Below are 72,089 nucleotides of genomic sequence, written 5' to 3'. Positions count from 1 at the left end.
CACTGCTGTATATACCTAAAAGTTAATCAACTTGATAATAAACTTATAGGTTGCTCAAGATGGCCATACGTGGCTATTACAATAATATTGAGCGGAGCAGAATTTATCAAAGTTTTGATAAAACCCAGACCAAGTAACACTGATTACTTACCAGACCAGTGATAAAAAAAAAAAAAAAGTGTTGCTCCTCAAACACTGAGAATCTCATCAGTAAAACTGATCACACACTGTATTTATTTCTCTAGAACCTATTCTAAAATGCAAAACATGTTGGCCTCTTACTGAATCCCATGAAGCCCTCTGACTACATTGACATTAATCCTCAAAATGTCCCATTAGAGTTTAGGTCTGTTTATTTAACCTTTCTATGTATCTAGGAGATAACCATTAAATCAAAGACTATGTCAGATAAAAGCAGTTCTACCTACTGATTTTGAAATGGTGGTGTGTTCCTGGCTATTTTGGGAAGGGGGGGATGGGGCACGTGGATTTCTGTATTTCTTTTTAAAGAAGAAATAATTAATTCTTTTCTCCTTCCACCTCACCTTTGTAGAACATCAACAAGCCACCATCATCAAAATAACTCCCACACAAAAGGAGACCAAGTGAACAGCTGCAGATTCTTCGTAATCGCTAGTAAATCTGCTCAACAAAGCAGTAGTGCTGCATCCTATAATCCCCACTCTAATGAAATCAAACCACCTGGAACTGGTAGGGCATAGGAGCTTGTCACTCAGGTACCATGCTGCAGTAGTATCTGCAATGCACTTAACAGAAATAGAATTAATTGTCATCCTCTCAAAAGTTGATCCATTAACACTACCATGTTAGGCTGTGATAAAAAGGAGACATGATTGGTAATGCTGAGGCTTAGCTTCTCTCATGGGAATATTTCCGAATGTTCTTAAATTAGGAAAGCTTTTATACCCTTCTGAAACAGTACATAGATTACCATTTTTGTTTCACAAGCTTTTGTGTTCCACATTTGTTCAATTCTTTATAAATATTGCTCTAAAGGAAAGGTCAATGGCAAAAGTCTACAGATACATTCAATATCAAGCAGACTTTCCAAATAGCCAAGTTGAGCCAAAGTCTAAGAAATTGAGTAAGCCTAGAGCAAACTAAAGGCCAGGTGCACGTGATTAAAAACACAAAACAAAACACACAAAAATACACCACCAAAAAAACCACCAAGGTGTTAACTCCCAATATAAATCCCAGCTAACAAAAAAAAATTAAGAATAGAAAAAACACCACCCACCCACAACACCACACAACCAAACTCTCCCAAACCTACAAGTATTTTTAATGTATTAGATCTGCTATTGTTTCCTCCTTTCTACGAAAGGAAATGGAGTATGTAGTATTTCAGCTACGGACTGTTTTCCCCACCTTTCACGTCTTCCTAACTTTTTTTAGGTAGCTACAACAAAGCTTTAAGTATCAAGTGCAATTTTTTTATTGATCCAGGTAACATTTCCAGTTTAAAAAAAGTGTTTCACTTACCCTAAAAAACTAATGTTAGGTTAATATCCTGACCAATCCTTGCCTGTAAGTAGTATTACCAATCTTCTACAAGCAGGTATATAACACTAGATTTCAAATCTTTCTATTGAAGAACTCCTCTGCAATGAACAAATCAGTAGAAATGATGATACAGAATAAAATAAGAGAAAGTTACAAAAATAAAATATTAGCAATAGGAAGGTAAATAGTTGACAGGTTTTGTAGAAGTCACACGTCACAAACATTTTAGAGTTACCAGAAGCATTGGTATAGCATACATTAACTTGGGGGGGAAAAAGTTTTACGAGGTCCTTCACCCATTGCTTGGGGGGGGGGGGGCAGGGAGGAATCACACTGTAAATTCATAAAGGGCAAATGTCTTGCATTAATAGATGCCCAGGAACAAGGATGAGTATAGTGAGGTGGTAACACTTGCTAATGACAAAAGACTCAAACCTAAAACCGAAGGCAAAGCTATAGGCTTTCAATACCCCCACCAACGAAGTGATAAAACATCAAATAAAATTCCATGCTGATAAGTGCAAACTGTGCACATTTAGCAAAACACATAGCCACTTTTATAACATTGGACTTAAAATTAGCTATCATTACTCAGCAAATAAGTTCTGGCAGCACTATGGAGAATTCAGAGAATTGAGCTCAGTTCTCAGGGTTAGTCAGGAAAAAAAAAGGAATAGTAAATTGTAATGCTTAGTGAAGATACTGAAGGAGGAGGTACCATTTTGTCCTTAACAGTCATTAGTAGCTGCTGACAAACAAAATGTAAGGCTAGAATAGCACTAGTCTTTCTTATAAATCAGAGGCAATCGACTTATTTAGGGAAAAAGAAACTCATTAAATCTCAGAGTGAGAGATGGGTATAAAAAACCCAGCGTTTTTCTCCTTGGCACAGCCAGAAGCCTGTGGAAGCATGGCCACCCTTCACTGCTATCTAGCTGACCTCCTCCTTCCCAGCCCTTCCCACCACTGTCCTAAAAACACCTTCTGGGCTCAGTGTGACCACGACCTTGTCCCCACCGGGCTCACTCCCAAACTGGTAACAAGGGGGCACACAGAAGTCACCCCTCATCCCTACCACAGCCAACTCACGGCACCTGGGTTACAGTTAGGCCCTCAAGAGGAGGAAAACATTCCCTCCCTGAAGCGCTTCTCAGTAGCCATGGCACGTCCTCCTAAGCCAACCCCGCTCAGAAGGGCAGAAAGGACGTGTGCAGAACAAAACAACCCTTGATGCTTTGCTTCCCAAAGGGGCAGAGAGTACAGCATACATCAGGCTGCTCTCAAATTTGAGACCCACTGTAGTAGCAAGCACTAAGGGTGGGGGGAAAAGAAAGAAAAAGGAAAAAAAAAAAAAAAAAAAAAGACAAACCAACACACTATTTAGGATCACATAGGATGCAATTTCAAGAGCAGCACCCCGATGTATGCATACACACGCTCAGCTCCTCTCCTCCCTTCTGCGAAATACAGCCTTCACTAATGAGCATATGGTGGGGCAAGCACAGACTAGCCAGACAATCTTCTTCGATGGTACAGGGAGCTCTACCTACAAATTCCTTGGGCTGGCTGACATAAATCACTTTGCAGCTGCAAGATGACTCTAGCTGTACGTACACTCCTCTGGCTTCCCTTCTTCTCTTATCATACTGCTCATAAAAGCCTAAACCGAGGTTAGACAGCAGCACCTGGCTTCAAAAACCTACTTCAGGCCAAAAATAAAAGCAAGTTCTGCCCTCGGTGTATTATTTCAGTAGAGTATTTTTTCTTAGGATTAGTTAACGTTAGCATAAGTTGTTCATTTGGCTGGTAACCTAAAACTATTATCTGAAGAGATTGCTGCTGCCATCTACCGACAACTTCCATTACAAACAAAACATAAAGCGACTTTTAACAGGTTATTTCTAAAACGAGACCAACCGATTGAATAAAAAAGCCCAGCATGCGCAAACCGGCAGCCAGGCGACATTATCTATCCAACAGGATAATGAAGCATGAATAATACATCATATGAGGCACAGACCCCTCTCAGCGAAGGAAGAGTTTAGCAGCAGTATCCTGACAAAATTATTTACTGCCTCGTACAGGACAATAATGCAACCCATTGTTTTCTGGAGTAAGGGGTTTTTGTTTGGTTTTTTAAATAAAAGGAGGGGGGTTCTTTCAACTACTACTCACATAACGCTAAAGAAATGTAGGTGTACTACTTCAAAGATCAACCTTTTAACTTTCTTTCACATTGTCTTTTAGGAGTAATATCTCAGCTCAAATTAACATAATCAATAGTGTCAGCTCCGTGCTTGATTTTAAACAGTTTTTCTCTTCCTAAGGGGTTCTTCACTGGAACGTGCTGTGAAGTGAAACAGTCTCATAGGCCCAGCAGTTCTTCCAGCTATAGTTGATATCGACTTCAAAACATAAACCAAAACATTTCCATGATTCCCTTCAGCGCAGATTCACAGAATGCAGCAGGAGTTGTCTCATTGTAGCATATTAATCCACTAGTTATTAGTCTTCCCCTCTCCCTAGGTTTCTTTCACACACTAAGAGCTGATACCCAGTGAGACAACTGCCAAGTAATTGCAGTCTGCTCAGCCAGAGACCGCTGCTACATGTTGTCCACTTAGCACCTGTACGCAGAGTTGCAAAGCCTTTCTCGTTTCCAATGTAACTATCAGGTCTTCTCCAAAACCAGACAACTGTACAATTCATCAATAAAAACCGTGGCTTGTATCACAAAATTTGTTACCCAAGTCTCCCAAAATAGCTATGGAAGCTAACAGAGTCCTGATCTTGCAAAACTTACCTCAAATAGTGAATGTCTGCTCAGCCCCAGGACTCTCTGCAGCCATGCGTGAAGCTGCTCAACAGAAACATCTGCCAGACCCCACACTCTTTGAGAGCCACCACAGGGCTCACTGCAGCACCAAACAGAACAAGAGCCAGTGAACCCAGACAGAACCACATTTTGTTCAACGCTGTTATCTATACAATTACCTATTCTGAACAAGACTGGTGCTTGATTACTGCCAATTATGTAATTTTAACATATACAATTCCATATATTATGCAATTATAACACACCAATTGCTGCAGGAATAGTGGAGAACACAGCTATAAAAAAAACCCCACACCACCTAGCTAATTACATTAGATAACACAAATTCAGTGGCTCTCTCAGATTAAGTGTTTATATACATCACTAGAGCATTTATAAATGCAGACCAAGCACCACAGGACCCTACAATATTATCCTCCGTATAGATACAGAACATAGACATTCAACCACAAGAAAGCTGGAGACTTTATACATCACAGACATGCTAGCCCATGTCAGCCTACACAAGCCAATGACCATCAAAAATATAGGATTATCATTGCGAACTTCTTGTAAACATCATAGCAAAGAAGATTTGTAAAGGCAGAACTTTTATTATTTGCAAAGGTGATTAGTTTACACTTTTTACCATCTTCCTTGTTGGTTTCACAGACCTGTGAAAGCAGGCACTGCGTGCTAGACACAGCTCAAGAGTCAGAAGAATTTTAAATCAAGAACAGGTAGGGTATTGGAGCCTGGGGAAAATCTTCACGCTGAAAACAAAGAGCTTACCAAAGGAAGGACATAACAGTCAGATGCAAGGGACAGAGTAACACTATTAAAAAAAAAAAAACAAACAAAAACAAACAAAAAAACCACAAAAAACAAATGACAAAACCCTAGGAAAGTTATTTTTGCAAGAGCTCTCATGGATATAATCAAATTTCATCTTTCTCAAGATCAGGAGAAGGGTATTTCAGTAAATGAAAATGCAAAATAAGATTATCCCAGTCCAGAGTTTTAGGTGATAGAGAGATAGAAACAGTGGTCTATCTTAAAACGGATCTGCAAAACAGACACAGCCAGAACATTAATACTTTGAAACACATTCCTGTTGAAAGCAATCCTAAAAATGGTATGAGTAGCAGGAAGAGAAGTGATGTTTGCTTCAGCCATCAAAAGCTATGGGAGGAAGAACTTGACAGGAAAGATTAAGCAGCTGTTTGATTCCTGCTGAAATTGAATTTATGGCTAAATGCACAGGAAGAGGTCTCTGAAAGGCAAGATGAAAGTGTAGTTTGGACAAACAGGTATTGAGGCAGATCTATATGCAATTCTGTACTGAAGAATACACAGGTTTAAGTTACAATTTTCTTACATATGCTTCAACTCTAGGTACAGCACATTACGAAACCCCAAAAAGAATAAAGTTGAAGGAAGCAGTTAAGAATGACCAGGAAAAAATGGAGACACAGTCAGAGGGTGAGCTAGCATTGGAAGTGGCAGACAGTTGCATGAACAAGAGAGATCCTTCTTAGCTCTTGTTTGGAAGAGGTTATTCAAAAGACATTAGTAAAAGCCTGTTCCGTAGAGCACAAGGGATAACAACAGGACCAGGGAGGATACTGGGATGGAAATGCAATGGGTGACACTGTAAACAGAGTAGTAATAGACTTCAGGTATCAAAGACAGTCATGGGCACAAGTGGGAAGCAGCAGGTCAAGGACAGGCACACACAAAAAAAGGAAGGATTAAAGTATGCTTATGCCATGAAAAATCTACAGGAAAGGCAGACATCATGGAACAAGTTAAGCAAGAGATGAAAGCAGACACAGAAGAAAACCGGGAGACAGAATGGAATTACCAAAGCAAGCACAGGTTATAAAAAAAGTCTGCCTCTGACAGCAATAGAAGGGAAGGGAGGACTTCATTATCTCCAGAGCAAGTCAGTAACATCTGGAGGCAGGAAGGAGAAGCAGCAAGATAAGCAAGGGAATCAAAGATGGCAAAAAGGCAGTAGGGCTTGCCAGGATCCTGTCAAGCTGGAAAGAGCGAGCTACAAAGTCTTTCAGTTCATAGTAAAAATACGAGCAAATAATTATTCTCATTACTTGATGGTCATAAATTGCATTTTCAGGTACTGTTGGAAAGTAGACTGCAACAATGGTCAGCACATATACCTCAGTGGTACTGCACAGACTCTCGGTAACAGAAGCGCAGCGTGCCCCTGCTACCCCATGGCATTCTGGTGTCGCTGGGCTTGCAGTGGTCTGCAGGACTTCTCAAATATACATGGCTGGGTCAACACTACAACAGCTTTGGAGGAACAGCTACTAAGGAAACCAAGGGTTATGTTTGCCTTCTTACTGTTCTGCCCCAGCTATTCCAGACAACTTTGCACTCCCCACATTATCTCTTCATGAGCAGCACGAAGACACCAGCTTCCTTCCTCCTGCCACCACACTGGCATGATGTATGTACCTCATGCTTAGTAGGGGTCTACAGCTAGAGTTTACAGCATTCAGCTAGCATAGATTTCTCTGCATAGCATTCTTCCAAACCAAAATGGCTAAAAACATCAAGAAATCTTGAAAAAATCTACTATTTAAATTAAGGCATGCAAAAAAATAAACATTATAAAATGCCTTTACAGTATAACAGATGGGGCAACACAACTGGTTATTAAATACAGGCCCAGCATAAGTAAGTGACCTTAAACATACACAAGATCTCTCACAGACTCAAATGCACGACTACACAAATAGGCCGTAATATCTTACTAAGGGAGGTTAAAAAGCCCACGTGGCAACATCCTTTCTCTTAATCCAACCAAATTCATTTGAGTTCTGAACACTGCCTGATACTTCATTTATGTGTGTATTGTTACATACATATAAAAAACCTTGTTCCAGCAGTAAGACAACAACCCACATCTCAGTTGAGTGCAGGCAGAAGTACACACAAGGCTGGGGTTGAGAATGATCAGAAACACACTAAGACTTTTGAGCCATGTAAGAGGCAATAGGGCTTCCAGATCTGCCTATGCCACTGTTTTGCCAGTTTCCACTTCCTTCTCTATTTAGCACCTTCCTACTTTAAATTAAAATCTTAATAACACAGCAACAACGTATTTCACTGAAACTTACTGAAGGGATATTGTATTACAGACATAGATGCACTTAACTGGTTCCTCAGCTTACAGTCATTGCAAAACACAGCCACAACCAGTATCATACATGTAGTATTTAGCCAAAAAAACCCACATCAGCAGTGACATTCAATCCCAAAGCAATGCTACACAGTGCAGCAAAACTTCCTCTGGCTGCTCAGACCTTAACACTTAAACTGATACAGAGCATGCTCTAGAAAATTGAAATCACTGCTGAAAAATGGTTTATAAGTAGTACATCCTTAGCCAGAAGAGGCACTTACTTCAAGATGCCCTGGAGAGATCACTGACTTACAGAATGCTAAACCACACACACAGTCCAACAGACCAGAAAATGCTCCACAGCTTCAATATAAAGTAATCTCACTCTGTGAGAATATTTAAGATATCAAATTGGAAGGAAAAATACAAAAGCTCTACAGCTATGCTGAAACGCTGAAAGTACATTGTGTATGCCTGCCTAACTGCAGAAAAGATTCATTGATATACTCTCACATTTTTATGGCAGAACTTACATACAACTATGCCGTGAAAACCTTAATAACATTTTCACAGCTGCATTACAATGTAATTCACATCAGAACCTCAGAAGTATGTAATTATTCTATTATTTCTACCTTGCATGTCATTCTCTGGTTATTGATTTATGAGTCAATCTGAAATCTTACTTTGAGGCTTTTTTGCCAACTGTTAATAATACATTACACTTGTGATAAATGCTGTAACAACATAATTTACATTAAGCTTTTACAAACACTGCAAGAAAGCTTGTGATTATTGACAGCACAGCCATTTAGATCTGCTCATTAATCTTGTCTACAAAATCCTAAGCCCAACAACGCATTTGGTTTAAGGAAAGGTAATTTATTACAAAAGAAGTTTCAAAATATTCACCACCTTTTACTTTATTCTCTGGGGCATTAGGTATACTGTAGCCCTCCCATTTACACCTGTGTAGTTAAGTCTGTCATTTCTTCAATACAAATCCCTTGTTTTCAGAGGACTGGGAAACAAGTGTATAGATTAACTACAGTAAAAACGTGCCGTGTAAGTTTGCAATCACACTATTGTTCAGATTAGAGAAAAATAAAAGACAGGTTTATATTTTGTGTGTGAAGTATGACTGCTAATTTAAGATACTTTCAACCCTAGTAACAACCTTTATTTTAAATACAGTCATCCGTATAACTAAACTTCTTCTACATGATAATTTTAAAAAAATCAATACATCATAAAAATCATAAAAGGCAACATTTCACACACAGAAGTAGCATGAGTCTATTGAGCCAGTCCATAGGCAAACTAATTGGAATGGTTACCTCCACAGGATCATTAAACCACAAACCAATAAAGATTTACACAACAGATGCTAATGACTCTCCTACAGAATCCACTACAGACTATTGATCAAAAATCCATTTTAAAATAAATTCCTAAATACATATTCAAAAATAAGTAGGGATGTCAAAATGTTTACTCAATAAAACATAAAGGGCCCTCTGGAGCTATTACTGAGATGCAAAAATATAATTGTACTTTTTAGTGTATCTTTTTATGTGTAGATTGCAAAGTAGTTTACAAAACGGGCTAAGTATCAGCATTACCATTTGGGAATACTGGTATATGGGAAAATGAACCATAGATGGGTTAGGTACGTTCTTTCTTTACTTCAGTAGCAATCACTCCAAATTCACACATATAGAGCAAACAACAGTTTAGGATTTTCAACCACAGGTGTGAAGTGGCAGAGGGAGGAGGAGAAATCCAGCCCCAAATTGGCATGAAGATTGAAAGAGATTGAGAAAGATTAATCTGTTTACTTCTTTCTTTGGGGATGGGGTGGGGACAGACACCAGAAAATTATTCTGAAGGACCTATGAAGAGAAAATAGCAAGGAAATGACACAGCATGACATTTGATACAAAAATACGCACTGGTCTTTAAAAAAAACTACTTCTAATCAAAAGCTCCCTCCTATGCCCATGAAAAAAGGCACGTAAGTTTACAATATTTATTAGACAAATTAGCAACTGTTGCCCAGCAATCTTCTTCCCCATGTCCCACTCTCATGAGTTCTGGAAAAAAAGTACCTCCTAGCTGGAACTGGGTAGAATCTAAGTAAATAACCCGTATACCACATACTTTAGGTGAGGCACATAATGCTTTCTAGTTCCAGATCTTAACTGTTTTGAAAACACTATATATTAATACTGTTTTTACAGATTTTGGACTAGGAACCATAAGAATTGCACCAAGATTAGCATGATGCCAAACTTTTCTTTGGAGGCCCTGTCACACACGAGGCTCCCCAGCCTAGTCACACTGCTAACCACAGCTTTAGGGAACAGTTTCAGAACTACTGCCTTAAAAGCATTGTATACCGACTGCATTTCATTGGATGGAAAGGCACACATGCCACTTCCTGAGAAGTGGACAGAAAGCCTACCCACATGAACAACATACAGTTCCCACAGGAGATCATACCTGGTTGGTTGACTTTGGCAGGCTGCCAGCCACCTACCCAGCTGCTCTCTTATTCTCCCTTCTTAACAGGACTGGTGGAGAAAAAATTCAAAAGCTTGCGGGTCAAGATGTAGACCAAGAGATCACTTATCAATTAGCATCACTGGCAAAACAGACTCAACACAGGAAAAATCAATTTATTGCCCATTAAAACTGACCTGGATAGGGAGAAACAGAGACAAGAACTACAGCAGCTTCCTCCCAACCTCTTTTTCCCCAGGCTCAACTTCAGTCATTCGTTCTCAACTCCTCTACCTCCTCCTCCCCACCCTCCAAGTAGCACAGAGGCCACGGGATTATAGTCAGTCCATAACAGTTCCTCTCTGCCACTCTTTCCTCCTCACTCTTGTCCTCTGCTCCAACATAGGGTCCCTCCTATGGGCTGCAGGCACTGAAGACCTGCTGCAGCACGAGTTCTCTGCATGGGCTACAGCTCCTTCCAGTAGAACCCACTCCAGCATGGGCTGCGGATGATTCAGGGCATATCCACATGCTCCAGTATGGTCCCCTCCACAGGCTGCAGGGGAATATCTGCTCCTGCAGCTGGAGCAGATCCTTCCTTTCCTTCTCTGAGCTTGCTGTTTGCAGGGCTATTTTTCACAGTTCCTCACTGCTGTACAGCATTTTGCCCTTTCTTAAATACATTTTCCCAGCGGCACCACTTGCTTGGTCACAGCTGTGTCCCGTGGTAGGTCTGTTGCAGAGCCCGTGACCTTTTCTCACAGAGATCACTCCTGCAGACCCCTTGCCACCATAACTCTGCCACTTGCAACCAATATAATAAGGTAGGAAATCCATCTGGGGGAAGCAAATGCCCACCACTGACAAAAAAAAAAACCAAAAAACAAAAAAAAAAAAATCAAAGCCACCCACCTACCCAATCAAAACCACCCACCTACCCACGCCACACTGAAGTCTACCAAGTAAAATTTTCACTAACGCCAGCAGATGCTGGATCATGCCTCAGGCCTACAAGTAGGTCTACTTCTTAGGCCACTTAAAGTCCAAAATAATCAACTCCACTGCTAGACCAGGGAAAATAAATGTCCTTAAGATGCCCACTAGGTTATTCTGCTGCATCCAAAACATGACAAAGCAGAAGAATAAACCACATTTTTTTCCCTACAATGAAAATGTACTACTACACTACTTAAGATTTACAGCACAGATAAGTGGGGAGGCATCCTTTGCAATTTGATAGAGAAGATTCTTCTTACACAAGTAGCATAATTTATGTACATTTGAACGAGAATGAGAGTCTGTCATTAAACTATAAGAATTTGTATAGGCAGACATGCACATGCCTCTGACAGCAGTTAATGAATAGCAGCAAATCAGTCTTCAATTCATGACAGTGACTTCTGGAGTTAACTGTTCAGCATTCAGATGAGTTTCTAAAACAGGAGACTTACTTTCCTTCTGTGTCAAGCCATAAGCCATGCCAGGTTCCAGCAACAAAAATAGGAACATGGCTTCATCAGCACTGTTCTGGGCACATCTTTCATATACTACATGACTTGAATTAGCAAAGGTTTCAGTAAGATATTAAAAAGCAGAAAATTGGCAACTATGCTTATTAAGATGCTTAACAACTTTTACGATAAGACGATTTTCGGTTATACTGGCAAACTACACTCCCAAAATTCAAACTATGATTTCCTGTGTCAAGAATCTGCTTCAGATGGGATGCCTGTTCATTTCTAGAATGAGAAAAGGAAAAAAAGAAATACAGGGTACACTCCCTTCTGTCCTCACAGCACACAAATTGCTTTGGTTTTACTTAGTATGCCTATAAATTGCATCCTTTGAAACGGGGATTTGAGATTCAAGAGATCTGTCTTTGTCAAAGAAGCTATCCTTTACAGTACCCAACAGATGAAGCCTCTGAAAATGACTGTTTTACAAATTCCTAGGATATAAGCTGACTAGCAAGCGCTACATCATTTAGTTTGATCTATTGTAAGACGCTGCCCTTTAATCACTCAGTGGTCTTGGTACTCAGCCTAGTAAGTTGTGACATTTTAAAACTCAGCACCCGCTCTATCTCACCACACTAGGGTTTCAGTGGCCAATCATCCTGCGCTCATTTGCATTTGTCTAACTTCAATTTCAAAGTTTTTCTCTTATTGTGTGACCTCCCTAATTAAAGGAAGTACCTAATAAAATCACCTTTTGAAAATACTCTAGCCATTAACCAAGTCATCAGTCTTTTTAATAAGCTAAATTTGTCAAATCTCCTGGTTCCTTCCATAACTTCTGCAAATTTTGAAAACTTCTTTAAACAAGGAAATCAGAATGAGATGCAGTTTTCAAGCACTCGCCTAGAAATAGAAATAAAAATCCCCCAACTATTTAATTGATTCAGGCAAACCAGAGCATTTCAAGAGGAATTCCCATTTATTTATTGCAAGCCTAAATCATTTCAGTAACAAGCCATTAATTTGCACCTCATCCTCCAAGTTCATCAAAACACACAGCTTTGCATTAGAACAGCCTGATTGGACCTAGTGGGTTCATTGATTTGCTGTTCCAACTGAGATTGCCTCATTCCATCCATTTGCACCACAGTTACACATTTGAAAAAAACAAAAAAAAAGTGGCCCATCACACACCATATGAACCTAAGTACCAATCCACACTAGACCATCGCCCCTATAGTAACATTAATTCTGTAAATTTTCAGAGCCAAACTGATAGCTACATTTGATTTTAGCAAAACTCTCCTACTCCCCTCTTCACAGCTGCAAAGTTGATCAAAATATTTCCTGAGCCTGTTTTACAAAATGCTAGAAGCTCCCATGAAAATAGGACACTTGGAAGAACATGGAGTAGAAGAAAGTAATTTGAAACTTAAAGCCCTTTACTAAAAATACTTTCTGCAAGTCATACAGCAGAACGATAATGTATGAGGGTGCAACAAAGGGGTGGCCATGAGCTTGTCTTCACCTACATAAAACTTTTTGGTCCTTTTACCACACAGGGGAATGCGGCCTTATGAAACTTGAGCCAGAAAAGCCTTTACATCATACCGTCTCATTTTGTTTGCATACATACAGAAATCTATCACATACGCTCGAACGGTGCTTTAAAAGCAAATACTGCTTTAAAAGTATACCATATGTGTTCATTCCTCACTATATTAAAATAAACCACTATAAAACACTGAAAAAATCTTTCAAATGGAATATAGAATCTGTCAAGCAGTACTATAGTTTCTGTCCAAATGCTGGTCTATACAGTATAAAAATATCCTAGAAGCCAATTATAAAATACTTACTGTTAACAGGTAAGCGTCTCAAGTTTCATACTACTCCTTAATTCTTTACAATCCAGTGCTATTTTCAGGCAAGTACAGAAGCAGTGCTCATAGTACCAGACAGAAAGGGTAAGAAAAAGAGCAATTCCACACTTAGTGCTTGCTCTTCCCAGAGGATGAGTGGCCTCAACTCCTAATAAAGCCAACAGCAAATGAGGGCACTCAGCAGCTCCTGCAAGACTTCCATTGCATGTCAGGGTCAGACATGCATATTAATATATCCTTCATTTTAGGTATATAATTGCTTTTTACAGCAAAGGAAGGGAAGATACCACCAGTCTTCATAACTAGTTTGGTTTAAAAACAAACAAACAAACAAACCCCCCCCAAAAAAAACAAACGTACCACTCTAAAAATTCATAGTAGGGGTTTGAAATTGCATCTTGAACATTACCCACAATCCCTCATTTAGGTGTGAGATTTTGCTTTCGTTATTCCAATGGATTTGGTGGAGTAATTCTGGATTTAGACCTGTGTATGTTATGAGCAGAATGTGGCCATAGACTATTTACGATTCAGCTAAAGAATATTGATATCATGAAGAATACCTAGTGTTATAGAAGGCAAACAATGGATATTTTTTCCATCTCCACTATTCTAATAATAGTGATATATTTTTTTGTACCTAAAAGCACAATGCCAATAGCTATCAAGAAAAAGGATTACTCAAGTTCTCAGAGATCAGACTAACACATCAAGAAAAGCACTAGGAAAATGAATTACCTTATTTTTCATTAGAAAAAGCAGATTTCCTTTCAGTCGGCACCATCTCTCTCTCGGTTCTGTATGCAAAGAAGTAAGAGATTAATAAAAACAACCTTTTGTCTTCACACATTAAATGCTTCTTAAAGAAGATGCATTAGTTATAAAGGTCAGAAAAGAAAATCATTAACAACCAAAAAAAAGCCAGCTTCACTCAGCAGCTGCCTATGTACAACATGCTGTTAAATGCCACATAACTTCCCAGAAGGTTTCTTCTACTCTGCAGCTGAGAGAATTGGTGACTGCGGCATACACTCAACAGTGTTGTCTCTGCTTTTCTCCCTTTTCCTCATATAGGAGCAGAAACAGCCATTTTAGCATGGAACAGCTTTTGCTTCCATTATTTCAAGAGATGAAATATAACCCTTGCTAAGACACAAAAACATTTATTATTCCCCTTAGATTAGAACACACTAATCTAAATTTACAATTTTCAGGAAAAAAAAAAAAAAAAAAGGCAAATCAGTCCTAAATATTTACAGTAACTTTTCTATTACTATTTTACTACACATTTAAAAAGTGCTTAACCAATGAGAATAACAACATTTATGTTTATACACACATGTAATCAAACTTCTAAGAACAGGGAACATTTCAGAACTTGAGGGTCAGTGAGTGAGTCAGAAAGCTTTAAAGTTATCCTTCCCAAACTAGCCATTTTTAAAATTGCATCTTTTTTCTTTTATGAAGAACACTTGTGTATATATATCTGTAGGTACAGATACATATACCTATTATGGGCATTACACATCCAGATCTTACAGTCAAACATGAACTCTTCAGACAAACCCTACAACACTTCAGATAGAAGGAACGTTTTTTACGCAAGACTTCCTCTTTTTTTTTTATTTTTGATAGGGCATATGAAACCCCATGTCACCAGACAGCAGCCAGCCTCAAATTGCTAAGAAACTGGAAGAACAGCTGTATCCTGAGGTCATGTTCCACAGCTGCCTCTGTGCAGCTCTTACTTCTCTCAAAGCTGGCTGTGACTAGAGACATAATATAGACCAGAGGGATGTCTTGTTACAGTAAATAAATAAAATTATCTTTTCTTCTTGATAATTTTAATTAAGATGTTTCAATAGGCCATGTTTGAAAATCAGAATAGCTTTCTCCCCCCCAGAAGAAAGTGGAAGGTTTAGACCCACAGGCACTGAGACTTACAATAACTACAACCTGGGATTATTTTTTTTTTTAGAAAATGAATTGAAGTTCCTGGATCTTTCCAGACCTACTGAAGTGCAAGAACAATACAGAAAAGAAGGTAATATAATTTTATGCATATCTACCAACTAAGAACGTAAACATAGTTATCAGATCCGAGCACGTTATTTCACAGTACAAGTACAGGACTCTGCTAAAACTAAATTCCATCCTCCAGAACCCTGCAGGCATCAGAAGTAAGGAATCCTGTTGCATTCGCACTGCATCTTTTGCTAATAAAAGATATTTTTATGTAGGATTGGGAAAGTCACTACCTTATACGTGAGAAAAATAAGCAGGTCCAAAGATCAGTCAGACTAATGATGGAAAATCTATCAGTGGATAGCATATACAGTGACCAAAATCCCTCAAAGAGAAACGACCCTGAAGCCTCAAGGAGTCATAATCTGACTACTGGGAGCTAGAAGGATTTACTGAGCAACACAAACATCCTATAATTGCATAGTTTCTTAAATGCTTCCCTAGAATCTACCACCACTGACCATAGCACAGACGGCCCACGATACTGGGTTAAATGAACGTTTGGCCTGTCTGTGGTCAACCTAAGCCTTCTAGCAGCACTATTAGCACTCAGCATATTTGTAAGCCAAGAAAGATCTAAAACATCCTCATAAACAACAGATATTTACTGGACAGGGCTTGGTAGGCTGCCTATGACGAGAACAGGGAGAGAATCCTGTTGAGAAACCCCAAAGCAGCCAGAAGTGGACGCTTGCTGGTACTCTGTCCAGGAATTTTGCTGCATCCTCCACAGGAAACACTGGCTATTTCCTATAAGAAAGTGTATAAAATATTCTGAAAGCGTGGCACTGAATTTTCTCAGCCCCTTATCATAACTGAGTCTGTGATGGTTTTGTGGTTTGTATTTTTTTCTAACAGAACAAAAGTAAATATCATCAAAATGAAAATCAACTGGTACAAGTGAAAATGAAACAGTCGCTGTTACTGAAATTATTTTATTAGGACTGATTTTACAGCCAAACAGGAGCCAATTCCTAGCAGCTACTGAGGGAAGAGACATTTATGCAAGCTTACTGGAAATTGAAAGACATTTAAAATATGATCATAAAAGCCTGAAGAAACCTGCAAAGGAAGTGGCAAGTGAGCCATGGAAAAACTACGATAAAAACACAGTTTTGGGGTTTGGGAGGGGCAAGTCCTGAGGAACTAGATATATAAACTTTAAACCATGGCAACTAATGACTGGTGACTAGCAACCCCTAGTAGTAAAAAAAAATAAAAAATCTTTCTTTACAGGAAAAAACAATAATAATAACGCTATGTACTGGGTCTGGCTGAGCCCCATAGCAGCCCTCATAGTGCTGTGCTTTGTATTGGTAGTAGAAAGGTGTCGGTAACACACCAGTGTGTTAGCTACTGCTGAGTAGTGCTCACACAGCTTCAGAACTGTCTCTCCAACATTTCCACCACCACCACCAGTAGGCTGGGGGCAGGCAAGATCTTGGGAGGGGACACAGCAAGGACAGCTGATCCAAACTAACCAACAGGGCGTTCCATACTGTATGAAGTGTGCTTAGATAAAAAGAACTAAGAGAAAGGAGGTAGCGGGGGCATTCCTTATTTCCAATGTCTTCCTGAGCAACTGCTACACATATTGAAGCCCTGCTTCCTGGGAAGTGGCCAAACATCACCTGCTGATGGGAAGTAGAAAATAACATCATTTGTTGTCCTTTGCTTTCACACACACCTTTTGCTACTGCTTTCATTAAATTGTCTTTATCTTGAGCCTCAATGGTTTTTTCATCCTATTTTCTCCCCCTGCCCCCCCATTCTGCTGAGGAGGGGAGTGACAGAGCGGCTTGGTGGGCACCTGGCATCCAGCCAATGTCAACCCACCACATAACACTAAGGACTGAATACTGTTTCTCAGGTACACGACAAAGGAAATTTGAAAACCTGAGCACACTGAAGAGCTGGCTTTATAATTTTTTCTTTAGAAAGGTATTTAGCACCACTCAAGCATCAGTAATGAGGGAAAACAAAAAGTCTGAAGTGTGTGTGACTAGTGAAACTGTAAGCTGACAGCTGCAGAGAACAAGCGTATCAACTACTGGCAGTTTTCAGTGCAAGTCATTTTTACCTATTAATTTTTCATCCCCGACCACTCTGGAAATCTTCAGTTTTCCTTCTTTGTCAAAACAACCTGATGGTCGCCTGGCCAGCAAAGCCAGATCTTTAGCATTGAATCTCATGGGGTTGCCAGGGAAGAGGATGAAGATGAGTAAGAGATGGAGGGCAATGATGATACTAGTGAGTTTGTTGAAGCTGAGCAAAATCTAGGCAGCAACTGAAATATTAAAAACAAAAAGAAAACAAAAGATGCTGCTGTTTATTGCGATTTCCACTGTATTGCGATACTCCGAACACTGCACTTTCTTTCCATATTATGGGAGCAGTATAAGGAATAGGGAAAAAACCCAAAGTTACACAGGTGACATCTTTTCCACACACACTTTTTAGGAAAGAAAAGTTTAGTTTTACTTTCCAGTATCTCTATAACCCCATGTAGAAGCTGTAATTTTATGAAGTATTTCCACAGTTCATCAGTACTGCTAAAAATGTATTTTGGCTACAGGCATATAAACCACCAGAAAGCATGGGGCAGAGGGAGAGGGGGGGAAAGATTGCCTTGTACCTCCACCTCCTTCACAGGAACAATAATAAAATACAAAGTGTTAGCTGTAAAAGTTCACCACACACTCAAGTATTCCTGTTTTGCTACACTGACGCTGATTAGGACACTAAGTGCTCCCGCTCTGTTCATGGTATATTCTCCAAAAGTTTTCAGTTCTTCTGGAAGATTTTCTTCTGTGTTTTCAGGAAATAAGTTGTGTGGTCTTAATATTCACCCTTCTGTAAAGGCCTCTCTCTCAAAAAAGAATTCTTGGTATCACCCTTATACAATCAAGTAACAGAAGTTTGTCAGATGGCTTTTAATACTCCTATACATTTTAAAAATAAAGCAATTTAAAATAAAGCATTTAAAAAAAAAAAAAAGCCCAGTCTTCAGCACATGGGCTTCAGAAGCCAGCTTCTGTCTCTAAATTACAGACCTTTGTTCCTCAGAGGACAGCACTGACACCTTGACCTGGTGGAGAGCTACAACTCTTAGCAATTCCTGAACAAGTTCCTCTCAGCTGTTGAGCTGAAGGACAAGTTACACCTTCTGCACTGAATCTTTCTGCGGGCCCTTTCATTCCTACTTTTCCCTTTATAGTCACTTTCTTTGCTCAACTTTACCCCTCAGTCAATGACTGCTGCTGTGTCCTTTAATTTCCAGTCACCAGACCACAGCTAATTCCAATAGTACTACAACAGTGATGGCAGACCAAGCTTAACTGTTTACTTTGTACATATGAAACATGACCAAGCCATGAATATGTGCCATGAAATAAATTTATAAGACAAATCTCCAAGTATTTGTTTCCTCCTAGGAAGGTTCTACAACTCTGTGGAGAACTGAAATAAAGCTGAAAGGCCTTTTAAGTTTCCCTTTTGTTATCAAATACCCTTGCAAGCAAGAAAGAGAGTAGTCCCAACCCATATGAAGCAGAAGGTTGCAGTTTCAATTTGTCCATTCATTCCCACATATACACACCTTCTTGGTTTTTTTCCCTTTAGCATCAGCAGCTATACTTCAATTTTTTAAGACCATCTTCATGCCTTTTGACTCCATAATCTTGTTGAAATTATAATCTTATGGTCATCACAGAACCTGACCTGCAATAAGGATGCTGCTGTGACCAAAATGAGCTACTGACTCTGATGGAATCTCCATGCAGGTGCAGCTGGCCACCAATGTTTTGTAAATTGATAGACTACAGCTGTGGAAAGACAAGTCATACAGCACTAACAAAACAGACACTTATACACTGTAATTAATACTACCAGCATATTCAGCACTGAAGACCAAATCTGTCAGGGCCAGGGAAGGGGAAGATACTGGCCTGTCCACAAAACATGAAACCCAGCCACGATAACCCTTACAAAAGTCTTACTGGGGCATACAGGGACTTTGGGACTGTCAACATGTATATTCCTACTATATGCTCTGTATGCTGAGTGGGATAATTGTTAGGTTTGTTTTACAGCCACAGACTGCATTTTTAACAACACAGTGTGTGCGCATTGCATTGTGCAATGCGTGCAATAAGCCTATTTGCTAAAGAAAAATAAACTTGGCAAGGAAAATAATTTTTGTTATCTCCGACTGTGCACTGTTTTGTTATCAGCTGGTCCTCTCAGGCAGATATCTTGCATACTGTTCACAAAGCTTGTTGGTAGCCTTCTTGTTTTAGAGAACAACATTCTAGAAATTCAACTACAACCTACTTGGTTATTAGTTTGTGAACAAATGAGTTCCAGTCCATTTTATAAACACCTTCTAAATCTACTCTAAACAGCATCCTCAGCTACGTACAGTGACTTTAGATTGCTTTGATGCTTTTAAGTAGGATGGAGGAAGTCAGACCCTATGAGTCTGTTCCAGACAGAAGAGTCATTGAAAACCACCAATAACTGAATAATACCTATGCTATCAAAGCAACCAAGGTTACTGGCTAAACTCTAGTTATGCTTAAATGCAGCAATTACTGTAATGCATGGACACCTGTACTCCACAAAGAAATGCAAAACACAGAAGTTGTCAACTGCTATTTAAGAAAGATTTTCCTTTCCAGCAAAGGGGAAAAACAGGGCCAGGTAAATGGAATGTTTTGGATTTCTGGAAAGGCTATTAAAAGGAATAACAAAACTGCAGGAGGAGGTGTGCATATTGATTTCGTTATTTTTCTCCCCCAGGGAGATGGTGTATCTCTTGCACTCATCTACCAGTAAAGTGATAATGGTCTAGAAATACCTTTTATCACATCTGTGCATCACTTGCTCTGCATATAAGCCACAGCATGGAAATCATGTGGGACAGTACAAGTGGCACACTGCAGTTAAAACCCTTGAGACAGCATGCTTCTGTATCAGCCTTGAAATGCAAGGCAGCTGGACCAGCAGAGTTCCACAGTGATGATAATCAAGGTGCCTGTTCTCTGGAAGTTTGCCAGAGAAGCTCAACTCATCTGACAGTGTCTGAATATTATTCAGACCTAAAAGGCATATGAGATTGCAGGATTCATACTTGGGTTTAACTTTAGAAATTTGACGACCATCCAAAAGCACTCCCAGTTAGTGTTGACACAACAACAAAATTAAAGGTAAAAAAAACCACGACAGAATTTATCTATCTTCAGCTGCAGCACTGGGTCTCCTTGAAGGAGCAGAAAGACTTTTTAGCTCAATAATCCACTTCTGTCTCCATTTCAGAATAAAGCTGTCAGTCCAGGAAACGACTTAGTCATACAGTGCCTTTAAATGTTTCTCCTAGCTAATCTCTTTCCTAGCATAAACTCAGATAGGAAAGATATTATCTTCAGTTATTTAATACTGGTGGTTCAAGAGACAGGCATTATTTAATACTTGTGGTGAGAGAGAGAGAGACTTGCTGAATCTAAAATCCCTCTCAACATTTTTCCCTACACGATCAGCACAACCATAATTCATAAGGAAACCAGACCGGTCAATTACTTCTGCGAGTGGCCAAGAGAGAAAAAGGTGGAGGAGTCTGCATCCTTGGAAGCAGTAATTTTAGAACAGGTGACAGTTTTGACAGTTCATGGACCACAAAATTTTTTAAGTCTCTGTTGGATGTCCCCTGTCCCCACAGCATTTGCAATTACAGTTTTCATGAACACAGAAACTACAGATGTAACAATTAGAACTACTTGATTTACAGACAGAAAAAGAGCTGAGATGTGTTGTAACTGTTAAGTAGCAGCCATAGAGTTGCACATTTTATTATCACAATAAGAGAAACGTACACTTTTGATCCCTTGCAGAGATGCAAACTCACCTTTTAGCCTATACGTAAACGTTAGGAGTCAATCAAAATTAGTTGCATGTCTGAGTAATCTTAAATTACAAGGAAGTTTTATTATGCAAAACCTACACAAAATTGACTTCAGCACATAACACTAGCATGAAAAAAGCTACACATTGAAACAATTTGCAATCGACCTCCAACTCTTGCACCCTGCAGGACAGCTAGTAAGATGTATTCTACTAGTTTCAGATAACCACCAAGCTGTAGCTGTTCAAAGCAGTAAGTGCAGGAGGTCGCTCGTGCCAACACGAAAGAGTAACCATCTTCCTGGCTGCGTACACTACCCTGAAACAACACTTTCAGCACTATCTTCCAGGTTTCAGTTTTTCTTATGTATCTTAAGTGCAGGCTCAACATTAAAGAAATTAGCGCATAACACCTTGCAGCTTTCAGTAGCACTGTATTTAATTCTAGATATTTTGGTAAAGTGCTAAAACACAGGCTTTCTAATGACACAGTCTCCTAAATCTCTAAAACAAAGTCAATAAAATTGACTGCCTAAATTCACTAGTTTAGCAATTTTCAAAAGAAAAACACCAGAACTCATGTCTGCATGTCCTCAGAGACTCTGCCAAATACATTCTAAATTTCCCTTCTCTTCCTTTGAAAAAGTACAGTATTTTTAGGGCACATCATTTTGTATTAAGAACTTCTTTAATCTTTGGAACACACACAGTGCGGGAAACAGCCTTCAAAAGGAAAGGTGCAAAATTAGTCCACAATTTTGTCTTCAAGAATTGTATTCTTCTTAAGCAACGAGTTATTGCTAAATCCACATACTGACTCTATTTCACCCACAAAGTAATTATTAGGCCATGAAATATAAATAAGACACATTATGCCCCCTGATTCTATTACTGATCTCAGCACGGACACTCTTTATTGAGCTCTCCTAGTTCACACAAAACAGCAACCTAGAAAAACAATTTTGAATTATTCGTGTGTGTGTGTATATAGAGGGAAGGTAACAAACATTAAACTGTTGTCTTTTTTTCCCCCAATAGTATCAGTGGTCAGTACAGTTTTATTTTATGCTGAAACACACACATACTATATTGCAGTAACTCTTACGCCTTTACCCTTCCAGATTTCTTGGATCTATCAACCTTACCCTACAGTGTCCTAAAAAAAAAAAAAACCAAAAAAACCAAAACCGGGAGCTCCAGGCAGCAAGACTGTCCCTAACCAGAGCCAGCCTTCTTCCAAGGGAGGCAATGACCTTGCAGATCTTGCAGTGGCATAATACAGCATCACATAAAGCAACCAGCACCCTTGTCTCGGTATCACTACTGTCTGCAAATCCCTTTTAAAGTCTTAAAACTAACAAGACTTTAAAAGCAAAGTATCCATTGAAAAAAAGCTGCAAGAGGTGAGCTATTCTATTTGGAGGCAGATAATGAAAAATAAAATGCTGGCTTGGCTTGAAGGTATTCCCTTCAGCTGAATAAGAAAAAAAAAAAAAAAAAAAAAAGAAAGCAAGGCCACAGTACAGCTTTGTCTTCCCTGCAGCTGACAAGACTCCCCAGTCAAGCAAATTCCTAAATGATTCATGCAGTTACCCGGAGTTCAGATGTGAACTTTCAGGAAAAAAAAATAATTAAGAAAAAAATTAAAAAAATATATTCTTGCCTTTTGCTTCCCCTAAAAAGGATAATACAAGTAAACTGTTACTGCAAACAGGTATAAACTGGCACACCCACTAAACAATGTCCATCTAGCTACGTGAAAACCATCTCTGTGAAAAAGAAGGCATTTATCAGTTGTGGGAGTTGCTCCATGTGGTTCGTGGCCTACCAAACTGTACTACGCAAGGCAGGGGACTGAACAAGAATGAGACTGCTGCTTACTCTGACTCGTTGCACCTTCTCACAGGCTGTGCTTGAGCAGCCACTGACAACACAGGTGCAGGCTCCTGGCGAAAGGGACCCCTTTTCCACGGCAGCACTAGTGCTGATGTAGCCACACAGCCAGCTTAAGGTACAGATCTTGATGAAAACCAACCTAATCAAGCTGTTCCCGGGGCAGACTGGCTACCTGACTGCAGAAGTGCCAGTGCCGGCCCAACACAGAGGACAAAAGCGTGTACTCGCGGGCAATCTTTCTGCAGGTGATGACAGGTGTGTCAGCCTCATATGATGGTACAACTGCAGCCTTAGGAAAAAGTTAATGTATAAGGGACTTCAAACATAGTCCTTACTCAATAAGATTTCTGGCAAATCCAAATTAATGCATGAGCTTTTCTCAAATCTCCAACTACACTTTTGAGCAACACCGCCTTAAATTCCTTTCTGCCACGTCGGCTCAGGTGACGCCTGCCCAGCCACACTGCCTGCCTTCCACTGCTGAAGAGCACAAACGCACTAGCTAGAGCTTTCTCTGGAGCCATCAAGAAAGCTGGAATATGGAAGTTATCCACTTTAAAACCAACACTTGAAAACAAATACCAGCAGATTATGTCAGTCTTCCAAAACCCTATTCAAAGGTGACTACACCAATTAACATTTCAAAGGCATCAGCTGCACACAAATGACTCTGTTAATATGAGTTCAGCCACTGTTATGACACTGCGGTTTCAGAGCAGGTGGTCTCCAGCTAAATATTAGCATTTCATTCACTACTGAGTGACAAATATATTTGCACAGCAGATTCCCTTCTCTAGTCTCCAGGAGTGTAAATACACAACCCTTTTGTAACCTGCCATTTCAAACAAAACCCCGAAGCAATTTACTTGGGTATAGTATAGCTCAACTCACTAGGAGCTCCCATACGCATAACGGTGGCAAACCAGTCTGGAGGAGGTAGTGTGCTGGGACCACTGATCCCATAAATAAAGGACAAGGGGAGGACACAGTAACCACTTCCAAAAAAACATTGCAGTATGTTAAAAATGGCAGCATGCTCCATTCTGCAAAATACAGTATTTTAGTGGCAATAACTGGAACCTTTGCCTCTAGAAGATTTATTTCCTCTCCCTTCCAATATCTATAAAGATGCAAAAGGTAGAGGCAAACTTTAAACCCAACATCGCTATGACATCAATTCTATCAGTCATTTTTAGTGTAACAGACAAATTACTGTACTAAGACTGCAGCTTGTACTTTTTAAGACACAGTATTTATTAATATTCTTTTTAATCTTAAAAAATTGCAGTCCCCAACCAACTACGAATTTCTTAACATGTTTTGCTTTGCATAGTATCTCAGAACCAAACAACTTCAACAGTCTCAGCATCTATACTGACGGGGGAAAAAAAATACCACATTGCTGAGAAAACAGCGATGAGAGTTTCTTTCTACTCCCCATCCCCCAGATTTGTGACATCTGGGGTTTATCTAAGCTATAAATACTAAAAAGATTCTAGCAGCAGATTTGAAAGATTTGAGGTTCATTTGAGCTCCAAAAAGATTTTAGCTAGAAGACAATGGAGTCAAGTCACCCACATAGTAAAACAAAACATAACGTATTTTAAGATTAGAGATATAAAGTACTTGGAACAAAATCCCTTCATGAAGTTTCAGACAGCTCTGGAATTCAACACCATTTTTCTTTTGGTATTAACAGGAAGGAACACCTCCTCCTTTTCTTAACACTGTCAATTCTGCTTTGGCTGTGTTTTCCTCACACAGCCTTGCAAGAAAACAAGTGGTTTTCCTTACAGAAACCCTTTTAGCACACCTGTCCCACAGTTAGGGAGAGACCATGAGCTCTCCTTGCTCCTACACCTTCCAAGGGAAAAAGCTTACTGCGTTTCCCTCAGTTACCTCTAAACTGACAGAAGGAAAGCATGAAAGTAGTAAGGGTGTTAGTATTTGATGATGATTTTTCACTTGAATAATTAAAGGTCAACCAAGGTACCAGAAAAAATAAAAATCTTTTTATATAAAGTACATTCCCTACTATACAGCTCCTGAAAGTTCACAAATATCTGGTTAACTTTTCTAATTAAAAAGGTAGTACCACTGTTAAGAATGTAATTGCTGAAAAAATAAATCTAGGACATGGTGACTTAGTGCTGTTACATTAAGGAAGAGCAATAAATCATTTTAACTGTGTCTCAATAATAATGACTTAATTTCTATATGCAGTGAAAGTCTCAGCTGAGCAGAAACTATTATGTCATCTGGGGAAAAGCTATTCAGGGATAGATGCAAAATTTACAGGGGGAAGAAATGCAACAAAACTCACAAAACGTGAAAATCACTAAGGACATTCCTGCTTTAAACTGATCTGGCAGCTACAGCTATAACAGGTCATTTATTGACCTTTTGCCTTAAGATCAATGACATATCCTCAATTAGCAGATAGGAAAAAAGTTTATGTATTTTAATGAACAAATAAGACATCTCAAGAAGACTTACAGGATTCATGATTTTTTTTTAAAGCAAGCTGCTGCTGAAATCTCCCTGAATTTCAGTCTCTTCTCACTTTGGAAAAAGTAAGAGGTGATACTTTAGAACCACAACTTGAATTCAAGGCCAAAGGGCGATACAGAAGATGATCAAGCTCTCCCCACATACCTATATCAGTTATAGGTATTACCAGAATAGCGCTGCTCAACCTGCGCGTTTCAAAGTATAAAACGTCTCGTCCTTGGCTTACTCCACAATGACCTGTGTGACTGCTGGTTTTGTGGCTGCAGAATTCGTCGCTATTACAAACTGTAAGAAACACAAAGACCACGTGTGGAAAGTCAAAATCTACTAACACCTTCCCTCACAGACAGGCAATTCAGGAAACATAACTTCACTCAAGTATACTTAAATTTCCTTTTCTTGAATATCCATCATTACGCTATCTCTTTTTGCTACTATGCAACTTTTCACTAGCTGGAAACATTGAGGAAGTAAGATTTATTTCCCAGAATTATTTTTTTTTTTGTGATTTTATACGTTATTCATCGGGCAATAGAGCCACATATTTAACTGGACTTCTGCATACAGTTACCTACTCTGTAACATACGACACGCTACTCTTTTCAGCTGTAAGGGGTCATAAGAAAATGCTTTGCAACTATTTTTTCAAGCAACCTTACTCTAACAAGTTGGAACTTGCAAACAGCTCAGCTACATAAAACCTACCAAAAATACATGTTTTTCAGATTAAAAACCTCAAGCAAAGATAAAAAGTTCACAGTGATAACTTAAAGAAAAATAAGGCTGTCACAGTTAAACACAAAATACAAATTTCGAGAGGTGGTTTCATAAAATATTCATGCTTCCTAAGTACAGGATTACTGGGGTAAAGCACCCATGACTTCCATGGTACAATACAATTATTACAAAACAGGTATGCATAAATTAATCGAATGGCTTTGTATTAAACATGAAAAATAACTATGGTTTTCACTAGAGGTGGGCCAGGGCTGAATGTTTCTGTGCTAAAAACCGAAGGTGCACAGCAGTACACACCAAGCCCCTTGACACAGAAACAGAGCTTGCCTCTGGATACGAATGGTTGGTAACAACCTCTTTTCCACCCCTTGTAAAATCTCAACTGATTGCCAAGCCTGGAAAAGCTGCTCAACACTGAACTGAAGGATTATCACCTGTATTTTAATCAGACCTACATACTTTGAAGGACTGTCAGCTTCTGAAAGACTCTCTGGGCAAGAATAAATGGGGAAAACAGCCTGAAGCAGAGAAACAGACCTTAGAAGGGGACCAGCAAACCCAAAGCACCAAAATAATCTGATTCTAAAAAGGCCAAGAAGAAAAAGAAAAAAAAAAATCAAAAAAAGGACTGTCCCTCAGAGCTTCAGCCTGCAAAGCTCTGCAGTGGTGGTTACAAACAGGCTGTACCTGCGTTCTTTCCTTTCCTGTCACCCTGACACACAGGCAAAGCAGAACACCTACAGCCTGGCCAGAGCTCTGAGTAAGCTCCTCTCACCAATCCCGGTAATAGTAAGCTGTTGAGATGTGTTTGCAGCAAGCGGTGATGCAGCGGTTAGGTCTCACAGCCTATGGGGAGGGCCTTCACACCATAAGCACAGCCTGAGGAAGATGCCGTTCAAGTAAAAATAGTGGCTGGACTAAACTCAATCCCTGTCAGTGCTGGAGCAGTTAATGCTCTACTTACTCACAATTAATGCTTACTAGTGACATACAACCAGATAGTGAAGAAGAATATACCTATATAGATAGAGTGACTATATAACAGTACAATTAATTCAGCATAAAAATAAATTTGAATAATACCATACTGAACTACCTTCCTCCTCCTCACTGTATCATTCCAATACAATTTCATTGCATCACTGAAGACTTGCAGTTATTTTGATCTTAATTACATTTGCATACATTAACAGATGTGAACCTCTTCAGATTCAGATTTTTCAGAATTAATGCTTTCTTTTGTATTAAATAATCAGGAATATTAGGTAACTTAAGAAACAAAAATGTTTCTCAGGAAAGCAAGGCAAAAGCATTTTCTAAGAAACATAGTTCAAGAACATACTCCTCAGAGTCTGCTTGTCTGCAGACTTTGTGGAAAGTGCCACCTGACAGTACAAATGGACTATGACACCACTAAGAGAAGGACTGTTTGGAGAAAGAAAAAAAGGACCAAATATGCCAACACACTTCAAAGGTGACAAGCAGGAGAAGTGTCAGGGTCGACGTTTAGAGCTGAAATAGTGACTGGGTCTGGTCTGGGAAGAGTAATTAGATTTGGTAGGAACAGGAAGGAAAGAACACAGGCAAGAGAGCTGCGGGCACACCTAAAAGGGTAACAGAGAAGAAAGAAAGCAACACACTCAAGCCTCAGGGTCAAGGCCAGAAGAGAGTCAATTTTATGGTCTATCCACAGCTCCTTCCAACTCTAAACAAACCCAGGTAAGGCAGGTGCTCCGTGGACTGACAGCTATGCTGCAGCTGGTGGAGGGGAGTACTTTCTGCAACTGATGCATAACAGCCTTAAAACTGTTATTTCAAGTAGAACATCAATGGCTTCAGGATTTTTTTCCCCCCTGTTCTTGAATTCTCAGACATTAGTCTGAAGTCTTTCATCCACCTTGCTCCAAAGGCAGAAAAGCAACTTGTGTGGGAGTTCAGATAAAGAAGTTTAAGAAACTTAAATTCTGCTCGTAAATAGCTATTGCCTTTGCCTGAGAACAACTTCAGATTTGTAGATTGCAAGTGCACGCACAGGAACAGTATTTTACAGAAGTGTTCCACTCAATTTACCCAGCGTGGGTTGTTGCGGTTCCCCCCTGCCACACACATACACCACTTCACTATGGTGCATCAGTTCCTTACAAGGGAAACAAAAGCTGATTTCTTCCTTAATTTCCTCAAGGCAGCCAGGCAATTAGGAGTATGTTAGTTGGAGGATATGTGGTATGCGAAGTTTCTCTGGTTGTTTCTTAGACTTAACTGTCTGCTTCCCTTCCCAGCATATAGATTTTTTAAATAAATAAATAAAAAGGAAGACTGAAATTTTGTATTTTGTTTGGAATGCCACTAAGTCAGCACTTTGTACATTGTAGGTAAATATGACCAAAGCTTCAACTTCTGCCCAACATTTATCTTCAGTTTTAAAATACTATTTGTCCCCTGCCCAAGCAGTCCACACAGACCCACAAGACTTAAGCCATTTACTGTTTATTGGCTTCCCCAAAAAGCACTTCAACAAATGATATTAGTCTATGGATACATCAACCAATTTCTCTTGCTCTACCAAAACACAAAGATTCAACCTACATTTGCTCTAGCAAAACAGTATAACAAAATAACTATATAGGGAGATGCTTGGGCATCTCCCTTGCTAGTAGCCCAAGCATCAAAACCACCAGACTCTTTCTGCAGGTGGACACAAAAGGTGTGAAGTCTAGAGGGGAAGTAGCTGAAGGAGGGATATTATTGTTATTATTGGGGGGTTTTGTGTGTTTTTTGGCTTGGGGGGTGGGGTGGTGTTTGTTTGGGGGTTGGGGTTTTGTTCGGAGGGTGGGGGGGGCACTGCTGCTTTTGAAATGTGTGAGAATGACTGTTCCTATGATTGCCTTTCAAGCCAAAAAAATTACCAAGGGTCAGAAACATGTCAGTTATAATATCATCTGTTTTAAAGACCTGAAGTCCTATAAAACATTTCTCTTGACTCAGAAATGAAAGGTCTAAAGCAACTCTTCTCCTAAATTTTGCAGTGCCATTTCAACTTCATTGGATTTAATCCTCAAAAGAAACTGTAACAAAAAGGTACTCCTTGTAAAGCTTGTAGAGATAATCCGAAGAGACAAACTAACCCACTAGAACCAGTTACTGTTTCTAACAGACAGGAGTCAATGGAATCCAGAGAGCATACACTGGGCACACAGGATTAGTCCAACCACATTAAAAACCAAACAGAAAGAGATCTCTGAGCTACCGAGCCTACTACTAAATCTTTTTCACAACATAAATTATTGAGCTCAAACCTAAATGCAGCTAGATAGCTTTGTCTCCATATCCCCAAAGGAATGTTTTTCCAGCACCTGCCTGGTCTAATGGCAAGAATCTTCCGTAATTTCCAGACTACATGTCTTCATGTCCAAATTATCCACATTATTATGCCATCACTGACCTTTACCTTACATTTATGTTCTCGTCTTTCCCTTACTGGAAGTGTCAACTTAAAAGCAAGCCAAGTTTTCATTGTTGTTGCGTCGGGATTTTTAAATACTTCCCCCGTAGGGAACGCTTTCCAGTCCTCGTAATGCTTCCCTTGAATCCATCTCTCAGGAATACATACAGGACCAGAAATATAGAAATACTCAAGATACACAAAGTCCGAATTAAAAGTGCAGTACTCAAAACCAACTTCACCTGTTCCTGGCCCCATGATTTATTTTCAAATTTGATAATTGTTAGACCTCTCAACCATGACATCTTGGCCCCACCTACCATGATCAGAAACACTGGTCCTCCAGTTACCATGCATGAAGGTAGCCTCTCACAATGTGTCCAGTAATTTAAATCTTTATACCATTGCAATTACTTGTTTCCAGATCCAGCCCTGCATCTACTTCAGAAATCTACCAACACCCCTGTAGAGTCTCTCACCACCTTTCTCTAAGATGACACCAATCTAAGTGGCTTCTGTTTCACTTATATTGTCTCTAAACTATTAGAGCAACACCTACTGCATATATCCCTATTCAATGACTCCTATTTCTAGCTTTCCCAAAAGTTCCTTCATATTCATGTTCTGTCATGACCGCTTATGCTACTATCATATGGCTGTGATACCCAGTTTAATATTCTGCAACCTCAAATAACTCTGTTTTTATACCCAGGTTCCTGGTATTTGCACAGAAGTGTTTCAACCTTGTTGCACTTCAGGTATACCACCTTAACTGCATTCAAAGTGGTTATAGTCATACCACTCAGTATCTGACTACAGTCTCAGACGTGTTGATGCACTTAACTTCTATTCTAATAATTTTCCACTGTTCCGTATAGTTATTCTGCTTAATCTGCTGTGATATCCTGGGCTTCCTACCCTCTTTTATGTATACTTAAAGAAAAAACAAAATCCTAGGCATATGCAAATCTATCACATTTCTCAGTTTGAAGTTCTTCTTCAGCAGTGGCAAGTTCTCGATGCCAGCAAGCTGTTTCTCTGGGGATTACAGTTTGAGCTCGTGTTTTAAAAAAGACCTCTCTTCCAGCAGATGAATTTTAAATGGCCAAATTTTCTAAATCCTTTCTGTAGGACCAGGTCTTCAGTAATCCATGACTTTATTATCCTGCTGCATCTCTTTCTTCCAATGCCTGGCAGAATTCTGTTCAGTGCCAAGTGAGCCTCCATGTGGCCATGGGGTTTCTCCAGCCCACTGGAGTCTTCCAAAAAGAGACCTTCAATATTTCTACTGTCTGCATAGTCACAAACATATATCTCTAATTACCCTTCATTAGTCAGATTTATCTTCTATCTTGATTTTTAGAGCCACAAGCTTCCACTGGTATACCGAATAGATATGTTATATTGAACTGGATTTACCATTTTGTCCAGCAATCTGTAAACTCTTCCATTCCTCAATATGTCAAAGTCTTGCATGACCTCCAGCCAGTATGCTTTTGGTCTACTCATGACGAAGCAGCACATTAAACAAAACAGGTTATCAGGCCTTGGAAAAGAGGGCTTATTGCAACATAACAGTTCTTTCACTCCCTTTCCTTCACACCCCCCACCCCTCAAAGTAAAAATAGATTATTACCTTTACCACATGGTAATTCCACATGGGTGACCTGGAAGCTTCCAGTGACTACTTTTCTAACCATAATAAGGGGGCGGGGGACGTCTCACAGGAAAATACAGAGCAGTGTTTGTTTTCTCTGAATACTCTTTCCTTTTAAAAAGCCACTAACATCCTCCTTTAGTACCAAAAAACCTAAGTAGCCTACTAGAAACTGAAGCTAGGAAAACTTTCGAACTGGAAAATGTGCTTCAGTCACTGAAAAATATGAGAGTTTAGTTTATATGCACAGCAAAACAATGCAGTTTTAACTTACAGATCTACAAAGGACAAGGTACATAGTAAGAAAGTGCTGAATCTCAAATGGTGGGTTGTCACTTTTCTTAAGCAAACAATAAAGAAAATCATGACAAAGCGTGAAAACAGCAGCCACAAATCTGTACGTCCATGCTCCCACATGAAAAACAAAGTCAGACCGCAATTTAGAATAAGAAACAATAGACAGAACTATCTCTGTCACTAGAAGATATTGATAGAAAAACAAGCTCTAGTTGCTAAGAGAGAATGTGAAATGAAGAATGCACAGAATATAAGCAGCAAAGACAAGAAGTTGCAGTTTCTTTATGGCATAGAAATAAAAAGTTAATACAACAACTCTGTTCTGGAACCTTAAATAGATTTCTAACCAGCCATGTAATACTAAAAATTCTTTGTTATTATACTATTTACAAGCTGCTTTGCTTAAAATCCAGAAATTATGATGGAAAACTAATTTTGAATTTGAAAGATATGAAATTATGAAAGTAATATATGAAATATTACTTTCGTCTTTCAAAAGAACAGAAACCTTTCAAATCAGGTATTTTCGAAGATATTTGGTCTTCATATCTTTCATTAGCAAGAACAAGTATAATTCAAACATACCTGAAGTAAATATTAACATTTTTGTTCATTTCACATGGCCTTCAATCTCAGTTAACACAGTTTGTAATAACATTATATGACTTTTAAAGAAAAAGTCTATCATTCCTTGGAATCTTTTCCCTTAAACTCCTTAATGTATTAGCACCATAGAAGAACAGACAGTGGAGTAGCTGGTATACTGCTTTCTACTACCATATGATTTTTAAAAAAAATGGGGGAGGGCCAGTAAAGAAGAGGTTGCATATAACCATAACAGTACAAGTTTGGTTTTGCCAGCACTTGGCTTTATATACACAGAAGATACAGACAGGAACACTACCAAAACACTGTATGGATTCAATACCAAATCTATTTGGGCACTGAATCCAAAGTTTAGGGACACTCAGTTACTTGAGCATTCCCCCAGGTAAAGCCCCATATTCCTGCTGGAAAGCCAAATGTATGCAGATACCTTTATCAAAAAGCTTTGAGCCAGGTTATTTAAAACACTGAGCCTGCTCTCTGGATCCAGACTGTATCCCTGAAGCTTAAAACCTTAAAACCAAAGTTACAATTGCATCTTTTCAAGTACTAAAAATGACAGTTTCCATTACCATCCATAGCATCTAAGAGCTATCAGTTTCTTCACAGAAGAATCTCACCTATTTTACAAAAAGAAAAACAAAGCCAGTCATCTTCATTAATTTGCAATGCAACTCTGTCACCACTTTCACCCCTCAGCAATACAGAAACGAATTAACTGCTACAAACACCAGAGGGAACACAGCTTCTGAAAGGGCAGAACAGAAATTCTCCCTGGGCATCAACTCCCTCCTTGAAGGAAGTCTGGCCCTACTGCAAACACTAACCTAACCCCTTTTCTTGTCTACTCAGCGTCACTTTTCTAGCCGGTATTTAATTTCAGGCCCACCCAACATAAGCCACAGGTACTTCACCCTGCCGAAGTCTGAATAACTGGCCAGTAACATATAATCAGACAAGTCTAGTAAAACAAGAAATGCTGCTTTGACACACACTCGACTTCTTTAGAAGCTAAAATAATAATTCTCCTGTAAGTAATTCACATTTGGCTTCCAAATTATTTTTCAGCACATGGCAGAGCTTGGTTAGGCTTACCACATCACACACACACACACTTAACTTTGTACTAGCAACCTTGCTTCTTGTAATTTTAAGCATCATTTTAAATGCAGCTTAGTGTCCCACACACTGGCTATGTTCATAATGTACAGCTCAGCCAACTTCTGGTCTGTCTTTGACTACCTTTTCTTTACTATTAATTCCATATTTTTTTTCCCCTCAATATTCAATCACCTTTTTTTTCTTCCCAAAGTCTTCCCAAAGTTGCAACTAGATTAGAATACAAACTTGGCAGTATGTATTTCACAAAACCAATAAAAATAATGAAGTTCCACCCAGACATTCTGCTTAAACTGCTACTAGTTCTCTAACCAGAACCGTTACATACTCAGATCTAGTTCACTGGGGCAGGTACAACACAGTCAAATGACAGCCAGTAAAGAAGCTGCAAGTATGAATTGATGGAGTTAAAGGAAAAATGATTTACTGAAAACCTAAAGTAGGATTGATCATATAAAGGATCAGGGGGATATATAAAGACATGTGATACCTAAATTAATCCATCTGGGATTAAGAGACCAACTCACTGATAGGGTAATATTAGATGAATGACTGAAAAATCATTCTGGATTAAGCCTGAGATTAGACAGCAGGTAACTCTCAGCCTGATTGCATCTGCATTTTTTTCAGACACAATAGGAATGAACTTGTACCATTGTAAAACTTGTTTATTATGACTTTTATAAATTAAAAAAAAAAAAAAACACCAAAAAAAAACCCCCCAAAAAACCCCAAACCAACACTGAACAACCTATTCAACTGCAAATGGCCCTTGTGCCAAAGGAAGAAAGTGTGAAGTCTAGATGTGTATCCTTAAATGGAAACTAATGAGGATTACTGGTAAAACCTCAAGACTTCCTAATCACTTTAGCAGTTTTTGTATGTATTACAGCAATTTTTACCACAGCCTATAGAGAATAAGAAAATAGTATATCCTCAGAGGAGAAGAAACACTAAAGCATCAAGTTCTGCAGTTGAAGAAGAAAAAGACAAGCTAGCGCCAAAATAAAATAGATATGGAAAGATATTAATTCAGTGCTCTCATAGGGACACAAAACCAAAGAGCTCCTAGGAAAAATAAAAGAATGGAGATAATGGAGGAGTTATTTACAAATATACTAAGTACAAACCCGTACATTCCTATGAGACTTATCAACAAGTAAGGTATAGATAGCTCAAGATTTCCTTTACAGCAGATCCCTGTAGATGCAGATAGGACCAAAATCATATCATGGGTTTTATTGTTGTTGGGCTTTTTGTGTGGAGTAAAAAAAAGAAAAGAAAAGAAAAAGGCACAGAGGAAACACAAAGCTGCCAGGCACTGTGCACTGTGTGACCAGAAACATCTAACAAATAAATTTAGTATGACGCTGCAATGGACACCTACAGTTACTTTCAAAGGATTTGTATTGATGAAGAATTAACACTAACACTATTAGCAGTCTTTTTAGAGCTAGCTTCAACTAAACCAGCAGTTTTTTCATGCAATAGGAGACCACACTGTTATCACAGACAGCACATATTTGTCACAGTTCTCTTTGGGCTGGTACATAACAAAGTTTATACTCCAGTGATGATTGTTCCGTAAGGTGAGACAGCTTTTAGATACCTCTCAAAGGTTCCCCTTTACAAGCCAGGAGCAGCCTGAGCATAGAAAGAAAGAGAGCAGTGTGACTATACATAGCAATCAAGAATTACTTTTAAATAAAAAACAATGACACTCAACTACCTTACCTGAGCATAGTGTGTCAAGACACTGACTTCAAGAAACTAGTGTTGATTGTTTCTGCTTTTTGCCCCCCTCTTCCCTGAACTTTTATTTTCTGCAAAGCTTACTCTCTCCTTCTCAAACAGGCTTTGTTGAATTCAGCAGTAATTGTTAAATGGTAGTACTCCTAGTTACCACTCGTCCATACTTGCAGAAGGTACCACCCCCACAGCAAGGAGGACAAAAATAAAGATTTGCTGATCCTCAGCATTTGCTATTTAACACAAATGAGCACTGGTATCAACACAAACATCTGGCTGAGACCAGCAACAGCTGAAAAGCCAGAACATCATTTGCACTAACACCACAACAAATCAGCCAGGACAGTCACTTCCTCAGCCCCTTCATCAAGACACAGCAGGGCTCATCATCTGCTTTCTACTCTTATTTCCCATTCCCCTGTGCTAAGCCAGAGGGCAGGATCTCAGGATGTTCAATAATAAAACTTGGTTTTAATGCCTGAATGTTCCTTTTAAACATGGATGAATCATAATCCTTGAAGTTTATGGTTTTCCATACTTGCAAGACCACACCTGATGGGATTAATTCTTTGTAATAGCAAAGCTGACAACCACCATTAAGCAAATAAAAAAAAAAAAAATCACATAATCAAGCAGATAAATGTATGCAAATAAACAATTTCCTAAAACATGAAAGTACTCAGTGCTATGTCTAGAGGATGGCACAGTTTTATTTCTTAGCCTAAAGTTTAAGCAAAGCATTCAGAAACAAACAAATCTCTCTGACCACCTGGAGTACTGATTATTTAAGTCCAGCTGCTTCAGCATCTGTGTTTTCTCCTGCCAATCTTCTCCAGTCATGTTCTCTTTCACAAGAGTACCTAATCTGCCCCATTGAGTCTGATTACAGACTAGACATGACTAACTATAGACTGGTGTCATCCTGTTGGCAATAAAACAAATGATTCCTCAGCAGAGGTGTTTACAAGGTAGCTCTATATCAAGCTCCTCAAGACCTTGGTAGATAAAACAGACACTGGAAATCACAGCTAGATGGACGTTAGTGCTGTGATCCTGCAAATGCTTTGCCTTTCAATGACTGATCACTTAATCAATGGCTGTACAACTTCAGTTCACTTTTCCTTCTCTTACACCACAGTTCACCACACACATTTTAGTTAACTAGGAAAAGAAAGAAAAAAACCTAATCAGCCAATACATGGTATATTTGTGGAGCAAATGTTTCAGACTTATTAGAAAGGTTGATGACATACTGCATGAATTGTGAAACGGTGACCTCTGCTTACTCACAGGACTTTGATTTCAAAGGGACAAAATTCTGGTTCTACACGTCGAGCCTTGGAAGAACCACAGAAGTCTTGGACAGAGATTAGAGGCCTGACAGCCTGATTTATTCATTTTCCTAAAGAGCTGCAAAGACATTAGATGTGTCTGAATGCTCGTGCCTTCCAGAGGAAAAGTAATTTTCCATTTCCAGAATGAAAATGGCACTATAAGTGCCATGTTCTCTCACTTTGATGAAGAAATTCATTTCTGTACAGACTGCCCTGACTGGAAGGATAAGAACGGAATAGCTAACTAACAAACGCTTCTGGTCAGGAGACATGCAGAACCAGCAATTTATTTTCCTGCTCCTTACATTTCATTGCTGCTACCAACACAAATCAAACTGAGCTGAATGGATAATGGAGCAGAAAGCAACAACTGATCAACTTGCTCAAATTTTCTTCAGAAAACAAAAAGCTTATATCTAAGTATTATTGATAGAGAACACAAAAACACACCGGAGACTCAATCAAGTTTTATTAAAAGATTCCACCTAAAGAAAAAATGGAAGTTTAATTTTTAGAACATTTCTTAGTTAATTTAACGTTCTCAATAGAACATTCATACTGAGGTGAGCTACAATTTCACTTATATTGAAAAAATAATTAAAACTAAAATTGTGAGTTAAGTATCCTTCCACTGCTGCAGCGGAATCTGGTGAGTGTATTGAATTGTGCAGTATGTATTCTTAGCAGTAAGGACATCAAAAATACATACAGACAATGTAAGCTGTCTAAGAGCTTTCATGGACTCATCACTGTGGCAAGAAAGAAAGGGTTCTGGGTACCTACAGTTCAAAAGAAAAGGTGAAAAACTGTTAGTTTCACAGTGGCACAGCACCCTCTGAGGCTGGGATGAACATATGCATGACCGCTGGTGTTAAGAGGCTAAGAAATGAAGACTTGCCTCTCTTTAAGGGCATTAATTATGGCATCCTGGGCAAAAAATCTAACTCCAAGACAAATGCCTAGAATTTCCCATGTGGCTTCAGACAGATACTGTTCTTCCTCCCTTTGTCCTTAATGGTGGCTACTTAGTTCTGTTAAATGGCTGCTGCTTTTCACCCCAACATAGTAAAGATAAATAAAGTAATAAAAATCTAGCAACAGAAAAACTGACATCTACCAATGTATAGTTCAAATATCTGGTTGCACAGTGCTTGGAAGCATTTTGAAGAGAAGGGGAAAGGAGAGGAATAGTAGCTAAATTAAATATTTCACTTCTCTGTTCTGAGCTAATCCTTAAAAGAAGCCATAATGTGGCTGGTAGTAAACTAAACCCTTATCTTCTCAGCAACAAAATGGTCCTATATCCCCCTTCACCCCAGGGAGAGAGGTGCTGGAAGCCAATCTGAGCCTGAGAGAAGCAATTTACCCAAAGCACCTTATGCCTGGACTAATCTGACAGCACTGAGACTGTGAGGCATCAGCTCGAAACTGACATAAATTAGAACAATCCCAATTAAGCCTGAAGAGAGAAATGTAATAATTTAATCTTCTACTGTCCCAAAATCCAGTACCGTACTTCAGATCTTGCACTCTGGAGATGATGATCAGTGCTAGGACATCTATTTAGTTAACAGAAAAAGAGCGCTGAAGACAAAACACACCAGGTTTCTCAGTAACGCTGCTCTGCCTGCAGCAGTGCCAAACCGACTTGTCACAGAAGACAGCTGTGTCACCAGCTAGCATTTATCAGAGGGGGGGGACACTGTTCTAGGACACTTCATTTGTCTTAAGACACATTACCAGCATTTATGAAGTCTATTTACTCTAAACCAGAGCATTTAAAATTCAGAAAGGATACCTTACCTTCTAATACCTACTTTGCAGCAAGCATGCTCTACTACAATTTTTGCCATACCTGGCCAGAGCTGAGGTTGTCTCCTTTAGGTCTAATACTGTCTGGCAGTCAGTTTGCTGTTTTTATTACATGGCAGGCATCACTCAAGATGATTTTACTGAATGCTTTGTTCATTTATTTTGTTTGCATTTCTAAGTCTTCAGGTTAAGTGAAAGGCTAAGTACTGATTCAAACACACAGTCCATATCTATTTAAATATATGTCAAAATTTTGAAATGCTATCATACCAAAATGCTTCATTCAAATCCCTTATCCATAGGAAAGGAAATAAAAGGAAGCCTAGCTTGAGGTCAAATTTTACAGTCATTAAATGAGCACAGCTCCCACTGACAGCTGCATTGTCTCTCATTTTTCATTTCCATGGATGCTGATAAAACAATTAATAGATTTGACTGGTACTTTGCATATTAGAATTAAAGGAAGACAACCACAGTAAGAAGCAGTTAGAAAAAATACAACAGGAAGTTTTGACCCCTAGATCGTTGGCCCAGAAAAGTATAGTTTGCCTCATTTTATGTCATTACAGCACACAATGCCATGGTACCAATTCTGCCCCCTTCCTTTATCGGATCTGCTAACTGTGCTTTAAGGAGTGAAGAGCACCAGTTCATCAGCTGTTGCTGGAAGATACATACAGATTCCAACTCAGCACTGCACCTGATACAATTTTTTTTTTGTTAGTAAATCATGCATTTTAGTTACAGCATTCGAGAACAAATACACCGCTGTCCTGAATCCACTGATCACAGAACACACTTATTGCTCTTTTATTTCATATGGTGGAACTCAATACTTCCTGGAAAGGCTTTGCATGCTCTTCTGCCTTTCTTTTTCTGTCAGTGGCAAGAAGTGACAAAAGAAGATCAACTATTACAAACAAGAACTTGTTATCACCTTCTCATGGCACTGGCCCCAGACTAGGTGGATCCAGTATGGTCTGCCTTCTAGTACAGTCCACCTAGATTGGGGGAAAAGAAAGCAACACACCTTCATTTAAGAAAATACCAGCTTTAGCAAAAAAAGCACAAGTTAAGCATGAAATAAAAGATAATCTAATGGTAGTCACTATCTACAACATACACTTCCAAGTCTTCTGATATTCTCTAACAATCAAATTTTCATCAGTTCTTAGATTAACGCTTTCTCTACATCTAACAAATTATATACTACTAAACGTTACTAATATCCAAATGCCTTGCAACCACTCATCCTGTCCCAGTAGGACAAGAAATAAGTCTTAGTTTTACGGATTCAGGTTGCTTAATAAATATTACTTAATTTCAATCCTGTGTTGGATCAAAAAATTACCCCATTCTCTTCAATTGAAAAGGGTGCCCGATTTATTTTAATTACAATTTTTATTATGGCTTGCAGAAGATTTTTGTTAATAACAAGGCAATTTACTTGTAACTATCCAAAATAAACTGCATCTTATTGATAACCTATATAAAAATTTTAAAGCATTTAATATTTGAACGCCCTGTCTACATAGGACTACTTTTGACATGCAATTGAGAAAGGGTTTTGTTTGGGCTTTTCTTTTAAAAAACAGACAACAGCTATTTGTCATGGCCTCAAAGAAGTAGCACTTAAGTTCTACAAAGAAAAACAAAGGCAAAAAGTAGGGTAAATATAGAAATGTCTTTTTTTCCCTTGTTCTCACAGCTTTTCTGTCATTTTTCTGGTCTAAGAGTTTCTCAAACTGTCAAAAAGCTTGTGCAATCAACTTATTAGCAGCTGGCCTGCTTTCACCACCAAAACCAGGAGACAAGACACATAAAGAGATAGTTTAGATCAACTTTGTTACTTTTGATTTGATTTCCTTAGTCTAAAACACACAACCACACTTCAAATTCTCATCATCTTTCTCTCATCGCTGAATTAATAGGATTTCAGGAAAACAGCCTCAAAAAAAGAGGAAGAAACCAACAGAGACAGCAAAATGAACAAAAGAACTGTCACTTCACCTCCAGCTCTTCAGACTACCAGTGCCCGTCCTTTTCATCCTTACTAAAATATTCTCATCCTGATCCTTCATAACTACCCCCTGCCTCAATCATCCCTGGCTCTCATTAAAGGAACTACCTAATCTTTCTTCTCACAAAGCTAGATTTCCACCATTTCCAACAGAACCTTTCTCCAGAAAAAATTCTCTCTCCAAATCTTTCCCAGATAAACATGGTATTTTTTTCCAGAGGTATAAACTCTCTACAAGTCTAAAATACTCTTAAATAAGTTTATGTATTCCACAAAAAAAAAAAAAAAATCCTAAACCATCCTCTAGCCAGCCACTCTATACTTTTGTATTGAAAAGAATTACACCTCCTTGCATTCAGTGTGAAGAACAGCATTACATTCTAGATTAAGACAGAACACTATCACTTTTAAGACACAAAGAGAAGAAATGTTGAACATATCATCTCAGCATATGGCAATATATAGTTCTAATCAGATCATTAAATAATTCTTAATGATAGTGTACTACAACTAAGCCAAAGAATAGGAAACTGGGCTGGTAAGCAGCTAGGCACACAAACAAAAGTGCCCCTGCGTGTCAGGGGTGGAGGCACAGGAGAACCAGAAGAAATCTCGCAAAAAAATCTTAAAAAAAAAGATATTCAAACCATAACTCACAGCAAGGCTTCTAATAAATCCACCAATGTATTCTGTTTTGAATACAGATGCAGATTTAAAACAGAAGACTAATTGAGGTTAATTCCTTGGTCTGATCTGAACCTTCTGTTCCAGTTAAGTCATCAACTATGACCAGCAAACTGCCCTGCAGAGTTAATTTCTTACAAGCATACATCTAAAGAGACAACTTTTCCACTATGTCCTACTTCTACTTACACACTTCTGTGAATGAAGAATAGAGCTGTAAAATATCAAGTGCCAGGGACAGACCAGCACAGAAGTATGAACTATGTCAATCCACAAAGTCTACTGTAGTGCTGACACAGATGAGAAATTTCAGCTTTGGTTTTCAGGATTAAGGTAATTTATAAATCTACAAATATGGATCTTCCTCTCTATTCATTCCAACATGATGTTTATTTAGATCCAATGTAATCTAACTTCTGGCAGACACATACAAAGGAAGATTTTATGCCTTATCCCTTAAGCAAAGGGTGATTAATAAGCACCAAAATTCCAAAGGAACTATGAGAGAGATCTTATCATCTCATCTGCAAAAATGACTGTAAGCTATTTCTTATGACACTGAATTAAACATTAATTTTCCTTAATATTACTCTTAACATTAAGAATCCTCACGTTTTAAATATTAAATCTACAACTAAAAGTAAGATCAGAAAATTACTTGAAAAAAAAAATGTGTTAGATAACTATGCCCTGGAATAATATGAATTTGAAGTTGAATCTAGTTGACATTGTCAAGAATCACTGCCCCACTGAGCTAGAAGAGAGACACATGCACATGCTCCGACCCAAAACACTTCCAATGTTATGTCAGAGAGGCACAGGGTAGTAGTACAACTAGATACAACAGAAAACTTGTTGTATACTGTTAAATTACTGTAAGCACAAGAGCAGAAGCTTCTTATGAGAATGCAGATTTCTTCCTTTTGGTTTCACAGGCACCTCTGGTACACCTGTTTTCTCCCTTGCTGCTCTTCTGGCACTGACCTTTACATATGTTCATTCAAACGTAAGCACTCAGTTCTAGCTTCTTCCCCAACTACAGTAAAACAGTCAGTGACCAATAAATCTACACAGACCAGTAAAAATGCCAGTAATTTATGAAGTATTGCTGCTATTTGCAAATACCACATCACATATTCTGTAACGATTTAGGAAACCAAGTACAAGTAAAAATGTTCTTTCAAACTGAAGGCTAAAAGCATTACATTGATTCATTCTGAATTTTCAGGTTAACGGTGATTTTAAAGTTTTAGATTTGGCAGCTCTAGTTACAGTCCAGCCTCAAGCTCACACAAACACTTCAGCAATTGAGTGCTTCCCTGGGCAACCCAGCCATTACCGTTTCCATACACTTCCCATGTGCTAATGAGTATGTTCAGCTGGTAATGGTTGTTGCAGCCACAACGGTGCAATAACAGACAAGACAAGGCTTGCAGGCCAAGACAGCATCCACACCACTGTCAACTGCATAACCTGCAAATAGTGCTCACTTGATTGTACAAATGATGTACTGCTCCAGCTCACTCGGAGAAGAGTGATGATTGGGCAGACAAAAAAAAAAATTAATATTTTTTCTATTAATTTCTTTGAGTATTTTGAAAACACTGAAGTCCTGGACCTAGGATCATACCTACCGATACTATCCTCTGTATACAGAGCTTCAAGATCTCATCTGCCTCTTCTCCCTGATCATCTTTCTTGCCCTTAAAAAAACATATGAGCAGCAAATTTCCCAACTGATGCTCTCATCCACTCACTTCTTATTGCTCAGCCTTATTTATTTTGAATAGTAAATTACAGGAGGAGGATGTCTGGTTTGATACTAATACCCCAACCACATATAGTATTATTTTATCCGGTGATGACATGCAGACTGGTAGGGACAGGGATGACAGATAATTAACTGGCCATACTGAATCCTCTAGGCAAATCCCTGGATAAATGGTAGAATAAAAATCATAGTAATGTTCTCCAGGTTCATTTGTCTGCTGATTAAAGCTATTCCCAGTGGAGTTGTGAGAAGATTGGATACTACAGGAGTTAGCAGGAAAAAAACGGATTCCCACTAATTTTGTAATACTTTCACCTTTGGTGAAACACAATAACCAAGAGGAAACGTGGCAAAAGATATTCTCAGATTTTTGTATTGTAGATTAAAAAAACTCTCTACGTTCCCCCCCTTCAAAAAAACATTGGTCTTTTCCTTCTCACATTGTTCAATATTGCCTAGCTATTCATTCCAGATCACATGCAATACAAACCAGGGCTTCTTCAAGCTACAAAATTCTCAGCTTCACAGTCGTATAAATTCATCCCTTACTCCATCACAGTGCTGTAGCTTACATAATGCTTCTTGAACAACAGCACATTGTCCATGTGATTTGGGATTTTTTCTCCAGCATGCTAGTATAAGTTAACCTAGTGAGTCTCAAATGTCTATTTGCCTTTACTCTGTCAATTGTAAAGGTCTTCGTATCTTTACTATGGACCAACGCTTTTTTAAAAATACTTTTCCAGACTGTATGTTGGCTGGTTTACTATTCATTCCTTCTTAGCCCCATTAAAAAACAATCAAAAAATCTCCACTGGCTGTCATAACTAGATAAAGAAATTAATACTAAAGAGTTTGTGTTGGGTTTGGTTTTTTCCTTTAATTTTTAAATACCTGAGCATATTTTCTAATAGTCAATATCGCATTAAAATTACCATTACCCATAAATGAGAGAAAATACTTATTTCTCAAAGAAAAAGCCTGATCAGACTCATTGGTAGAAGTGAGAAAAAACAAACTTTAATTAGCTAATGTATCATCAAGGACAATTATGAGGTAGCTTTATACCAGTGGAGTACACAGTAAACACTAATAGAAAGGTCATAAGGTATTTATAGAATCAAAGAATGGTTTGGGCAGGGACACCCCCCACCAGCCCAGGCTGCTCCCAGCCCCATCCAGCCTGGCCTTGAGCACTGCCAGGGATGGGGCACCCACAGCTGCTCTGGGCAACCTGGGACAGTGTCTCACCACCCTCATAGTGAAGAATTTCTTCCTAATATCTAATCTAGATCTACCCTCTTTCAGTTTTAAGGCATTGCCCCTTGTCCTGCCAATATATGCCCTTGTAGAAAGCCCTTTCCCAGCTTTCCTGTAGGCCCCTTTAGGTACTGGAAGGCTGCTATATGGTGTCCCTGTAGCCTTCCCTTCTCCAGGCTGAACAACCCTAACTTTCTCAGCCTGTCTTCACAGGAGAGGTGCTCCAACCCTCTGACCCATCTCCATGGCCCTCCTCTGGACTCACTCCAACATGACCATGTCCTTCTTACGCTGGGGGCCGCAAAGCTGAACACGGGACTCCAGGTGGGGTCTTAAGAAAGCAGAGTAGAGGGCGAGAATCACCTCCCTGGACCCGCTGGCCACACTTCTTTTGATGCAGCCCTGGGTACAGTTGGCTTTCTGGGCTGCAAACACACATTGCTGGGTTGTGTTGAGCTTCTCATCAACCAACACCTGCAAGTCCTTCTCCTCAGGGTGGCTCTCAATCTATTCTCTGCCCCACCTGTATTTGTGCCATTCAAGGTCCCTCCTGGATGGCAACCCTTTCCTCCAGCATCTTGACCACACCGCACAGCTTGGTGTCATCAGCAAACTCGCTAAGCGTGCACTCAATCCCAATGTCTATGTCACCAACAAAGATGCTAAAGAGAACCAGTCCCAGTACAAACCCCTGAGGAATACCACTTGTCACTGGTATCCACTTAGACATCGAGCCATTGACTACAACTCTTTGACTGCGACCATGCAGCCAATTCCTTATCCACCAAGTGGTCCATCCATCAAATCCATGTCTCTCCAGTTTAGAGACAACGATGTTGTGCAGGTCAGTGTCAAATACTCGGCACAAGTCCAGGTACATGACTTCAGTTGCTCTTCCCTCATCCACCCTTGCTGTAACCCTTTCATAGAAGGCCATCAAATTTGTCAGGCACAATTTGCCCTTAGTGAAGCCATGCTGGCTGTCACCAATCACCACCTCATTTTCCATGCGCCTTAGCATAGTTTCCAGGAGAATCTGCTCCCTGATCTTGCTGGGCACAGAGGTGAGACGGACTGGCCTGTAGCTCCCCAGGTCTTCCTTATTTCGGTATTTCAAAATGGGGGTTACGTTTCCCCTTTTCCAGTCAGTGGGAACTTCATGTGACTGCCGTGACTTCTCAAATATGATGGAAAGTGGCTTAGCAACTGCATCTGCCAGTTCCCTCAGGACTTGCGGATGCATCTCAGAAGGTCCCCTAGGCTTGTGCACCTTATAGGATCTCAAACCTGATCTTCTCCTTCAGCAGACAGTTCTTTGTTCTCCCAGTTCCTCCCTTTGCCTTCTACAACTTGGGCAGTGTGGCTTGACCCCTTGCTGGTGATGACCGAGGTGACAGAGTCATTAAGTACCTCAGCCTTCTCCATATCCCAGGTAACCAGTCTTCCATTTCCTCCCAGAGAAGGCCCATGTTTTCCCTGGTCTTCCTTTTATCACCGAAATACCTATAGCGGCTTTTCTTGTTGCCCTTGATGTCCCTGGCCAGATTTAATTCTATCAGGGCTTTAGCTTTCCTAACTGATCCCTGGCTACTCGGACAATTTCTTTGCATTTCTCACAGGCTATCCATCCTTGCTTCCCCCCTCTGTAGGCTTCTTTTTTGTGTTTGACTTTGTCCAGGAGTTCCTAGTTCATCCAGCAGGCCTTCTGGCACTTTTGCCTGACTTCCCTCTCTTGGAGGAGGTCATCCTTGAATATTAACCAACTTTCTTGGGCCCTTCATCCCTCCAGGGCTCTACCCCATGGTGCTCTACCAAGCATATCCCCGAAGAGGCCAAAGTGTGTTCTCCTGAACTCCAGGGTAGTAAGCTTGCTGTGCACCCTCCTCACTGCCCTAAGGATCTTCCAATAAACAGAATAAAATGCAACTCCTTCTACAGATCTCAGCTTTCCTCTTATTTAGAAAAGGAAAAACATGTATTTTATGATGAGAAGAAAGAAATGTTTTAATCCTGACTACCTGATACTTCAAACACAAAACCAAACAGCTTTTGCACACCACACCATCTGTATGTTTTTAAAGTAATGCCAAAGAAATTTTAGAAAGTTCCCTTTCTAAAATGTTGCACTTACAAAGTGTTAATGTCTGCAGAAAGACTAATGGTTTTCCAACATATTTCTTTAATAAATGGGTTAACTAAATTAGATGATTTTTTTTTTTAATTAAGTTGGTCCCTTGCCTGGAGCAGCCAGAGTTGTTTACCCGCAATGGCCGCGAAATTCCTTGTGTTTGATGGTTTAATTATCTCCTCCTTGCCTGGTAATTCTTTTAAAGCATTTCTTTTTTGTGTGTGTGGCATATCAAACGAGAGTTATCCTTCTGGCTTTCTCTGCTTAATCTCATAAACTTACATACACTTTGTGTACCCTTTTTCACATAGGATGACTTTTAAGTGATGGACTAAGGCGGTGTTTATTTAGAGTATAAATTATTTCATTTATTTTCAGTTACCTGAGCCACTGCAGTCCATGACTTATACAGACACCTGCTACCTACAGATATGACAAGATCCAAATTTTGTTTACTCATTTGATTGCATCATCTGTCAGATGCAGAAAATTCTACTGAGAAGAGCATGGCAAGTTACATGCACCTCACCTTAGTGCTGGGTCCTGGCTTACACGGTCTGATTCTGTTAGTAGTCTGGGTATGATAAGAACTAGGTCTGAAAGCTATGAATATCCTTCACTGGACTAGAAAGGGAACACCACTATTTGGACATAAACAGAACAACCTCAAAGATAACCACATATGAAAAGAGCAAAAACCAGTATCGCTGACTGTACTAAGAGGATAAATTAACTGTAGTATGTGAGAGACTTTACAAGTTTTCTTTACTAATCAACACAGGCATACTGAACACTTCTCATTAGGTGCCAAAAAATATATGCATCTTTCATTAAAGAACAAAAAAATGAGTGCTTAACATTATATGAGGATAGAATTTACTTCAGCTCAAGGTCAGTACGGCCAACAGTAGTTCTGCATATAAATTTGTTAAGGATTGAAACAAACTAAACTTGATATTATGAACAGATTAAAACAAATGCAAATCTTTTTACCTCCCGAATAACTATTAAGACTAAAGCTATGGGACAGTTTGAAAGGCAAACCCTGATCATCGAATTACCAAATGGTTTGGGTTGAAAGGGATCTTTAAAGATCATTTAGTTCCAAACCCCCTGTCATGAGCAGGGACATCTTTCACTAGATCAGGTTGCTCAAAGTCCTGTCCAACCTGACCTCAAACACTTCCAATGATAGGGCATGCACACAACTTCCCTGGACAACCTGTTCTAGTGTCTCACCACCCTCATTGTAAACAATGTCTTCCTTATGTCCAATCTAAATCCACCCTCTTTCAGGTTAAAACCATTACCCCTTGTCCTGTCACTACAGGCCCTAGTAAAAAGTTGTTCTCCATCTTTGTTACAAGCCCCCTTCTTCCACGTGGTGAAAGGTTGCAGTAAGGTCTCCCTGGAGCCTTCTATGCTGAACTATCTCAGCCTTTCTTTAGAGGAGAGGTGTTCCAGCCCCTTGATAATTTCTGTGGCCCTTCTCTGGACCTACTCAAACAGGCCCATGTTTTTCCTGTGTTGAGGACTCCAGAGCTGGATGCAGTACTCCAGGTAGGGTCTCACAAGAGTAGAGTAGAGTAGAGGGAGAGAATCACCTCCCTTGCCCTGCTGGCCATGCTTCTTTTTATGCGGATCAGAATACAATCTGCTGTCTGGGCTGCAAGCACACATTCCCAGCTCATTTCTGATTTTTCACCCACCAGTATCCCCAAGTCCTTCTCAGCAGGTCTGCTCTCAATCCGTTCATCACTCAGTCCGTACTGACGTTGGTGACTGCCCTGACTCGGGTGCAGGATCTCGCACTTGGTCCTTTTGAAGTCCATGAGGTTCACATTGGCCCACTTTTCTCAAGCTTGACAAGGTACCTCTGGATGGTAAAAGCTTACTATAGGACGTCTAGATCTGAAGCTTACCACAAGATGCCTAGAAAGGAAGTATTAGTGACCTCGCAAGGCCAGGACATCACACTAGGCAGCCAAAAGAAAAAGGAAACCAAGAAATAGAAAAGTCTGATTTCTGTGCTTTGTGTTATATGAACAACACAAAAGACAAAGAACAGAGCACACTATCATGGCTAATACAAATAGTAAAAAGAACCAAAAATGTTTCACCAAGATGCTCACAAATCCAAATTAAAGGCACCAAAGATTCTGATGCTCTCTGTGACCCAAATGCACCTCGTCACATTCCTGCCTCATAAAGGGAATCAGTCTCACATGTGAACATTAAGGAGGCAGCCGGCTCATCATCTCCTCATACACACAGATGTTCTCGAAACATAAAGAGGGACAACACAACCTCTAAAGTAAGATGGAAAGTAGCCAAGCACACAATGACTTAACATCATTGTTAAAGATTCAGGAAAGCTGCAACACTGAGACTGTTCATGACATATTCTTCCATATCTCATCTGATAAGGTAATTTCTACTATTCCTGATGTTTTTATGACTCCCCAGAAGTTCCTGCTCCGCAGACACTAGTTCTCCTTCAGTTTCTCACCACCACTCTAACAGAGGCACATCTTACCTTGCCTGTTCAAGGTATGAGTACATTTGTCTGAAATGAGAGTCTGAGCCTCAGCCCAATGAGCATTTTCAAGATGGGACCTATACTGCCTTTCAAGATAACCAGCACTTTTGCATCTCTCTGACAATCCTGTCCCTTCTGTGCATTTCCAGAATCAACACAAGAAGGGCTAGACTACTAATATTTTTTTAAAATTTACTTTGTAATTTAAGCTAAGGAATTTTTTTTAGAACACAGAAACCAAAAGCCAAGATCTTCCAGAGTGCTTCCTTGAGCTTCAGTAAACCTACAGCACTTCAAATGGGGTCAGAACCTGCTCCCATCACTTTGGGGAGACGAGAGATGTGCGACATTGCTGACTATATAACAAAGGCTCTTTTGAATTATTTACTACAGCAGAACTAACAAATCATGTGGATGTAAAGCTGCAACACTGCTCCAAATACAGAAATGAAAAGCTAGGGTTATAACTGATGGGCCAGTACTATCTTTTAAAATTGCTTAAAAATACATCTTTTGCTATGTTTTCAGTATTCTTGCACTTCATAATTCAATTTTCATGAAAATATTTCTACCTTAACCTTCAAACTACAGTGGGAGACACTGCTCTTTCAGAACACAAAAATAGATTCTCAAAGCTGATGTTTTTCAGAACTTAGGAAGTATCTGACAAGAATACAAATGACTACAGACGTGGGCTAGATCTTCATCAGTATTTTGTCTAAGATAGGCAGGAGGCACTTATGTTTTGGGGTGTTCTGCTTTTGTTTCTTCCCTGAACTGGAACAGTTCATGAAAACAAAGCTATTAATTGTTTTTGTATTTGCAAGAAGACTAGCCACACACCTCTGATTGCTGCTTCAGGCAAAATGCCCAAGCCTGTCATTCTATAGTAACATACCAAAATTGACTGTTAAGGTAGTTTCAGCACAGAAAAAATGAATAACCACAATTTTTCTTTTGAAAAAAGATTACATTTTTTCCATATTCTCTTGTTGATAGAAATCTTAATAAATATTTATAGATAACTCTAGGACACCTCATTAGCAAGCTGTTCAACAAGTTGAGCAAGTGCTGAATTAGGTATTTTAAATAATTGTTATAAATGTATCTTCTCACAGTAACATGGAAACAACTGTAGCATGTTTCTTAGTGGAACATCAGATTTATTTGAAAATGATAGCCAACAAATGTGACCACCTGGAAGAAGACTGCAAGGTTTGGCTGTACTAGAAGAATAAGCAGATGACTCCAGATGGGTCACCTTCCCTTTGACCCCACTGCTTATGTAAGAAGTGATTTGTTTCCAGGAGCTTCAGAGGGTCTGCTTGCGTTCCTTAATCTGGGACTCATCACCTTGTTGCCAAGATCAGCATCAATAATTCCTCCAACTTGCACCCATGCCCACGTAACAGACAAGAAAGCTGTACCTGCAACTGGCAGCTGAACCATCAGTCGTTACAGAAACAGGAATTTTCTCCTACACAGGCAAAAAAAATTAGAATAAATAAAAAGTTTTTTACCTTTCATGCGATACCATACTACCAAGAACAGTAAGTTTACAGGGTTACTTTGGTAGTCCAATGCACCTTTCATCACACAGCATGCCTTGGGCATGATACACTCAGTAGCACCCCAAACACTTAAGACCTATTTTCAGGAGTAATATTTTAAAGAACAAGTCAGAGAACCTCAAACAACAACCAAGTGCTAGCCCAGAACAAAAATATCAGGAAACTGGGTGAAAAACCTCCAGGCTGAGGAGGGAGGGGAGAATAGGACTGACACCATCACACCTGCAGAGATCAAGCCTCCTCAGCCTTTATGAAATGTAATACCAAACCAGACAAAGGGATTTCACAGAACCACAGAATGTTTGGGGTTGGGTGGCACCTCTGGAGACCTCCCAGCCCAACCCCTGCCAAAGCAGGGTCACCCAGAGCGGGCTGCACAGGATCACGTCCAGGCAGGTTCTGAGTGTCTCCAGAGAAGGAGACCCCCCAGCCCCTCTGGGCAGCCTGCCTCAGTGCTCTGCCACCCTCAAAGTGAAGAAATACTCCCTCATGTTCTGAAGGAACTTTTCCGTTTCCCCCTGATCGTGGTTGGAAGTGAGAGCGCTGGACACCAAATCACAGAGTTTATTTCTGGAATACTTTCCATACAGGCCTAAAATAAACTGCCATTTAATCTCACTTCAGTGTCTGTATTCCTTTCACCCCGAGTCAGTCAGTGACTGTCACAGTATGCTTTTGTCACTGTTCAGGTTCCTATGCATCTTTAGATCGGTCTTCAGCTACAAATTGTAGGACAACTCCTATTCACATCAATATGGGCATCCACAACCTTTTTTTGAAATAAACTGATGTTTAACATGCTTTTTCTTTTGTGCAAGGTTACCACAGTCTGCCATTCAATTAAGACAACCCATCAAAACAAAAGAAACAAAAACTTATCTGTGAATGCCAAACAAAAACGATCTTAACTGAGGCGTGGTATCTCAATTTACACTTGGAGTTCAAGAAACAACTAAGATTCCAAGCTGCCAAGGAGAATTTACACAAGGTTTCCCATGCTGCAATCTATGAATGAAAAAAGTTAAAGCTGAGTTTTCAAAAGACTACATAAATGTAGAGGAACACTACTTACTGCGTCCCTCAGACTCACATACACACTGTGCAATAAGTCTCAAACCATAGATTTACTGGAACATCTATGTTTTCTGCTGCTAAGTCTTTCAGATGATTTTCAAAATACTGACGTTACAGTGTCAATGGTACCTAACAGGTTTTTTTCTGTTAAAAGCACTATAGTGGCAGAAAAGCTAAGAAAAGAGAACTGCTTTTTCCTCATTAAACACTCCTGTTTTATAGTACTTTTCTATCTTCTACTTAAAAGGAGTCATTATCAGAAACTGGTGTTTTTTTCTCAAACACACTCAGCATGTCATGACTTGTATCTTAAGCATGTATAGTCTTCTTAATTTACCACCAGATTGATTACTGATCAATGTTAGTGCAAAGTACTACATTTACATGTACATTTTTGACAGCCTGAGTACATTTCATAATCCCAGCATGTAGATAGCTTTACTTTTTCCAATACGCAGTTCCAAAGAAGCTATTGTGACCAGGCTTTTAATTTTTGTCAGAGGAAGAAAATCCAATTTTATAAAAACGTAAAGCTTTCACAGTGTTACATCAAACTGCTTTCTAATTTCACTTGCAAATATATAATGAAGCAGTTCAACAACAATGCACACAACCTTTATAGGCTGGGTCCTCTAATCCCACTCACTTTTTATGCTTTAGCAGGGAAATCTATCTTGAGGCTATCACATCTTGATAGTACAGAAACTGATTTAAAGGTTTCTTGTAGATGTTATTTTCTCCACCTTGATCAGAATTTTTGTATAATCAGACACTACTGAGGGAAATCTCTGAAAGCACTCCAAGGTATACCAACAAAGGATGTACTTGCTCACAAACAACTCCTATTGTCAGTAAAGCCCCTTTGCGATACTTGAATACTGTTGAAATGCATTTAGGCTTTTTGAGACTTATACATCGTACCATTTTTAAAAAGACTAACATCACACAAACTGGTTTTATATATATCACTTCACACAATTTTCCCTGGAGATTACGTACAATTTAATTTCTTTTATTAAAAAAAAAAAAAAATCAAAACCCAACAACATACACATACCAGATCATCTAGGTAAATTATAAATGGCCATAATACAGTTATAAAATATTAAGTCTCACTCATTATCAGCTGATAGCTTTTGTCCCACAGTTTTAAAATACACATCTTGAGTAACATTTTTAAAAATACATATGGTTTTCCTAACCAATAAGTAACTACAAACATAAGCCAGCTAACCAAGATTCAACTGTAGACTGAATTTACAGTATGCCAGCTACCTTATAGTAGCTGCCCAAACATAAATTCTCTTACTCAAACAAGATAAATTCAAGACAAATTTAAACCAATAGAAAAATAAGTGACCTCATATATAACAGGAGTACATGCAGTAAAAATATGCCTCTCTTTGAACCGAGCCGTAAGTGTGGCAGCTTCTACTGGGTTTGTTAAGAATTCCAAATGTCTTAAAGGCTTCTTCATATTTCACACTGCCATCTAGTGTAGGCTGTATTCACACATGCCAAGCTTCCGACTATCAGCACCTGAGGTACCGAGACCCAAGACTGCTTCCCTAAAAACAGCAACCACTGGTTTTGTTTATATTACCTGGAAACTATCAATTCCTAGAAGGAAATGACTATGCCAGCCAGCTGAAACAAAATACTAGAACTTAAAGCTATCTGACACCGACACTAGGAAAGCAAAAAAAAAAAAAAAAATTAATAATCCTAGAAATAAAATTAAGAATGATATACATATATTTTTTAACTCAGTGGCTAAACAGTCATCAAATATGATTCATTTGGAAAAGCGTTTAATGTAGATTAACCAAGTGAAAACTTAATTAGTGAAGGTTAAGCATCTGTGCTTGTATAGAAACTACAGATCAAATTAAACAGTATTTCTCAAACAGCAGGTCTAAACTGAGAACACTTATTTCAATGTTTGTTGGTTATTTTTTTTTTAAACTAGGTGCTTCTTCATCATTTACATCATCTGTCTTTATTCCAAGCCTTAATCACTGGATCACCACCTGATGGGCCTGATCACACTGCGCCTTCGGAAAGAGCTGTTACGCAGGACTGCAGGGAAGTTTGCTTTATGATCAACTTACCCCACAGGGGCAACATTGCCATCTTTATCATTTCCAGCTAACACAGAGAGGCTATGCCACGTGGCCATTCTACAAAAGCCACACGAATTCTGTGTCATGACAGACAGAAACGCAGAAATTCCAGATATAGTGTAGCTTTATAGCTGCCTTTGGGAGGCGGGGGCATGCAGGGAAACGTACCCAGCCCACACACTTACTTGGCTAAAGCAAAAAGGCACTTTACATACACACTCCAACTTCCAGCTAACCGATTTGAAAAACTAAACATCTTCTCATCAATTGAAAGTATATTTTTATAACTATAAAAATAGCAGACTGACATTATTCTGAATGTCAAATGCAGTATCTCCTACTCTACATACCAAATTCTGTTCTCATTCACAGTATAAACTGGAATAACCCATTAAAGAAATTTATTCCAAAATTACATCACTAGAGTAGAGAAAGGAATTTCATCCCACAAAACTCAGTTCTACTGATACCTGTTTTCTTTATACATTTACGCATACACAAAGCAAACAAAATCCAGGCAGAGCAGTGATGTTACTGTTGCAATAGAAACACCATACAATAGCACAGTGTTAATGCACTCCACTTAATGCTTAAATGCACAGCAGTAAATACACAAGATACCAAGTCACACTTAGCGCCTAGAATTTTATAACCATTTTCATGTTTGAGTCATTTTTGTAACAGAAATATGCACCCTTGGTTCAGTGCATCTTACTACCATTGCTATAACAAGCTAAAATCATAGTTTATAAATAAACAAACAATACAAAAACCTGATGGTATATGAAAAACTGTTAAAATACAATAAAAGCTTATTTCCCACAAGACTTTCTCCTTCCTAATTGTCCATTACACATCCACCTCTTACAATAAAAACCAGAGTCTTTTTAGTGCCTCGTATTAAGAAATTTCACTCTATTTGCCAAATCAGTGGGTTTGCAGCAAGCAAGAAACTCTTACTGACAAGTGTACAGCTAACAAAATTAAAGAAATTAATACAAGTGAAAGTGGTTTAGTCATACATATATGGTAAGTTTAAGAGAAAATGCTCCCCCCTGACAGACTTAGCCCAGACTGACTTTACTACTGTACTCAGGATAAATTTTCAATGAGGTCACAGCATAGGGTAAAATTTCATAGAAACAGGATATACAACAAAATGAAAAACATCCACCAAAACCACACAGATGGATTTGATTTTTAACGCCATGGCACATAGTAACAGAGAACAAAGTCAGCCTGCCAAAGAAAAGAACAGCAGCAACGTTTGACACCATACAACGTCAAGCCAGCACCTTCAGCTTGTGTTGTCTTCCGCATTTTCATTAAACAGAGCCTTCTTCAACACTGCAAACAATCTAATCACTGACAAACAGGAAGAAGATAGCTTAGTTTGTCAGGCTGAGGCAAAGAGCCTATTAGCACTCTAACCTATGGAAAGCAACATTAAACCTCTGTCACAGCTACAGAGCTGAAACTACTGTAAACACAACTGCCCTGCCCAGTCTCTTCTGGATTCAGAAGGGTGGTATGTTCTATAGAACTTGGATCTAAAACCCTTAGAAGCATAAGTAAATCCACATTTTTAAAATAGTCCCACTACAGATCCTGACATCAAGCAATTTAAAACCCATTGCTGAAACATGTAAGCACACTTTAACATTGTAAACCTGAAAAAAACCCTGCAGAATAAGCAAATGCAATTTGTTTTATTCACTCCTAAAAGATAAATTAATAAACATGGCATGTACAGCATAAGATGCCCACTTCACTTTTCAGTATGTTATCTCAGTATAACTTGCCAAAAAGGTACACAGGACTTTGAAGATAGAGAACATATCCTGTCTAACAGCAATTTTTATAGTATAACACATTGTATGAATCAAATTTGCTGTTTGGGAACCTGCCCATGTTTAGTTAACTTATGATGACAGAAGAAATGGGAGCAAATCTCTTCCCTGAGATGACCTGCTACTGACCTGGCCAAATTAACTGAATTCACCTTTGAACATTATGGGGAAAATAAACTAAAGAATCCTCAATCATTAATTTATCAATTTTTTTTTCTCTTATTAATATTCAGCTGGCAAGCAGTTAACATAGTTTTCCAACACCAGGAAACTGAAATTCACAAACCTCAACTCCTTTTTAGAGTTGCTAGCTTGGATTTTGTATCAAGACAAGCAAGTCTCTAATTAAAATCCTCTATCACCATGAAGACATCTATGAGATGAAGTCCAGCACAGCACTCAAATCTCGCACAGTGCAGCCACCCTTTCAAGGTTTGTCTCTGGTTTTCTGTAACAGATCAGTTATCCACCACAGGAGAGCCTGATAAGCTAACTGACCAGATTCTTATCTTGTCAAGTTAAGGAAAAATTAGGCATTTCTTTTAGGAAACAAACAAAAAAGAAAAACCCAAACAACCACCACACAAAAAAACTTAAGGGCTGCAAAAGCAGTATCAACTGTGACTGCTCCTAAAGAATGAGATGCAGAATCTGGGACAAAATTGTAGCAAGACTGCCAGGTTTGTAGGTAAAATCAGAAAGTGTGGAGAGGCTTCCTAAACCCATGGTAAGTAGTAGGCAAGACCAAAGGCTTGGTGAGGCCAGGACTGCCACCTCTCCCCAAATAACGTTTCATCCTTCCATCCACCTTGCGTTTTGACATGTGAAGTTAGATTTCCAAGTTGTTTTAAGAAGCCAAGGAAAAGTCCTTCACAGAATTTGATTCCTATCACTCCAGATTCCTTTGGAAGAAGGAATCCTTTTTCAAAAGTCTCATAAATAACATTTGCCATTCATCAATGGTAACAATAAAATATTAATATAATGCAAAAGATGTAATAAGCCAAACAAAACTAGCCCTTTCCAAAAATTTCCATCAGTCAGAGCATCTGGCACACAGGCAAGGTTACGAAAACATAAATTAGGGAGAGAAACATAGCTAACTACAGTTTCTAACTGTAACTAAGTGTTTCAGAATGCTAGTTCAAATTGTGATAAAATTTGAAGAAACGTTAAGTGTTGGGAGTAACTGCCTTTCAGTTTGTCTCTCTTAGCAAGCTACCTCTCTCCTGTAAATCTGTTACATAAATCCAAAAAGTATTGTTTTCATACTTCTCTGCAGAAGTCATATGCTAAAAATACGTATTCATAACAAACTAAATAATTCAGCAGACATATCCATCCTGCTACTTTTCCTCAAAAGTCATAGTGAATTTAGGCCTAGGCCTGTTCAAACAATTACTTCACCTGCAGACTATCTTGCAACCTCCACTCCTTACTGTCAACTAGCAGTGCTGTCCTCTACAGACCTGACTTGGATGCTATTCCTGGGCTTTTTGGGAGGGGGTGTTGTGGTTTGGGGGGGGTTATTTATTCTTGCAGCACAGTAGACTTTCAGGTACTAAGCACAGTATTACTCATGCATTTTGACTCACAAAACCTTCCGCTAATTTTATGAAATCTTCCAAGTCAGATCAGAAGATAAGGAGATGGTCATAAAGGAGGATCTGTAGGAGGCACCTGGATACACCTGCTCAGACTGATACACCTTAGCCTGAGGAAGACAGAATCCTTCGATAAAAAAGAACTAACATAGCCTCACAGGTAAGTCTCTCCAGAGAAACCAGAGCGAAAGAGCTATCAGCAACACTTGCAAGGTTTCAGGAACCCATGGAGAACTGGAACTTGAAGCTTTAGGTAGTCCAAGAGAGCCAGTAAAAGAAAAGCTGTATTTTAAAGGAAGGTTTCATCTTATCTTGAGCACTGTAGAAACTCCATCAGAAAGCAGAGGTAAAAAAGCAAAACCAGGGCTCTGAAGTAGTAACACTGCCACATGCTCCACTAACGTCATCAGAGCTGTAAAAATCTCACAGGACTAATTTCTGGTCATATTAATCTTGTGACTTGCACCTTAATTTTAGTGGAATTATCAGAACGTGTGAAGCAAAGAGCATTCAGTCCTGCACGGATAGTTACAGTAGTGAGGGCTTACATACACAAACCCCATCCAAATACACAGGTTCACAGGACAAAAAAATTAAGATACCACGGGGCTTTAAAGCTAGTACCAATTTAATCCAGTAAAATAAAAATAACATTTAAAAAAGAAAAAAAATCAAATGACCACAACATTGGCTTTTCAAGGATTGCTAGCACACTTGTAAATATGTATCTGAATGTAAGAAGTTTTGTTAGTAACCAATTATTTACGTAAACTCTCCCTTTGATACAGACCGAGAAACAGACATTTTCCCCCATCATTCTTGCTACGCAGACATCCTTTAAACATAGACAGAGGGTGTCTGCCAACCAGTGAAGACTGAAAATTAATCTCATTTTTTGAGATCCAAAGCCAGATTTAAATGGCATATATATAGCCAGATTTTAGTATACCTATTTTAACACATCATTAATGGGTAAATAAACAAGGAAATTTCTTCTGGCAAGGAAGAGAAATGGAAACATAATTGCCCAACAGATGAAAACATAGCTCTACAGAGACTTCATCCTACTCCTGTTATTTCAGATAAGGCACCGGGTTAGCTGTGGGGACCGGGCAAACAGGTAGCACCAGAGCTGCCACCCATGCTTCAAAATCCGTTTGTCATTTGGGGGAAAAGAAAATCGAGCTCCACTTGCTCACAGTTCGGCAATTAAACGTCATCCCCCATCCCCGCCTTTTCTGCCTGATACCATTTCAAGTTACAACTCTGCCCAACTTACCTACGCGCCATACCTTTCCCGTGGTTTCCATCGCATTTCAGCGGGCGCTGTTATGTGCAAGATGGGGAACCTACAGCTCAATTACTCCACCAATTAACCCCTTCGCGGCACCCACCGAGCCCTGCCACCCGCCTCACCAGCCGAGGACCCCCAACTTTGAAACGTGGCGGGGAACCGTTGCAGATCAGGTCCCTCAAGCCCCCCCAACGCCCCTTCGGAGCAGCCGCGGCCGGCCACGGCGCCACAGCCACGGCAGCACCGAGGCTCCTCGGCGGGCAGCGCCGCCGCCGCCGCCGGGAGAAAGTAGCAGAAATCCCCGGCGGGTCTCGGCTGGAAGTTGCCCCGGCTCCTCGGTTTCCCCCGCGCCCCCGGAGGGCGGCGGCGGGCCGGGCGGCGGGCCCTGGGGCGGCCGGGCCGCCTCCCTTCCCTCAGCCCCGGCGCTGAGGGGGCGCGACGCCCGCCCCGGCGACAGGAGAGCGGCGGCCGGCCTCAGCGCACCCCCGGTCGGATCGCCGGGCTGCGGCGGGCCCCGACGAGCGCGCCTTCGCCTTCTGCCGGGGCTGCGCACGCCTCGCGGGCTGTAACCTTACGAAACTTGATAAGGGAATAAAAGGGAGGGACTTTGGCGGAACGGATTCCCGGCTTTTAATCTCTCCCGACGCGCCGGAGCCAGCGGGGAAACGAGGAAACAAAACCCCGGCAGCGGAACGCGCCCCGCCCGCCCCGGCGCCCCCCGAGCGGCGGTTACCTGCCCGGCAGCGGGGCGGCCGCCCGGCGGGGCGACCGGCGCGGCACTTTCCCCCGGTGCGTGCGTGCGCGGCCGGCGAGCCTGCTATTTATAGTCCGGAGCCTTCAGCAGCGCCACGCCGAGAGGAAACGAAGGGCTGAGCACCCCGGCAGCCGCGCCGGGCAGCCGGAGCCGAGCCTGCCCGCCCGCCGCCCCGCTCCCCGCCGCCACCGGGAGGGCGAGTGGCGGCTGGCGCTCGCCGCGGGCACAGGCGCTCCCGCCCGCCGGCGCCGCCCTCGGATGAGTCTCCTCCCAATGTCACCGCAGCCCGGCGGCGGCCCCGCAGGTAGCGCCCCCGAGCCCGCCGCGCCGAGGGGAGCCGCCAGCTGCCTCCGCCTCCCCGGCAGCCCTGCGGCCGGCAGGCAGCGCGGCGCGGCTCGGTTCAGCCGCGCAGAGGTGACCCGCTACTGCTGCTGCTGGAGGAGGCGAGACCGACTCTGGGGTGTGGGAGGGAGAAGCCGCCGCTTGCCATTCACCTCCTGCCGCCCAGAGGGAGCCCGGCCTCCGCGGCCGCTTCTGCCGACTGCCGGGGCTGAGGGCCGGCGGCAGGAGCCCGGCCGGCCCGAGGGGACGGTCGGCCGAGGCTGGGGTCCCTCCCGGGAGGCTGGCGCCAGCGCTGGGCCCGGGCTGACGAGCTGCTGCCCGGTGGCGCCTCCCCCGGGCCGGGGAGCCTAGGGCACGGCCCCTCCGGGGAGCGCAGCCGGAGCGGGGGGGCGCGCTAGCCGCCTCCCCCTCCCACAGCTGCGATAGGGGCTCCCCAGGAGGCAGGCGAGCGGCTTCGCGGAGCCGCCGGGCTGGCTCCCTTTGAGCGTCAGAAGTTTGTGGGGGGTGCGCGAGGATGGAAGCCCCTTTCTGCCAGCGAGGGAGGTGGGAAGGCTTCTCCTCGCCTCCGGCTGGTGCCCCAGAAAGCGAGAAAGGCCCCATAAACCCGGCCTGTGATCCGCAGGGAGCCGCGGCCCCCTCCTTCCAGCCCGGGGCGGGCTGCCTGGGGGCGAGGTGCGGAGATGGGGGACAGGACTTGTTGTGCTTTGCTCCTTGCACATTAATGCCTTTGTATGGAGGCTGTGCTGGGCTTGGCGTAGACTTCCTCTCGAAAGCCACCTCCAGCGGCCGTGATGGCGGAGCTGACCCTCCGGCCCACACAGACCTTGCTATTATGTGCCCATCTCTGGGATGTCAGCTGAAAATCGCTTTTGTGTGTAAGGCAACGGAGGAATTAAGAAAAGTAATTTCTAAAGCATCTTGCTCACTTGATAATCATCTTCACATAATCCAGTTTTTCATTTCTCATGTAGTTAGATAAATTCTGGTATTTTAAACATCAGTTAATCCTATTGAGGCTGCTTGTGTGTTATGGCAGGACACCATCGGGGATTTGAGCTGCGTAGCTCCTACAGTCATGCACAAAACAACTGAAGTTAACACAGATTAGATAGCTACCTTAGCCCACTCAACAGCATTTGTTACAGGGTTGGATTTTAGGGTTTCCTATGTTCCATAGCTGCATTCATCTTACAAGATACCAGGAGAAAGCCTGATAACAATCTGTGCAAAGCAAGACTGATTTAGCTTCAAGAGCCTGAGGTCAAAACCAAGCTAAACAGGAAGACAATGTTGGGAGTGAAGGGGACCTAACCAAACACTTGCATTGTAAGTTATGTAAAAATTGAAAGACCCTAAGAAAGCACAAAAGAGAGAGATCTGGCCCTTTGCAAACACTTTGGCACAAGAAGTAATACACAAAAATACTCATGCATAAATGTTTGCAGAATCAGGCTCATATTGAACAAACCATTGTAACAAAGCGAAACTGCCTCTTAAATTCAGAGATAAGACTTTCAAGTATCTCTCATGAGCAGTATTTTTGTTTCTCACAACAGGAATGTCTTCATAATCTTCCTTCTTGTGCAGTTTTTAATGTTGCATAGTATAACAAATAGAAAAGATCCTGCTGGCACAGGAATTGGTACCAGCAGACTCAGAGTGCCACCAATGAAAATCTGGCTTGTCAACAGGTAACTTTTAAAACTTAGCTACATGTAATTCAGTACCTTAGGCTGTTTCATTCTCTGTGCTCTCTTAAGAACTGAATCCTACTCATGTTTAGTCTGCAGTTACTTTTCAGTTACTGCAGTTACTACAGAAAGCAATCACAAGCTCTTAGATGTATTCAGAACTGAGGGAAAAGTCTGTAAAATTGATGTCCTGATAGATTTGGAAGGAATTGCTATGAAAGCAGCTGGTTACTTATTTCAGTAATGAAACCTTAAATGCATATAGCACTGAGCATACAAGGACTAGTTACCAAAAGTGTAGTCTTGAAGTATCCTTTTTCATGAGCAACACTTCGTTGTACAGCCAGTCTTGCTGCAGACCACAGGAAGGAAAAAGGCTGATTTTTAGATTGCTCTTACATGAAGATGCAAGATGTTACTTGAAGATGCCTGTTCAGAAACCTGCCATATGTCAATACAGGAAAAAAAAATAAAAATAAAAGATAAGATAATCAGAGTTGTATCCCCCTTCTGAAATGTTTTAAAATGGATATATAGTCTAAAACTCCCTTTCATCATACAGTCAAAATTTTCAGAGCTTGAGATTACACTTAAGCATAAAAAATGTCATCTGATGTTCAAAAGTACTGAGCTCAAAATGATTTCAAATGTGTTTCAATGCTCCCTACCTCTGAAAATCACATTTCCTTAAGTGCCTAGATATGGATTTAGGGTGTCTAACTGCATCCACTCAGGCTTGAAAATTTTAGCCTACATATACCTGTGCTACATAATAAATGTATCAGAAAGCTTCAGACAAGCTATAAAAGCATTCTCAAAAAAGCAATGCAGACTTGAGCCATTAGAAGACGAGACACCAACCTGACAAAGTACTTGGCTGCATAATTCAACTCATTCTGGTATATGGAAAGCAGCATCTGAAGCCCAGCCTTTAACAGACAACTGCAGTAGCAGGAGAAAAATTAAAATGAAACACCGGGGCAGGTTTTTTTCTATTACTTACTTACTGGTGTTTCCCAGCGTTTTCCAAATCAACACGCTTGCTTCTTTAAAATTTCCCTGTCTGCTACTCCCCCAGCTCTTATGCATGACCTCCTATTTTCAACCTTATAAATACTAACTATATCTAAGCTTCCTGGTCTGATACTGTTCTGTCTGACTGTCAAGTCAAATCAAGAGTCTCTTTCTTAGTGGAAAAGGTGAGGATAAGGAGGTAAGGGAGGGAGCAAACAAGAAATGAAACTGTGACAGACTTAAGACTTCACAGGAGAACAACATGTGGAGCTATCGCAGGATATACACCTGCTCTGCTAGCCAGATCCAATGTGGCTAGCAAGGTTTACTATATTCAGGCCAAGGCCTGGGCTCAAAGAGAACACTAAATCATTAAAGAACTTCAGGATGAGAAAAGGAAGTAGGATTTAGTGGCCTGGTAACAGCTGGCATAGGGCCTCTCTGCTGGAGGAGCAATCCGAGTCTCCCAGTGCACAAGGGGAAATAACAGGATTGATAGGAATCTACCAAACTTTCAAGGAAAGGCAAAGGTCTGAGCAAGAGGAATGCAAATCTTTGTTGTTATCGGCCTTTGCTCGGAGTACATTTTGGTGGGTAGAAATAGTTTGTTTTACAGCAGCTCTTTTTGCGTTACCTTCAATCAGCATTCAGTGTAACAGTTTACCAAGGGAAATCGGGTCTGTCATGCTAACCGTGTTAGGAAGCAGGGCTGTGTCAGCCAGAGTAGTTAAATTTGGGCTCAGTATCAAAGGGCGGACTGAAGAGGTTCTGAAGCATTCTGTATTCCTGAGCACTGAAACATCTTTGAAGATACAGCTAGGGGAAAAATCCGAGGCTGCTCCTCCTCCAGACAGTTAGTATGAACAACTGGATAGCATAATTGCATTGCATCTTCATATTAACCACAACACAGCAAATAATATTGAATTTATACCTGTTCTTCAACTGCAAAGAACTAAGGAATCAAAAATTAAATCCCAATGAAAGCACAAACTGTTCCTGTACCAGTAGCTGATCACTCCCACCCCTTTAAAACTACTGTCCTCCTTATGGTGGAGCTAATGACCCTGCCTGAAACCAAAGGATGCTTCCGGCACTGAACCAAAACCTAAGACACCGAAGGAAAATCAGCAAAAACACATCCTAAGCAGGACTGAACTTGACGGGTACAGCTCCCTGCGTAACAGTGTCACTGTAGATTACTGCACAAAATGGAAATCTCTGAACTATGTCAGGCTCTTAACAAACAGAATTGGTGACCGTGAACTACAGTTCGGCTCTCAGTGCCTCACACCTAGTTACTTATGCTGATGATGAATGTGTTAAAAAAGTTACCCTGCTAATTTAATTGTGATTTATACCCAATATACATATTGCCATGCAGCTGCAGAACAATTGCAAAAGCAGCAAGACGATGGTGAACTATGTTCTGCAAGGGAACTGAAAACCATGTGTTCCTGAACAAATCAAGGTCTTGACTTTACAGGTTGTTTTGCATGGGCCATGGATTGTGCTAGTGACTCCAGAGAGGCCTGTGCAGGCCACTGCCAACATAAAACAACTTGCAGGATCGATACCCACCAGAAGAAGAGCTACATAACTAATATAATGGAGGTAAAACTGAAATTGAGACAAATATCATACTATCAAATACTGAAAAAAGCAATGTTAAAGGAAAATGCTTCCTCAGTTATCTGAAATAATCGCAGACTTTTTGTCAAAAGACAATGAGGAAAAACAATACAGAACCGCTGGAAAAAAATGACTGCAGAGATAGTATCATCCTGTGTATCAAATGAGAGATGGGTGGAAATGCAAATAATAAACAACCACAAACCATAATGAAGTCTTGTGCTAAGTGGATTGACCTCCTGCTGAAAAACAGATTTGCTTCCTTTACACTTTGGCAATATTTATTGTGCTTGTTATACGATTGTAACAAATTGACCCAACTCAAACATCTTTCTGTACATTGGATATATCATGCAAATATTCATCATCAACACCCATCTGAACAGTAATTTCACTTCTTCTCCTACTGTTGGGAAAAACTCAGTCTTTGAAATCCCAGACAAAGCACTATTGCACGATTATTTTTCCCTTTTTCAATAGCAGTTTCTCCAAGTTTCCTCATCTATTGCTGTGCAAAGTTTTGTATAAAACCAAGGAACAACAAGCAGAATTCCAAAGGACAGCCAATGTGATTCTGTCATTACTGTGACCTTGGAAATACCATATTCCTATGACACAAAATGTTGACCAGCATAAGCTTATTCTACTGTTCAAAAACATGATAACGGAGTGACTTTATTGTAATAGCCTCTATGTCAGGTAGCTTCTCTTAAAGCTTGTATAACCACTGTATCCTGTGCTCTGGCCACTTGCACAATAACACGGATGTGGGGGCTGCAGCCAGAGAGAGCGTGAGCACTTTAATTTCATTTTCTGCTCACTTTGCACCAACATAAACAACTATACAGCATGCAAAGCTTTAAATAATCAAGGTCAGCGATTACATTATTGGTCCAGTTCCATTGGTACAGACTGGAGACTTTAGGGGTCTTTTTAACTGACCTGCACACGGGGCAGAAGCCATAGTTTTTATTAGGTCTACCGGTATTGTCTTTGAGGCCAAACGCCCTGTTACAGGATGTTGAACGCTTAACCTCTGCCAAAAAATCACACTACTCTGTTTTATCTCAGAAGGCAGGAATACTTCAGCATCTTTCAGCAATATTTGCTTGGGACAGAAGGTGAAAGGCCAAGCCTTTCAGTTAGTTTACTGTCTAAAACAATAAAGTCATGGGACAAGCTGAAATGGAAGCAATACATGACTCTCTCCTTGCTGACAAGATTTTGCCATTGCTTTTTTCATATTCTCTACATAGGCTGAATTTCAAGGAAAGTTTGTACGATGCTACAACAGACCTGTTTAAAAGCATTATGTTGATATCCATCAGAAAAAAAAATATTAGCTGTCTAGAAAATTTCTCAGAAAAAAACACCCTCAAAAACAAAAACCCAACCCCATTCCTATGGCTTTAAGTGCAGCTTCATGGCAGTTGTTATTGCCCGTTATTGCCCCACAAATTAGAGTGCAGACTTGCAGTTTCATTCTCAGAAGTTAGAACTGTAACCATTCCCTACTTACAAAAAGAGTATTATCAATCTTCTTCCTTTAAAACTCTGCCAAAAGCTCAAGAGAATCTGGTTTTATCCTACATTTAATCCCATGTTCCTTTCACTTCACCATTCAGAGACAAAACAGTCTGCTGGGATAGCAATGCCTACAAAAAGAGTGTCCCTGCCAATGGCCAGCTGTTCCCAATTTTCTCATTTTCCAAAGGGATGACTGGCAGAAAGCAGCTGAGTTCACATTTGTATTGCTTTCCACTGGTGTAATTATTTGTATCAAATTATATTGAAGAAAACTTTCTCTCAAACATTTTTTTTTTTAACTTTGTATGGTGAAAATTGAAAGGTTTGATGCAATAGAACTTAGAGCTTTCCAGTGCTTTTGGTGGAGCAGTTCGCACAGTAGTTCACACCCTCCTTTGAAATACATTTTGGCTCCATTTGTGGCAGCTGGTTGAAGACGATCAACATCTAAAAAACTGAAAATTCACAAATGCTTGCCAGATCGAAGTAGCAAGATGATAGGATACCTTATCATTGGTAGCTTGATAAAATGAGTATGTGAACTCCATTCTCATTTAATATGTATTTCCTTTTACAGCTGCATACATATATCCTCTAATGCATACCCTTCAAATTCATAGCAAAAAGAGTCCAACAAGATACCCCAGTTGTCTGAAGAAAACGAAACACTTGAAAACTAAAGCAAATAATTTAAGCTGAAGCTTTAGCTTATATTCTTTTCCTTATGAAAGCAGGTTTTTATAGCTTGAAAAGAATATTCAAAAATAAGGTGTGAATGCAAATAGAAAAATACTCTTTAGAAGTTGCATTTTCTTCCATTTACTGGCCATTCCCTCTTGCATTGGAAAGGGTTCCAGGCCTGTGTGACTGGTGGAGCTGACAACTGAGGGAGTGCTTTGTGCAAGTCCATTACTGTGTTGAGCAGCAGATTTCTGAAGCCATTTTTGTCTTTAATTTAAACCTAAACACTTTTCCAAGGGCATGATGCATGTAAAGCCTGGGATGGTAAATTTCACAGCTCCTAGGTGCATTTCTGACATGTATGCTAACAAAAGCTTAGAGCTGGGAGCAAACCTGGTGCCTTGTGCCATGACACTCCAACACTCCCACATCCCTGCAGAGTAACCATTGGAGAGCTCAGATAAACTAATGTAAAGTTTTCAGCATGCATTTTTCTCTCAACATTTTTCTTCGTGCATCAAAGGGAATGTCATTGACAATAAAAGTAGATTAACCACATCAAATACTGACTGGCAAAACCAAGGACTCATAAGATACAGCCAGTGCTCAAGTCAGCAAGTGAACCAGTTTGAATAGCAGGTAACAGGCTGTTGCAGGTATAGCACCTCAGGGGAGACATCTGAAGAAGGGACTGGCTCACAGCTCCCTATAAATAGCAGAAGGAGGGAACTCCTGTCTGCTTGCCACAGAGGTAAGATACCACCAGTCAGCTAATTGGCAACATCTTGTCTCTTGAAGGGGAAACCTCTTCTTGCTCTTGCTGAGTTCTGCTGAGCTCCTGCTATCACGCTTTTCCTCTAATTTGAGAAAGAAAAATACAGTTCTGACACCCCTTGTTTGAAAATTTGCTAGCTCCTGTTATAATCAGCTAACGCTTTAAATCGCAGCCACCTTCATTTCAGAGAAGTTTTACATGTAGGATAACTTTCTATCACCATTTTGTATTGGCTTCTTCATGTACCTGTAATGTACCCAGGCCTATCTTGGACAATGATTTTCCTTCTGTTTCCTACATGTCGGCATACCACATGCAGATTCTCACCCCTGATCATTTTATATTGGTCACAGCAGGACTTTAAAAAGGATATATTTTACTACACAGATGAGCAATCACTTTCGAAATCCTTTGAAGCATTTTCCTACCCACCGTGCTTCAATTCACAATTTGATGCCATTCAAAAATAGCAGTCTCTTGTCTGTGTATGATATTGTTGCAGCCTGTCTTAGGGTAAATGCTTAAGCTAAAATAATCACCACTTAATGGTGTATTCTTTTCCCTGTACTGCAATTTAAAACGGTAATACAAAGAATATTTTGGAGAGCTTGATATGTGCCTTGCTGATTATGTCCCTCACTTCTAATCTCCTGATCTTTGATATATTTTCAGTTTTGACCCTGTCTGTCCTGTCAAAACTTGTATGTAACATGAATCAACTAGCTAAAAGCTAATGATGCTCACTGCTTAAAGTGAGCTGTACGTTCTGCTGGGCAAGGTCTGTTTCTTCCACTGTGTTTGGAAAGAGTATCGGCTCTGCATTGTTAAGTAAATGAAGTAAATGGAAATAGTATGCGGTGATTGATGGTGAGGACAGTGGGGTTTAGTTCCAGCTTTGTCACTGACCTGTTGCATAATTTTGAGTTTCACTTAATTTGTATGGTTCTGACCCACTTGTAAAACAGCTATAAACTCCCTCACAGACTTTGTAAGGTGCTGTTAGATTTGGCCCCTGGCTATAACTGGCCTTTCAGCAGTTGTGTGCCATTCAGAGTATAAAGAAGAATTTTGCCTTATGTGCCCTATTTTGACCAAGAAAAATTACTTAATCTGGGAGAAGTGTCAGAGGAAAGTCTTTCCTTTGTGTGCCATAGGGCAGTAGATTGCCTCAAAGAGCTCGGGAGAAAGTGGAATCATATGAAATTGTTGGCCTATAAAGGGTCACAGAGCTTAAGAACCAAATTTTGTTTGAGTCTTTCCCAGGCTATTGCTGCTTCCCTCTCCATGGCTAGGACAGACTGGCCTTTAATTAACTGAAGCGTTTAGCACAAGCTAAGGTACTCAACCAACAGACTCTACACAAGAGCGAGGTATTATTATTCATTTTAAGAGGAACATATTTAAAATAATTTAAGTCATGTGTCATGTCATATGAGAAGACAAGCCCATTTTTATCAAGAATTAATCTCTCTCAGCTTCTCTGGTTAGCAGTAGATTGGTTTCAAGAACTGTCCCTGCTCCTTCCTGACTTTTATCTAGGTCGACTTGATACAGGCCAATATTCCACTGAATTTAACAGACTTACTCTCATGAAGCTTTAGGACCTCTTTCTGCAGCTCAACAGTAAGGATATTTAGCTCTGTGCTGCAAACGTTCTAATACCTTGCTGCTATCATGAAAAATAAAGGATTTTGTGTCCTGGAGCAGAACCACACAGAGCAGATAGCTATATAGATATAGCACATATAGTTAGAGATAAACATTTTTTTCTTCTTCATTCTCAAAAAAATAATATTTGGTAGGTGTGTAACAGTAACTCCAGAGTGTGTTAATTTGCTTGGTTGACTGCCTATAGATAAATTTCTTCGGAGTAAATAATATTTCAGGTATTCAAGGGTTAATTAACCTATGTGACTGCCACTATTGTTGTAAAGATTACTTAATAAAAGGTCACTTACTTCCACATTCAAAGTATAAATCCATTACAATATAGTGTTTGCATTCACGCTTTATTTTTTTGTCTCTTTAACTAGTTAACTAACACTAGTGGCTAAGTAGATGTTAACTTTAGAGTATAAAAACCATGTGCTCCTGGAAAAATATTTTAGCAAGTGTAGATGGTGTTTAGGTAAAATAATTCTAACCGCTTCCTCCCTGTTATTTTTAGGCATAAGGAGGTGAGATCAAACGGTGTACACATATATTGCTTGTAAGTTAAACTAGATAAGAAATACAAAGTACAGCTTCTTATAGAAGTATTAAATTATCTGCATTTCATACATTGGGTTAGAGTCTGTTTACTTTTTTTTTTTCCTGCCACAAATTCAGAGAAATTTTGTTAGATCTAGCTGAACTGTTCTGAAACTACAGCATCTGACTAAGCACAGGATTCACCCACTCTATAAGAGATGTATCTGTAACTGCCTGCCAACCAATCACAACTAGGCTTTACCTTGCACCTTTAACATTTCTTGTTAAAATTATACAGCAGAACCTCAGGAAACGTGAACCAAGTAGCCTAACTGTGGTGTGGGCTGGGAAGGGAGTGAGAGATGAGCTGAGAAGGAAGGATGGGGGTGGACAGCAAGTCAGAGGCAAATACTGCGGATGCACTCCATCACTTCTCCACCCTCGGGCCAGTGTGACAACATGCGTTGTGGCTACCTTGTCTTTCCTCTAGCATTACTCAGAGTTTGTGTAAGCAGCCACTGTTAGGGGGTTTGATGTTGCTAGGATGTTGGGGACAAGGGAGGAGAAAAGCCTATGCTGTACACGGCACAGGGGCTGTTTTGTGGAGAGACAATAATCCTTCAAATCAACTTCAAAATATTTTGTGGGCAAGGAAAGGTGAGAGTAGAAGAGGTAAAGCAAATGCTGAGTTCCACAGGTTTATTGTCCAACAACCTTTGCCAAGGGAATCTGGGGACTATTATCTTCCGCTGTGGAAAGAAATTCAGATGCTTATGGAAATGTTATATTCCTACTGCAATGTATATTGTAGCAAATACTGGGGATTTTTTAGGATTTTGTGAAAATCTCATTCCAGGATGTACATATGTTTTACTTTCCCTGTGTTTTGTGTCCTAATAGTGGTCTGCTTGAGGAGGTTGCTTGCAATTCACCTTAAATGAGGAAAGAAAAAAAAAAAAAAACAGGGAAGAAACAATGACAAAGAAAATGCTATGTGGGAAGTATGAAATCCTGGGTTTGTATATTGTGGTTTTGGAGACAAATTCTCCTTTAGGTGGAAATAATCCCCCCTGAAGGAGAAGGTTTTTCCAAACGTTTATTAGATGTAAGATACAATGGGTAGAGATTAAACAGTCCTTGAGTCAGAGCTGGTTCACCTCTGCCATGCTCAGAGGTGAGCTCTCCAACTGGCCTGCAAAAGACAGGGTGAACATAAGTCCCTTGTGGCTTGAGGTGTAGAATTAACTTGCACATGAAACTGGCTACAGAGGAAACCTATAACTTCTAAGGCAGCCATTCATTTTCCTCTCTTTAATGAGGGCAGGAGTTAAAACATGGAGAATGAACAAGCATTTCACAATTAGAGGTGAGGGTAGGACAGCAGTGTACAAGGAAAAAAATTCTGTGAAATTGCTACTATTCATGAGTCTCCAAGAACGTGAGCCTATCAAGTGCTTTCACTAGCTCTTTACTTTCTGAAGAAACTGCTGAATACCATCTCTCTTGATTACACCTGTAGAAACAGATTTCTTTTCATACTAATTTTCATATTAAATCTTAGAAAGCAAGGGGAACTGAAGTATAAGACAACAAGTTTCACGAAGGAAGGTACAAATATGTCAGGGCTTCTTGCCATTTGCTGTTCAGATGTTTATTTTTCTTGAGCATTGAAACTTCTATTTGTACAACTGATATTAAGACAATCATATAAAAATTTGGGGAAATTATGACTGCAGAGATAATCCAGCCAAAATCTGAGCAAGAACTGAGAAGCACAATACGATTTGATGCTCTTGTGTTGCAGTCCTTCATTTAGTGTTGACATTTATTACCTCAACAGCTATTAGGGATAGCTTCTTCACTTTCTTGCCAGATAGATTCTGGTGCATGATGCTTTCCTTGTGACAAAACTTGTTATAAACAAAGGAGATGGAAGATTAAAACAATGACCATAGTCTTACCAAGGAATTCGCCCCTCTGACTGCAGGCTGATAGTTACTCTGATGTTGTGCTTTGTATAAAATGTAATAGGATGCTTTAAATCTGTGTACTATCTCTGCAAATAAGTTTGTTGGAAAAGAGAACACAAAAAGCTATCGTAACATGAAATATTATCAGAACAGGGTAGTGTTGATTTAGATACCAAGTTTATGCGTTTCAGCACAGATGTAATCTACTCTGATCAGCACTGAGGCATTTATTCACCTTACTTTGGGATTTCCAGAAGAAATGGTGTATAGAAGAGTGGTAAATGTGTCTGCTGTTTGGAAACAGTACTCAGATAAATCCACATGCCACTATAGTGCTGTTTACAAAGGTAATAGTGTAATAATAAAAAGGTTAAAATGTCAGGAAATATGTCAAAATGTTTCTTTAAAATTAAACCTGTAGTTGATGATTGGGTACACAGAATCTAGCATTTTTCTCACCTGACATTTTGTTTATGCCAGTAAGTGAACTCAGGTAGTATGTATATGAAAAATATTTATTGCATTCTGTGGTGCACTACATACAGGCAATCAAATCTCTATGTGTACATTTCAATAAAATAAGAAGTACATTCCTGAAGTTCTGTTATTTACTGATCAAGCAAAACTCCTAAAAATGAAAGAAAAACAAACCATCTCCAGAAAAATTAGTCTGAAATCTCTGATATGCAGTGTTAAAAAGCAAGACCAGCTTCTGAAGAAAGGTTTATTTTATTATTATTATTAATGTGGACAGTGATTTAGGAAAAAAAATTATTGTCACCTCCTGCATCTGGTGGCTGGACTGAAGTATGTATTTTAATTACATTAGTGGATGTTCAGAAATATTGGCAGGGATTTAAAATACCCATAACTGAGCAGAAATGCTACCTTTGATGATGGCCCAATTTTGGCCTGTGTAAAATGAGACCATAATGGCTCTAGGAAATATCTGTAATTCCTTTCAAAAATCTGAAATAACATGAAACCTGTCTTGGTTTCCCTGCATTGCTGTGTAATGTGGGTCTATCAAAATGTTCAGCCTGGGCATATTTATCGCTTCACTTTCAAGCGTGCAGAGTTTACCATTTTAAGATTACATGCAATGATTATATATGCTACTTCAACTGTTCTTATTTTCTTCTCACTGGATTTTCAAACAAAATCCAAAAAGAAGCT

At 40.0% G+C, this 72,089-nt stretch overlaps 1 long non-coding RNA gene across 1 annotated transcript; it reads right to left on the bottom strand.

Moving 5' to 3' along the window:
• Window positions 1–14,080: 14,080 nt before the first annotated feature.
• On the bottom strand, window positions 14,081–58,624 carry LOC119154514. Its single transcript, XR_005106480.1, has 3 exons — window positions 58,323–58,624; window positions 39,357–39,420; window positions 14,081–14,132 (listed from the first exon to the last, which is right to left on the bottom strand). It is a non-coding gene; the product is annotated as an uncharacterized LOC119154514 (long non-coding RNA).
• Between the last annotated feature and the right edge of the window lie 13,465 nt (window positions 58,625–72,089).

This window comes from Falco rusticolus, chromosome 1, assembly GCF_015220075.1.
Source record: "Falco rusticolus isolate bFalRus1 chromosome 1, bFalRus1.pri, whole genome shotgun sequence".
Taxonomy (NCBI): Eukaryota; Metazoa; Chordata; class Aves; order Falconiformes; family Falconidae; genus Falco; species Falco rusticolus.
Note: the sequence above shows the minus strand (reverse complement) of the source record. Positions and strands in the feature narration are given on the sequence as shown.